Here is a 72,089-nt window from a genome sequence, read left to right as displayed (position 1 = left end):
CAAGGTCACTTGCTTGTGAATCCTCTTCAAAAAAATCCATTATTTTCGTGTTAAATCGACGTTTAGAATTTTTGAACAAAATAGTAGTTAAATGAATCGATCTGGACATCGGAAAGTTGTTTGAAAACCAACTTCACGGTCTCTCAGTGTGCGATCGCACCCACTTTTCCGCTGCTTTCACACGTCAAATGTTGTCATTAGACTGTTGTTCGAGACGAATATAACATAAAACCGGTTTTAGAGTTGGCAGCCTAGCTAAAAACTACGCTTTGCGATGATCTTATGATTTCTCTTGTATATCTTATGATTTCAAGAGCTGTTTTGCTCGTAAATTATTCTGTAGCTTGAAGTGTTGCTATATTTTCATTCAAGAAAGTTGAAACGCTGCCAAAATGTGTTTCGGTACTGGGAAACATAAGTCTCACAGCAATAGAATTACTCGGTCAGGAAGTAGATACTATGTGAGAACAACTAAAAAACGACTGGATGTTAGTTGATCTCCATCGAGTGCCTCAAAACAGAAGCTCAAATATTTGGAGACGCAGGTAACACTTCTAAGAGAATTGATCAAGACAGTATAACTGAATGTCATTTCAAAATTAACTGATGAAATGAATGCTTTATGTTGGTTCCTAAGGGATGTTGCCCTGTATCCACTCTGTGGAATAGACGGTATTGGGACTCTTGCCAGTAATCTTCAAAAGTTTTGTGTTTTCTGTGGAGTAATTAAAATTGAATGATCTGGAGTGAACAAAGACGATTTTACAGTTAAAATGTTTTAATGATGGGTTAATCAGCCGATGCGAAGTTCTAGAGCCACTAGGAACTTATTTTCGGTCGATATGAGACAATGACCGGTGGCAAATGATTGCATGAGAGTGGCCGAAACGGAGATACGGGACCTTGAGGTAAGAAAACAGGCTAGAATACGAAGGAGAAGTAAGAAAAAAAAGAGAAAAGATGAGGGAAATGTAGACCAAGAAAGTTACGCAATTTGAATGTGTTACGAGCAACGAAAGTTTGTCACTGGTCAAATATAACTACGAACTGGATTTATCAGGAGTTCAATTTTCTGAAAAGATTATATTATGCACAAGAATTCTATTTGAGCTAAAGGTTTGAAATTTTTGGAAGTTTCAGGATAGTAATTAGAGCAAAAGTGGATTACAAACACAAACGTACTATAAGCAGGGTGAAAATACATCCTGGTTAGTTATAAAGCGTGAACTTAATTTTAACTAGCTAGATGTGAATATTTCTACATGGTCCATTCACATCAACGTGACCACCGTCTACGTTCTACATCAACGTCTAATAACCATTCATAGGCGACAGTTGGCAGAGCCTGCAGTGGAACGTATATAAAGCATGTCTACAGGACGCGGGAAACAGTGCAGTCGTTGCATGCAGAAGCGGAGTGATATATCTGACGTCCAAAAGGGCATGATCATTGGCTTAGTTTGTAAACTGTGCGTGTACCTCCGTAATGAAAGCGTGCTGTGCGTGGCAAAATGGCACTATCCAAAACCGGTTCCGGGGCAACTGTCGTGCACCAGGGGCCGTAGACGACGGCTGCAGAAGTGTGTACGAGCGAATAGACGGGCAACTGTTAAGCAACTGAATGCCCAGATGAAACAATGGGTTACAACAGCGCTCCTCAACAACCGTTCAGAGAACGCTGCTGCTGTGTCGAGCGGTTCTAGGCGCTTCAGTCCCGAACCACGCGACTACTACGATCGCATGTTCGAATCCTGCCTCGGGCATAGATGTGTGTGATGTCCTTAGGTTAGTTAGGTTTAAGTAGTTCTAAGTCTAGGGTACTGATGACCTCTGATGTTACGTCCCATAATCCTCAGAGCCATTTGAACCATTTGGAACGTTGCTGCGTATGGGCCTCCGCAGAAGGCTCCTGGTTTACGCACCCTTGCTAACTGCAGTTCATCGACGACGAAAGCTGGAATTTGTACGCTAATACCGTAGTTGGATGTCCACTGCGTGACGACAGGAGGTCTTTTCATATGACGTCGTTTCATGCTCCATTGGCCTTAAACATTTGAAGGCAATCACCCTGCAACAATCGTCGAAAAAGACCAGATTGGAAGAGGGATTGTTACGGTCTGAGAAATATTTTCATAGCATTGTCCGGGCGATCTCGTCATTGTGTAAGACACAGTGCATCACAACATGTATTCATCTACTCTTTGGGGACCAGATGGTCCTTGTAGCCCTACGTGTAGCTTGTTTCTTCTCGGCACGATACAACCTACCGTTGACCGCACTCTATTGACAACTATATTCTCTAGGTATAAACCCATTGGCAAATCCGTGGAACCACCTAGATTGGGCTGTTCGTGCCATGGACCCTCAACCGAGAAACCTCTCGCAAATGTATATGGCAATTGAGTCTGCATGGCTCCACATCCCTGTCGGTACATTCCAGAAACTCATTGACTCTTTTCGTGCACGTCTCGCAGTAGTCAACGTGCAAAAGGTAGTTGTTCAGGCTTTTGACAGGTGCTCACATTAATGTGACTGGAGAGTGTAAAATAAAAACGTGTTACTGAAATGACATGACTGTAGTCTACTTTTGAGATAGACATGTTGTTGACGTGTATTTAAACTTTCAAGCGTCTAAGTTAGATAGTCAGCGCACGAATTTCGAGGTATGGCCCGCAAATAAAAATTGTTATTTATCGATCTGAGCAAGTTTTTCTCAGTTATAGTGGGGCAAACATTTAAAAAAAATTGTTAATATATTTCCAGGCATTCTCAGGAAAGTTGCATTAAATGATTCATTATATGAATGCGTGGTGTCTCCTTTCGGACATGTCCGAAAGAAGACACCACTTGGAATCCGTAGCTGTGATAAATATTATGTAAATTAAAGGGGTAGGGGGGAGAAAGGAGAGGAAAGCGAAGGAACTAACGTTATCAGCTGCATTGGGACTTTGCGCGGAATCATTCGCAAATCGGAAGCGTCATGTGGCATTACAAAGTCCATAGAGGCACTAAAATGAGTTAGAAGAAAAGGTCAGCCACTGTGTACATCCGCTAATCGAAGCTCACTTGAAAACTGCCTTGGTGACTGAAAGCGATCGCGACGTTAAAACATAAATTTGTAACTTGTTTGCCTGTAACTACTCCAGTTGCGGGTAACCTTAAACATTATGATCAGTGCGCTGGGCAAAATATAAAAACGTTTGTATTCCACACATTTTCTCTCTCACATTTGCTACATCAGTGGCAGATGTGGCCAAATATATCGTCTACATCTACATCTACATGATTACTCTGCAATTCACATTTAAGTGCTTGGCAGAGGGTTCATCGAACCACAATCGTACTATCTCCCTACCATTCCACTCCCGAACAGCACGCGGGAAAAACGAACCGCTAAACCTTCCTGTTCGAGCTCTGATTTCACTTATTTTGTTTTGATGATCATTCCTACCTATGTAGGTTGTGCTCAACAAAATATTTTCGCATTCGGAAGAGAAAGTTGGTGACTGAAATTTCGTAAATAGATCTCGCCGCGACGAAAAACGTCTTTGCTTTAATGACTTCCATCCCAACTCGCGTATCATATCTGCCACGCTCTCTCCCCTATTACGTGATAATACAAAACGAGCTGCCCGTTTTTGCATCCTTTCGATGTCCTCCGTCAATCCCACCTGGTAAGGATCCCACACCGCGCAGCAATATTCTAACAGAGGACGAACGAGTGTAGTGTAAGCTGTCTCTTTAGTGGACTTGTTGCATCTTCTAGGTGTCCTGCCAATGAAACGCAACCTTTGGCTCGCCTTCCCCACAATATTATCTATGTGGTCTTTCCAACTGAAGTTGTTCGTAATTTTTACACCCAGGTACTTAGTTGAATTGACAGCCTTGAGAATTGTACTATTTATCGAGTAATCGAATTTCAATGGATTTCTTTTGGAACTCATGTGGATCACCTCACACTTTTCGTTATTTAGTGTCAACTGCCACCTGCCACACCATACAACAATCTTTTCTAAATCGCTTTCCAACTGATATTGGTCTTCGGATGACCTTACTAGACAGTAAATTAATAGCATCATCTGCGAACAACCGAAGAGAACTGCTCAGATTGTCACCCAGGTCATCTATATAGATCAGGAACAGCAGAGGTCCCAGGACGCTTCCCTGGGGAACAACTGATATCACTGCAGTTTTACTCGATGATTTGCCGCCTATTACTACGAACTGCGACCTTCCTGACAGAAAATAACGAATCCAGTCGCACAACTGAGACGATACCCCATAGGCCCGCAGCTTGATTAGAAGTCGCTTGTGAAGAACGCTGTCAAAAGCTTTCCGGAAATCTAGAAATACGGAATCAACTTGAGATCCCCTGTCGATAGCGGCCATTACTTCGTGCGAATAAAGAGCTAGCTGCGTTGCACAAGAACGATGTTTTCTGAAACCATGCTGATCGTTCCCTTCGAGGTGATTCATAATGTTTGAATACAGTATTTGCTCCAAAACCTTACTGCAAACCGACGTCAGTGACATAGGTCTGTAGTTCGATGGATTACTCCTACTTCCCTTTTTAAACACTGGTGCGACCTGCGCAATTTTCCAATCTGTAGGTATAGATCTATAGGAGAGCGAGCGGTTGTATAGGGAGCTATTGTATCAGCGTAATCTGATAGGAACCTAATCGGTATACAGTGTGGACCTGAAGACTTGCCCGTAACAAGCGATTTGAGTTGCTTCGTAACCCCTAAGGTATCTACTTCTAAGAAACTCATGCTAGCAGCTGTTCGTGTTTCAAATTCTGAAATATTCCATTCGTCTTCCCTGGTGAAGGAATTCCGGAAAACTGCGTTCAATAACTCTGCTTTAGCGGCACAGTCGTCGGTAACAGTACCATCGGCACTGCGCAGCGAAGGTATTGACTGCGTCTTGCCGCTTGTGTACTTTACATACGACCAGAATTTCTTCGGATTTTCTACCAAATTTCGAGACAATGTTTCGTTGTGGAACCTATTAAAGGCATCTCGCATTGAAGTCCGTGTCAAATTTCGCGCGTCTGTAAATTTGAGCCAATTTTCGGGGTTTCGCGCTCTTCTAAACTTCGGATGCTTTTTCCGTTGCCTCTGCAACAGCGTTCGGACCTGTTTTGTGTACCACGGGGGATCAGTTCCATCTCTTACCAATTTATGAGGTATGAATCTCTCAATTGCTGTTGCTACTGTATCTTTGAATTTGAGCCACATCCCGTCTACATTTGCAGAGTCAATTCGGAAGGAAAGGAGATTGTCTCTTAGGAAGGCTTCTAGTTACACTTTATTTGCTTTTTTAAAGAAAATTATTTTGCGTTTGTTTCTGGTGGATTTGGAAGAAACGGTATTGAGCCTAGCTACAACGACCTTGTGATCACTAATCCCTGTATCGGTCATGATACTCTCTATCAGCTCTGGATTGTTTGTGGCTAAGAGGCCAAGTGTGTTTTCGCAACCATTTACAATTCGCGTGGGTTCGTGGACTAACTGCTCGAAATAATTTTCGGAGAAAGCATTTAGGACAATCTCGGAAGATGTTTTCTGCCTACCACCGGTTTTGAACAAGTATTTTTGCCAACATATCGAGGGAAGGTTGAAGTCCCCACCAACTATAACCGTATGAGTGGGGTATTTATTTGTTATGAGACTCAAATTTTCTCTGAACTGTTCAGCAACTATATCATCGGAGTCTGGGGGTCGGTAGAAGGAGCCGATTATTAACTTAGTTCAGCTGTTAAGTATAACCTCCACCCATACCAATTTGCACGGAGTATCTACTTCGACTTCACTACAAGATAAACCACTACTGACAGACACAAACACTCCACCACCAAATCTGCCTAATCTATCTTTCCTGAACACCGTCTGAGACTTGGTAAAAATTTCTGCAGAACTTATTTCAGGCTTTAGCCAGCTTTCCGTACCTATAACGATTTCAGCTTCTGTGCTTTCTGTTAGCGCTTGCAGGTCAGAGGCTTTCCCAGCACAACTACAACAATTTACAACTACAATTCCAACTGTTCCTTGATCCAAGCACGTCCTGTATTCGCCACGTACCCTTTGAGATTGCAGCCCACCCCGTACTTTCCCGAGGCCTTCTAACCTAAAAAACCGCCCAGTCCACGCCACACAGCCTCCGCTACCCGTGTAGCCGCCAGCTGAGTGTAGTGAACTCCTGACATATTCAGCGGAACCCGAAACCCCACCACCCTATGGCGCAAGTCAAGGAATCTGCAGCCAACACGATCGCAAAACCGTCTGAGCCTCTGATTCAGACCCTCCACTCGGCTCTGCGCCAAAGGTCCGCAGTCGTTTCTGTCAACGATGCTGCAGATGGTGAGCTCTACCTTCATCTCGTAAGCAAGACCGGCAGCCTTCACCAAATCAGATAGCAGCTGGAATCCAGAGAGAATTTCCTCAGATCCAAAGCGACACACGTCATTAGTGCCGACATGTGCCACCACCTGCAGCTGGCTGCACCCTGTGTTCTTCATGGCATCCGGAAGGACCCTTTCCACATGAGGAATGACTCCACTCGGAATGCACACGGAGTGCACACTGGATTTCTTCCCCTCCTTAGTCGCCATATCCCTAAGGGACCCCATTACGCGCCTAACATTGGAGCTCCCAACTACCAATAAGCCCACCCTCTGCTATTGCCCGGACCTTGAAGGCTCAGAATATGGTAATCGAGGTAATTTCTCAGACTGGCTGTGACAGAAATCCTCTTTTACAGCCATCTCCTGCTAAATCAGTAGTCATTGTCCCTCACTTTTCAATAGATTCTATTCAAATTGCATTTCTGAAAAAAATGGATAGTAAACAAGTTTTACTGCCATAAAATCTCCATAAACTCAAAAGATTTTTCTGCTAGGTATTAGTTAAGATATGGGAGAAAGTGGAACTCATTTTCTTTCCAATCAGGTTAAATTGGTGGGTCTTGCAACAGAAAAAAAATATGAAGGTAACCTTAATCGAGCATGGGAGGGGCCATCCTGAGTAGCTGTAGTGGCAGAAAGCTTGAGAGGGAACTTCGAGAGGGGTGGTTCCTTTGAAAGGCCACGGCTGATTTCCTTCCCCATCCTTCCCTAATATGATCGGGCCGATGACGTCGCTGTTTGATCCCCTCGCTCAGACCAACCAACAGACCAAAACTCGAAAAATATTAGGGACAAATTTCAACTTAACACGAATAACATATGAGAACACACGACTAAAGAAGATGCGTGGAGCAGGGACTCGCGTGGGGTTGTTACGAAATTCTTTTCAGAAAATTGCAGTGGGTAGTTAGAGAACTGACTCCTGAAGGCAGCTACTACTAACTAAAAGAATAAGTTTCTCGATTTAGTTAACGTCATGTAAGAAAGCAGTGACGATAGGTCTTTGCAGCATCCTTGACTACTGATATTCAAAGGAATGTTTGGAAACAATTTTGATCAAAAATCCTAAAAATTTTCTGTCTCATGTGAACACAGTAAAAGGATGAAAATGAGATATATATTAGCAAAGTGATCACCTGGGCAGCGAAACTGAGGCTAAATCGGCTGCTGCGTTACCTCTAGTGGAAAATGTAGGCTTCTAAAGGTGTATACGTAAGTGTTTATCCTGATAACAACACAACGTAACCTTCTTTTGGATACAGTAAATGAAACATGCGTTATCCTATATATGCCTCTACTCGTTAGTTTTGAGCCTCACATAAACATTTAACGCAGGTAATACCCATCAACATTCAAATCACTTTAACATGTGCAACCCTAGTAACACCCAAAACATCAAGCCGCTATTCAGTCTCTTGCTCCACACTGTGCAACAATACTGGTGTGATTCTGCCAATGGCATGTCTTAGACGCTGTTATAAGGTCACAGTATCAGAAACGGCTGTTTTGTACGCAGTATCTTCCACATATCGGCAAAGAAAGAAATTTAAGGAGGTGACGTCAGGTGATCGCGGTGGCCATGGAATTGGGCCGATTCTGCCAATCCATCCCTTGGGGAAGGTTTCATTAAGAAAAGCCCGAACTTCGGTGCCCAATGAGAGAGAGCGCGACCTTGCCGAAATTTGAAAGTCTCTTGGTATCCTGTAGCTGGTAAACGACATAATTCATCAACATAGCTACATAAACATATCCACTCACATTGCTTTCAAGGATGAAAATTGGGCCAGCCCCTCTATCACACTTTAATCCACACCACACATTAACCTTTGGACTATCCCAAATGTATCCTCGTAAGACATGAGGCAACTCTGATCCCCAGATCCGGGCAATATGAAACGTAGCCTCAACAGAAAAACACAGACGCTTCAAGAAATCATTCTGACCTTCAAAACGGTTTAGCATGTCCACTGCAAATTGTTCCCATTTTTAACGATCATCTGATTCTAATGCTTCAACAATTTGGATCTTGCGCACATACAAATTAAGCCATTTGCGAATCACTTTATGCACTGTACTCTTTGGTACTTGAAGCTCCCGCGAAGCCTGTCTAATCGACCTCTGTGGCGACATCGCGAATGTAGTTTGAACTGCCTGCAGAGTCTCCTCCCAAACAGACGGTCTGCCGCTGCTTGTCCGTTTCTGAACTGACCCGGCAGCTAAAAAGTTCCCATCTATGTTCTAATTATCTTCACATCAGGTGCTTTCTTTCCATAATGGGACACAAACTTTCGGAGACTGTAATAGGTGATTTTGTTTCTGCGAGCCACAAACATTTTAAGCTTTCTACTAAGGAAAAGCCATTTTTATTATATAGACTCAAATAGCGCTCCTTGTGGCGAAAGTGTTGAATGAAACACAGCTGTACAGAAACTTCGTGGGTTCCTTTATAGACCTGTAATTACAATTTGATCTGGAATCACAGTAGACATTTATGGACATCCTGTACTTAATTGTTTGCTTGTTTGTCTGACAGAAAGAAATAATGGCAATGATGTAATGTGTCGTGCTGTGCACTGCGCATTAAATCGCAGTGTGGACCTGTTGTGTTAAAGAAAACCAAGAGCCCTTAAGAACTAATTTATACTCGCTGAAGAGTCATCATTTGTTTCTATGGATGTACTAAAGAACGGACATGCGCAGTTATCATCATTTTATTGATTTTCACTAAGTGGATAGTGAGGACATGAGTCTAAGGCATTGCAGTCATGGACCGTGAGGCTGGTCCCGGCAGAGGTTCGAGTCCTCCCTCGGGCATGGGTGTGTGTGTTTGTCCTTAGGATAATTTAGGTTAAGTAGTGTGTAAGCGTAGGGACCGATGACCTTAGCAGTTAAGTCCCTTAAGATTTCACACACATTTGAACATTTTTTGAGGACATGAGGTAAGCTGGAACTCCTTACGACGAGTTCTCCGACACCTGTAAAACGCTCAGTGCTGCTACCTGAGGTTGAAGGAAGGTGAACTTCGAAAGACAAATCTTCCGAGGCGTTAGGTCGCGTCAGATTCCTCCTCAAACAATACGAACCTGACTTTCTATCCCGCCGTCAATAGTTTTCTGGTGTCTTCGTGTGGCTGAACACTTTCGATAATTAGCGTAGTGTGGACTAATTACGGCTATTCACAGCACTTTTTCGACGCAGTGGTGCTATTGGGTAAAATTCTTCAGGTTACCGTTCGTGCACCATCTTCTTTGGGCAAGTATTGGTGCTAGGTAGGGAAAGAATGGGGGCTAGCAAAATGTTATTATTGTCCTGTTGCTTGAGTGGACTCATTATACTTTCAAATACGTACGTAAAGTTACACTGAGAGAACGCGATAACTGTGGTATTGTATCACTACTCCCTGTCATTGAGCGCCTATGCACTTTACTGTGGTCACCGGTTTCGGTATGAATCATCTACATATCAGTTTTTACCCAATGCTCACTACTTAAAGCTATAATGCGACTTTTCTGTTTAGATTTATTTATTTATTTAGCGTATGGCTCATAAAATCACAGTAGAAATTACGGAAACAATACGATTTAAAAAAAATCACATATGTGTAAACAGAACAATAAATAACAGTTTGTATATAAGGACACCACCAACTGAAAATTTACACTCACAGAAGAGCAATCACAAACAAACGTCCAGCTTAGATGAAATATAGTCGATTGCCTCTTGGGTCGCCATTAGGAAATCCTTTGTGTCACCCTCATATGCCCTTAGTGGGCATTCTGTTTAGAATAAGATTAGTATTGAATGAAACATCTAACATGCCTTCATTTACGAAAGCTATATTATATCAGATATAAAGTTACTCGTATGACCCTTGTAATTAATTAGCGAACATAATCCGGCTACAACACGAGGAATGAAAGTTGTCTTAGCAGTTCAAACATCCATTAACAGCGCGATGGTAACAAGCAGGAGTAGCAGCAGAAGGCTGAACACAAATTATGATGCAAAATCTTCTCTCAGACGCAAGCAATAATGATCATGTGTTTAAGCAACTCGGTGTTTTGTCGCTATTCGTGCGGTGATGACGTAACACCAGTTTCTGATCATAACAGTGAAATATTACATATGGAATATATACACTTCCGTGAAACCACGTTCAGAGTCTCTGCTGGTTGTTCAAGCGTCAGACTCACCTTATTTACTGTAAATACATGCATATAACGGACTCAGCACTGCTAAGAGAATAGGATGCTATTATTGATGTTAAATTACCTTGTGATAACCGTAGAATGAATCAGTCAATATAGCTAAAAGTTATATATTTTATTCTGGGATCGTATAATGGCTGCGAAGTATGGGTCTCGTTAATGCAGTTACCAATAAATAAAAGATCAGAGAAAGAGAGAATGATTATGAACGACTGAAATCTAACTGAATTGTTAAAAAAAATGAAAAGAACCTCTGAGTCCACAAGCAACGCGTATTACGTAGAAGTAAGTGCATTATCCAACGAAGTTTCCATACACGATTCAAAGCGTTTAATATCTCAAATTGCAGCTGGCGTTCTCAGATTTAAGTGGATTAACTGCTCACAGAGGTCAGAGAGACACGCAACTAGTTTAAAAATAACAGTCCAAGCTAAGCGGATAGAGCCTCTTTATTTTATCCATCCTAATGGTTGTGGGGCTCCCCGGTTGTGGATTATTGTGTTTTAAGAAATACAGCTAAAAGTGGCTGCTTGCTCTTTTACTTAAATTAATAAAGTGGGTAGAGCTTTATAAAAGGCTACAGTTTTCTGAAGACCAAATGCAGTCAGTAAAAAACATGGAAATAAGTAGAGTCAACACCTATACGAAGCAAGGAAAAAGCTATGGACAGGACAGAAATAGGTAAGAACACAGTGTAGTGTAAGAAGAGGCTATATTAAATCAAAATTGGAGAAGCCCACTGCACAGCATAAATCTGCTGAGTTTAATTATTTACTAAACAAAAAACGCCACCAGTAACGTTCTTTTCATCCATAACAAGACACGTTTCAGGAATTCACTCACGTTTTCAAGTGCTACTATTTACATTAGTAGTGTATGTGATGCCTATGTATGTGCTGTCGAGTTTCTCTCGATATGCAATTATCTGTTTAAGTTTTTACTGCATTCGGAATATCTGAAACTCTTGGCATTTTTGTAGGCTAATATTGGAAAATAATATTTATTGTGTATCTACTTTCAGGTGTTGCGCTTATTTCATAGTTTAGAGATTCACACACACCTGAACCATCACCCTCATTGCTCTTTTTGGTAAAATCACGAGATGGCACAAAGGTGCTGTGAAAGTATTATGTCAGACAGAGTTAGAACATAGTCCGAGGTGTTTTATATCAACGGATTATACTATTTACGGTAAACTGTAATTTATAACTGCTATTAGCAACAACAATGAGTATTCAAATTAACAGTTACGTTCTAGATTTTAATTTTTGTACTACTTTGTTCGAGGAATACATAGAGGAATTTACAAATTTATCTCTTTACCATAATTATTGTATACAAGATCAACATTTGGAAAAGTAACCGATTCGCTATGAACGTTCTCAGTGAGATGTTTTCCGGCTGTTTTTTAAGATTTACGAAGATTTTTAACTCCTTCACCACATCATTTTGCGTGATTTCTGGAAATGGCAAACATTTTAATGTATTCTTCAGTGTTTAGAGTGGATGTCCAATGTTTCTGTGTGTGTTGTTATGGCTGCTTATGTGAGCTGGTTCTTGGTGTGATAGCTGGCGTGTCCAGTGTATCTACGAGTAGTATGGAAATTCCTGCTGGAGTAAGTAGTAGCTTGAGCAAGTGTTGCACTTAATTTTATGTATTCCTGGTACTAAGAATTCATCTCTTTTGTGGTTTAAGGTGTAAACTGACTTCTATTTTAGTTTATTCTCACTTTATGTGACCTCTCACTTTACATGATCGAAATAAGTTGCTATTTTTGAGAAATGTTTCTAACAGAAAGTCTAGTCATCAATTTTTTTTATTTTTAGTTTCTTTCATTGAGACAGGAATTTATTTTTATTTGACTTTTTGGTTTGCATGTTGTCTATCACTGAGCTGGGGAAGCCACTAGACATTACAATTCATTCTATCCATTCTCGTTGTTGACACGAATTTTGTTTTCTCTGCTCATTGTCGGGGACTGTCATTTCCCTGTGCATCTTGAAACTGTGCCTGTTGCGGTTTTCTATGCGTTAATCTAGATAATTGTTAGTATTTTATTGGTTTTCAAGTGTGAAATTTAGTTTGTTGTTCACATTGTTGATAAATTAGTTAACTTAGGTTATCACTGTTGTCAGCTTTGGCTAAAATTAATGTTTCGTCGACACATAGTTTGTCATACACTGTGTTCTTTTTTTTAGAAGGGTTCGTGGCTGCTGACTATTTTCTGTTGTAGTGGTTAATGAAAATATCTGCTCTTGTGCCAGCCGCTATGATTCTTGAAAAAAATACCACTGTTTACAAAGTAGTCGCAGTTAAAAATTAGCTGTAGTAGCTCAACAGATTCAACAGCTTGAGCTTCTGAATGCCTTTTGTGTTATATAACCGCAAATAATTCTTTAGCAGGGTTATCTCGGTGAATGTTTTTAATGTCTAACGATATAACATGGACATCGTCTGGAATGTCTGCTTCTCTTATTTCTGCGATTAGTTTGGTACTGTTCATCACAGAATATGCTGTTTCATATGTCAATTTTTTTTCTTTTTTAGTAAATGTCTGACATTTCGAGTTCATTTGTATGCCGCATTGCCCATACACTACACTATTGGCATTTTCAACATCTGTTGTATTTACTCACGAAACCAGTTCCTGTGGCACTTGAAAAATAATGTGAACAGCGAAGCATCGTTTGATTTGGCAATTTTCATGTCGCCAAATCAAAAATAAAAATGAAAGAAGTGATAAGTGACAAAACATAATTCTGAGATACGCATTGCCTTCAAATGCAAACCTTAACAATATAAAAATAGAACAGAAATCGTCACATTTTTGATACGTTAAGACCGATGGCTGCGTTCTATATTTGAGGACTCTGTGACAATATCTTTCAGAGAAAGTACCCAAGACCACATGTTGCCTATGCTATACTCCGACGGAGCATGTTTGACTATTTCCTTTGTCTGTACGTTTTCTGCCGGCCGGTGTGGCCGAGTGGTTCTAGGCACTCCAGTCTGGAACCGCGCTACCACTACGGTAGCAGGTTCGAATCCTGCCTCGGGCATGGATGTGTGTGGTGTCCTTGGGTTAGTTAGGTTTAAGTAGTTCTAAGTTCTAGGGGACTGATGACCTCAGACGTTGAGTCCCGTAGTGCTCACAGCCATTAGAACCATTTTTTGTACGTTTTCTGTATCTCTCAACTGTTGAAAATATCTCGTCATGGTTTGCCGAGAGTCTGATACGCTACGAATGATTAACTCTAGCGTACAAACGAAGTAGCATGGAATGACGCACCTGCGTTTCTTATCCAAGCTCAGTTCGATTCGACATCACGCTAATCCGGGTTAGAGCAGTTGCTGATGCCAGACGTGACAAACTTGGGCAAAAATAGCGGTCCCTGTCTACAATAAAATCGCCTACAAACTTAATTATATATTTTTAATTCTGCGCTATGTACACATAATAAGTAAAATGCAGTTATTTGCTACCCTTAGTGATGCTGCTATTTTAATGACAAGCAATGCAATTTTCCAGGTTCTTTGAAGCATTTTGTGAAGCAGTACCCAATACAGCAGAAGTAATTTTGTATATTCTACGACTCTCGTCTAGTGCGAATTTCAGAACAACTGTTAACAACGTCCATTAACTAGTAACACCGTTTATTAGTCATTGTAGTTGTAATTTTGAAAGTAGTATAAATCACGACATAAATACAGGGCAGACATTAATTAAATCGACAAACGGCAGGAGCGGATTTATAATTGCGAATGGAGGAAAAGAGGTCCTACGAACATGTGTAAGGAAATGCATCGTCGTCACGGTAGATGGCGCTGATTCCTCTGAGCACGTACTGTGATTCCTTTTTTGCTACAGGCAGTGTGACTGACACAGTGTACTGTAAGCATCTGAAAGGTCCGGTATTCATGACAAGAAAGAGCCGATGTGGCGTTTGTGTACGGCCAGGCAGATGCAAACGGTCGAGAGGCAGCACGACTATACCAAAACAACTACCCTCACAGACATCAACCACATTTCAAGTCCAGTTTGGGCGTTTGAGTGATAATGGGTCCTTTAAGGCAGGCGCACGTGCAGCTAAGTGGCGGACTATGCGTACACCAGATTTGGAGGACCAGTTTCTACATGAGACGTACCCTGGTACAAGCAAGCTTCGAGCAAGTGGCCCGATTGCTTGTGATGTATGCCCATCGACCTAGCGGTTATCGATCCCGTCTGGCGTAAAGTTTGCCTATATAGCGCGCGCCTGAGGCGAGGCACGAAAAGAGAGCGTCAACACAAAACCGCTAGGAGGCGTGAGACGCGCATCCACTGTGTTTGGAAGCACGCTAGGCGGCAGGATAACCTGGCAACGTGTAGAACTGAGACTGTCGGTCCTAATGTTGGTGATTCTGACGTTCATTGGTTGACGGGACTATGAGTGGACAGCCTTGTTTCTGCTCACGAAGGCATTGGAACTATGGAGAGTTTTTTTGGGGGTGAGCAAAATTTCAGCCCATGAAGTGTGGTAACAACGTGATTTAATGTATCGCTGCCTCTTGTTGCCTCATTCGAAATTCGCGTCAGCTACATCAATCTGTGCTATGGGTGTTGCCAACTGCCAGTCCTGAAGGATATCCTTAGTAGTGAAACGCCCGTGTTTTGATGTGTGGTTAAAGTTATTTATTTTATTCACTGGACGAAATGGTTGCTTAAAGTTTTCCAGGCCATAGTTTAAATTATCATGATTGTCTGGAATGTATTCCCTGAGGCACGTATGAACATGTTTTTGAGGCTTGTTGAATTAATACCATCTGTTTTAGAAGCTTGTATTGTTACTTTGTGTTCTCTCGCGTGTGTACAACGACCTGCCCGAGGAGACGGGCGAGCTGGGCCTGTTCATTGTTGGAGTGTAAAAGGTCTCGTACCAAGAGCGGCAGGTCATGTATAAGGAAAGGAAAGCCGTGTAATCCTGCTTTGAGTATACGCCTCCAATTAGAACCATTATCTCTTGATGCATTTGTAGTTGCGTGAGTGGTGGCTTAATTTTAAAACCATGAGTTTCTTTAATGTTGTTTGATGATCCTGTGTTGAATAATTGCAGAAGTTAACTCTTAAAGTCATTTACTTGTCATCTTGAATTTGTTTTAGAGATTTCTATATTTAATTAGCGTAATGTTTTTATGAGAAACTTAGTCTTAAAATTTTTCTAGTTGAAGTACCAGGCTTACTGGATTCTGATTGCTATGGTAGTGGTTGTTTAAATATTACTGCTTGGTAGAATATATTTCAGTGTTTTATTATTTTAATAGCCTGCCTAAAAGTTTAATGCTAAATGAGCTGAAGTTTGTCCTAGTCCTTTCATTAACTTAATCTTTCCTGTGCTAGCGTAAATTTGCGCTACAACGTGTATCGTGCATGACAGGTACGTGTGAACGCGTGCTTTGCATCCTATGGAGTCCACTTTGAACATCCGTTGTGACGTGGATGGGATGCAGCTCTGTGCTGTGTTCACAAACGATTTGTGGTCGTTGCACGCACACCTTCCTTATTTGTCGGTTTTATTAACGTTCACCCTGTATAGTTTTCCTTAAGGACCTACCAGCCTCATTTTTACGAATGCTTTTCACGAGAAAATCGTGAGGTGTATAAGTTCCTTACCTCAGTCGTTTTCTCAGCGTAAGATTTTTTTAAGTTTTCTCTTATTTACTGGAAATTTTAACCAATTTAGCTACATGATGGGAATACACTAACACCCTGCCGTTCTATAAATTAAGTTTTCGTATTTAAAACTTTTCTCTTGGATTACAAGATAAAAATAAGCGCTTTGTAAAATAAAAGAAATCGTCAGCTCCATAATAGGTGATTATTCTGATATAAAGCCGAAAATGTCTGCCATAAAAGTTGTTCCGAAGGACCCGTGACACTCTTGTTATATTTAGGAAAAAGGAGTCAAGCATCAAAAACTAGTTTCACCACGAACGATGTATTTCAGACATTTTACCAGGTTAAAATATGGGCTATGTGCGACAACTGAAGTTATGTGTAAGTATACCTGCATCTACCTGTTGTAATAGTGATAGATACTTACTTTTATCAATGAACTCGTGTTGTGCAAAGTTTTCGAGGTTTACATAAAAAACTAAGTTTAAATCATAGTGAACGCTTTTTCAAATTAATCATAATAGTTTTATTGATGGAAGGCAGGTTCATACAGACTCCCTCGCCTAGCAGTCGCCATTGTCGATATCTCTAAACTTCTCGATATCTGCCTCACCACTGCTGGCAATCGACTTTAGAAGCTGCAGCTCTTCTTTGGGCATCGACGGCTGACGAGACAGCACATCGACGGCGAACACTCGTCGAAATTCGTCCTCGCGGGCGTCGTAATACACGAGGCACGTCTGTGTCACTGCGAAGCTGGTGTAGTCAGTAGAGAGTATCTGGTGCTGTAGTGTTGCTGAAACACAAATATATGCTGTGTGTTATAGATAGTAAAGTTGGAGGCTAAGGATAGCCGCTTGGCACTCATATTAGCTAGGTTACAACCTGTAAATCCACTTCCGTAGCAGCTACAGTCACAAGCCAACACACGAAGAACGATAAGGGAAAACTGTCCTGATACGATTTTTTGTGGAGTGCACACGACCCGATTTTGTTTTCGTTTCATCTTTGTATGGGATATTTAAGTTCAACGACAGGTGAATGTGAAGACCAAATGTATCACTGAAATGGAAGAGAAAGTCTCTTCCAATATGGTTAAATAAAGTAGTTTAACTACCGTGTGGATTAAGACATACGAGGTTCCTCAGGGCTGGTGTCTACGCCAAGGAACAAAGAGACTTACTACGTTAGTGCACGACTTTAAGAACTGGAATTATTCTACAGTGGTGTGAACATTTCTTGTGCATCAATCTGTAAATTGTACCAAGAGATCAGCTGGTTTTTAGTATGGCTGTCAACATGCTGGGTCGTTTGTTTTCGTTGTTTCTGCTGCTAAATAACGTTTGGTTGTTCTCACAGTACAAATTTTAATATCCAACACTGATCCATGCATCACTAAGACACGATTTACCACAGTTAAGTATTTCCCTTCAATCAGAAAAACACCTCTGTGCAGGTGTCTTTTGAACTATCCAAACTCTTCTCCATATACAGTATTTTTATAATAATTTGTATGTTTGTCCTTAATTTTTGTATGTGAATCTGCTAATACATCTGCTCGGCATACTAGAGTTGATTTCATAGAAAGATAGACAATGTGTGACTCGGTGCATCGACGCTACATACTAAAGGAACAGCTTAATCTTATACTGGTGTTCTTGGGAAACCTTCTACAAAAGGCGAGTCATGGCCAGTGTAGACATGCTGATAGCTCATGCTCCCCAGTGGAGCGGTCTTTTCACGGAAGGCTGGAGATTAACAGGAAGGACGCGACGCCTGCTTTGTACGACTCAGGAGAGCAGCCCTGGCCGTATAAGGTAGCTGCCACTGGTCATCCACTAGGAAAAGAAAAACAACTTTAAACCAGAGATTATTTGGAAACATAATAGCTACGCTGCTTTCCTTCAGTTGCCCGAGACCACACAAGAGTGTAAACTTTATACAGACAGTCCACGGAGCGTCAGCCTAGCGTACAAGCAGAGCCCTTCAGGGAATGCGTCAAAATGAGAACGTTCGTCGCCCACGATGACCTGAAAGCCTACAAAATCTGTCCAAAATTAGAATATTGTTTGGGCTTTTGAGACGGTCCAGGAGAAAGTTGGCACCCTGGAATGAGGAATGAAGAGAGGAAAGAACCCTCCAGGAGGAAGTGTCTGTTGCCTGGCTCTGATATATCAGCAACTAATTATAAGATGACGAATGTTCAGCGTTTCGGAAGCACAAGCCGGGAGTGAATGAGGATTTTGTATATGGACCTTGCATGTGGACTTTGTGTCTAAGCTTCATCTTGGAACACTTCGTATTCGACATTTTGTGTACTCGTAGATATGATCTTACGCTTACTTCAGTTTATTTCGTGCTGTACTGATTCCCATTAGAGTCATTGCTGGATTTTATTCCAGTCTTACGATAATTTTCATGAGTATTTAACCGTCTTCCCGTTTCTGGACAACCTTCTTCTGTCTTTCAGCCTAATGCTGCTTTTGCAGTCTGATTTGAATTTTTACTTGCCTACCCGAGAGTCATTCTTATGGGCAGGTTCATTCCGATTGCTTTAGTACTGCTTGTGCAATTTCGCGCCATGCTTCTTCCACTCAGGTCGTCCTTGAGCTGTGACGAGACCCTGCCAAGTAGCAGCCGGCGGATATAAGGTCTTAAACTGCATTACTCGCAGAAAAGGACCGAATCTTTCAACTGTCGACGATTGTCATTCATCCGCCGTGCTCCAGATGCAACCAAGATGGCAGCCCATTATGCGCGCCACCGCATGTCAACGACCGCCGACTCCCAACCCCGCCGCAGACAGCTAATACAAGACGTGGGTTATTTAAAAACAACAAGCCAGCTCAGTCAGAGAGCCTCTAGCGTCCTACAAACCCAGTTACTATGTCGTGCTAGCCAAGCCCCCTGAGGTATAAGATATTTTACGACCTTTGTATTCAGGACATTGTTTTAATAAACTGATGTTTTAATTTACTAGTCGTGATCGCTACTTAGTTGTTCGGATATGTAAGCAAAATCCAGGGCCACAAAGTTTATTGCAGGGAAGAGGTAAGGTTTGCTTTGACGTCTTCATATCTCTTCATTTCTACTTGTGATTACTATTTTTGACGTTTGTTTGCTGTTGACTTAGAAATTATTGAATCAGTGACTGAACAGTTCACGGTAGCTCTTTCTTTGTCCAATTTGCCTATCCATAAGGAATCATATTCCCGTTATACTATTTACTCCTGCTATTGATATGAACCTATATTTATCTTCATCTACATCTACATTTATACTCCGCAAGCTACCCAATGGTGTGTGGCGGAGGGCACTTTACGTGCCACTGTCATTACCTCCCTTTCCTGTTCCAGACGCTTATGGTTCGCGGGAAGAACGACTGCCGGGAAGCCTCCGTGACTCGCTCGAATCTCTCTAATTTTACATTCGTGATCTCCTCGGGAGGTATAAGTAGGGGGAAACAATATATTCGATACCTCATCCAGAAACGCACCCACACGAAACCTGGACAGCAAGCTACACCGCTATGCAGAGCGCCTCTCTTGCAGAGTCTGCCACTTGAGTTTGTTAAATATCTCCCTGTGACGAAACGCGCCGCTCTTCTTTGGATCTTCTCTATCTCCTCTGTCAGCCCGACCTGGTACGGATCCCACACTGATGAACAATACTCAAGTATAGACCGAACGAGTGTTTTGTAAACCACCTCCTTTGTTGATGGACTCTCCCAATGAATCTCAACCTTGCACCCGCCTTACCAAAAATTAATTTTATAAGATCATTCCATTTCAAATCGTTCCGTATTCATACTCCCAGATATTTTACCGAAGTACCTGCTACCATTGTTTGTTCCGCTATCATATAATCATGCAATAAAGGATCCTTCTTTCTATGTACTCACAATACGTTACATTTGTCTATGTTAAAGGTCAGTTGCCACTCCCTGCACGAAGTGCCTATCCGCTGAAGATCTTCCTGTTTTCGCTGCAATTTTCTAATGCTGCAACTTCTCTGTATACTACAGCATCATCCGCGAAAAGCCGCATGCAACTTCCGACGCTATCTACTATCTAACCGGAAACACTTTCCATTTCACTTCATTGGTTCCAACTATCTCTAAACTGAGTTTTCGCATCTCCCTTTTTAGATTTTGTAGCTTGTCTAACACATTTCAGATTCGGACGTTAAACGGCCGAATTCATAGAATTTTATGCTTTTGTCGGTTTTTGCTCTTTTTTTTTTTTTTTTTTTTTGGCCATTCCCATTTGGCAGTCCCATTACAGAGATGGAATGAAGGACTCATCTGAAAACATCTGCCAATGGAAAGGTCATCGCGACCCTTTTTCAGATACAAGCCACGTGTCATTTGTATTAAAATAGTTTCTTTACTGCAGTGTTTGTCATTGGGTTCTTCTAGCATATGTCACTGATCATTGCTCATTTTTCAGCCTTTTTTTGCAGTTTCACATCTCAAGGCCTGAACGAATTCTGATTATGTAGGCGCTCCATTCTTCCTCACCTCTTGGCTCTCTTCTTTGTCGTTGTTGTTGGATAGAATGTGGGCGCATCTTTATACCAGGTCTTTGGCCACCATGGAGGATGTGGTGTCACCGCCAGACACCACACTTGCTAGGTGGTAGCCTTTAAATCGGCCGCGGTCCGTTAGTATACGTCGGACCCGCGTGTCGCCACTATCAGTGATTGCAGACCGAGCGCCGCCACACGGCAGGTCTAGAGACACTTCCTAGCACTCGCCCTAGTTGTACAGCCGACTTTGCTAGCGCTGGTTCACTGACAAATTACGCTCTCATTTGCCGAGACGATAGTTAGCATTGCTTTCAGCTACGTCATTTGCTACGACCTAGCAAGGCGCGATTATCAATTGCTATTTATCTTGTGATGCATGTACCGTCAGACCGATGTTCACCAATTATGGATTAAAGTTAAGTATTCCAGAAGCTACGTACTATTTTTGCTACTATAAAGACCTTGTCCTGTTCCAGACCTCACGCCATCCTGCGTGAGCTTAAACGCTTGCCCTTCGGCCTCCCGTCCTAGTGGATTGGCTGTCTTGCCAGTCCACAAAAGAGGATAAATTTTAAATTCAAAATTTAAGTATTTTGGATTAGAAACTGACGATACTATGATTAGTTCTCAAAGAAACTGTCCCAATGCCCTAGGTACAGTGTATATTGTATACCTGTATTGTTTGGAGGAATGTGAACGTGCCGCGCGTGGTAGCCAAGTGGTCTAAGGTGCCTTGTCATGGTTCGTGCGGCTACCCCCGTCGGAGGTTCGAGTCCTCCCTCGGGCATGGGTGTGTGTGTGTTGTTCATAGCGTAAGTTAGTTTAAGTTACATTAAGTAGTGTGTAAGCCTAGGGACCGATGACCTCTGGAGTTTGGTCCCATAAGACCTTACCACAAATTTCCAAATTTCCAATGTGGACGTGCTTGTGCCCTGCAGTGATGTGTTTCTATTATTATTTCATTAGAAGACCCAATTGCTCATGTGTATCGAGATACTTACGGTACCATTTGGTCTCGTTGAGCTTGAGAACGCACACTGACACCGCACTTCCCTTTCCAGGTGGATGGAAAGGTCCTGCTGGAACACACCGTAGCTCCACGACCTTCAGCTCAGTCTCCTTTTTTATTCTCACCGATACCTCCGCTTCAGGATTTTCTCCGGTCCCGGAAGGAATGTAGTTCAGCTGCAGACACATTTTACCTTCCGGTGCGAAGGGTACTTTTATATACTGAGAGACAACGTACCAGTCACCCTGGAACTACAATAAACACACAAACTAGAAATCGAAATGACAGAGCATGGCAGAAGGAGGTACTTGCTACTGGGAAAACTGGAAAGGTGTTAGGGAAAAGTCAAGGGGAATCCATAGGGGGTGAGAAAGGCTGAAGCATGTAGCATCGATGGCAGGAATTGGAAGACAGGCAGATATGCGCAGTAAGACACAACCAAAACAAATGAAAGCTATATCCGCCCACACGTTCACACTAGAAAAGGAAACAGACAAACGTAATTTGCACTTATGAGCCAAAACATTTTGAGCAACTTTCTTAATGAGTAGCGAGTTTATTTGCGCGGCCATCCTCCGCAGCAAGCACAGAAATATTTGTTGTTAAAATGCCTTCTCTTGCTGCACTGTATTTTATTCTCCCAGACGCGTTTCGCCATTTTTCAATTTGAATCTGCAATGATGCACATGTGATATGCCCACTCGCATGTATTATTTGTACTATATGAAACAGTTCATTCCTCGTTTTTTCTTAAAATCAGTGATTACTTACAGTTCTTCGCGTTTTTGGATAGCACCCTGCGTTTCCTCTCATCTGGTCACATGCTGGAGGTCGCGCTTCCGCTCTATTTACGAAACATAAGAATATTTTTATGTTCCGTACAGTTTCTTACAACTCTTCATTTTGGTAGTCCTTGTTGATGTGATGCACTATCAGTCTTCTGTCACTAATATAGACATTTGAACGAAAACTGTGACTTCAAGACGTAACTACATTGAGTCCATTGTATATTTCGTCCAGTTTGGTTTGTTTACTTATATACAAACACAAAAACAAGTAGGATGAGATACGCAATGAACTCAAATTAGTTACGTCTTGAAGTCACAGTTTTCGATCAACTGTCTATATTGGTGAAAGAAGACAGATAGTGCATCACAACAACAAGAGCAACCAAAATGAAGAGTGGGAAGAAACTGTTCGAAACATAAAAATATTCTTATGTTTTGTAAATAGAGCGGAAGTGCGACCTCCAGGATGTGACCAGATGAGAGGAAACGCAGATGCCATCTAAAAACGGGAAGAACCGTAAGGAACCACTTATTTACATCAAAAGCGAGAAGTGGACTGTTTTATAATCTACGAATAACACATATAAAAACAAAAGTGTATCGCAAGTTTATCATTATAGATCCCACTGATTATTCTTTAAACGGGAAAAAGGCGAAACGAGTCTGGGAGAATAAAATACAGTGCATCAAGAGAAGACGTTTTTATTTGCAAAACAAGTATGTTTTATTGAGTGTTGGTTCATTTGTGGAGCGCAGCACAGCGGTGATCCTGCTTGTCATGGATTCGACAAGTCATTGGTAGGTTTACGGAGGTACGTGGCACAAGATGTCTACGCACAGGTTACGTAATTCCCGTAAAGTACAGTCCGTTGGTTTGTGATCTGGCTGCTGGCACACGATAACATCCCACAGGTGGCATGTTCCAAATCAAGCGAATTTAGAGACCGTGACTTTACTGTCATACTACTGTGGCCTTGCGACACGCACAGCTGTCCTACTGGTGGGTGCCATCGTCGTCGGGAACTATGAGCATGAAGCGGTGCAGGTGGTCCGCAAAAGTGTTCACATAATGTACAGCGGTCATGTTGCCTTCGATTCCTACCACGTGTGCCATCGAGGCCCAGGTGGACGTCCTCACTGCATACGACAGCAACCACCAGTCAGCGCACGGGGCGCATTAAGTGCTTAGGACAGCCATTTACCTGGATGGCGGAGTATATGGACACGAATGGCCCGGTGTACCAGAAAACGCGATTCGTCTGAACAAGCAACACTTTTCCACTAATTCGCGGTTAAATCTCGAAGCTCCCGTGCCCACTGAAATCGTAACCCACGTATCTTTGGCTGAACATGGGAATACATAGTTGTCATCTACGGCGGAACCCTGTGTTTCACAATGTGTGCTGGACGGTGTGTGCCGAAACACTTCCCTCTGCACCAGCGTTACACTCTGTCGCCATACTACTACAGATCGCTTTGCCTTCCAGACTGGGCAAGCTGGCGACGTCAAATATTTCTACCAGGCAAAGTCATCTATCACCTCGTCGTCTGCTCACGGTGTCACCGTCCTTCACTACCAGTTTCCGTAGTTGCCCTCGACAGTACTACGTGAACAGCCGACCAGCTTCACCTTTTCTGAAATGCTGGTTTTCTGGCGCCGGACCGTCACAACCTGCCATTTCTCAAAGTCCCTTATGTCAGTGGAGTTTCCCAGTTGCGGCCCATGCCACCGCTAAACTGATATCTGGTTCTTCTTATACACGCCATTTACCAAGTCACGTGCCCTAAATTACACCACACCGCCTTCAGTGTCGAGGTATGCAGTGCCCACAACACTTTAGTGTCATCAGTGTATACACTATGTGATCAAAAGTATCCGGACACCCCCTAAAAACATAAGTTTTTCATATTAGGTGTATTGTGCTGCCACCTACTGCCAGGTACTCCATATCCGCGACCTCAGTAGTCATTAGACATTGTGAGAGAGCAGAGTGGGGACGCTCCGTGGAACTCACGGACTTCGAACGTGGTCAGGTGATTGGGTGTGACTTGTGTCACACGTCTGCACGCGAGGTTTCCCCACTTATAAATATTCCTATGTCCACTGTTTCCGATGTGATAGTGAAGGGAAACGTAAAGGGGCACGCACAGCACAAAAGCGTATAGGCCGAACTGATCTGTTGACAGCCGACAGTTGAAGAGGGTCGTAATGTGTAAGAGGCAGACATCTATCCAGATCATCCCATAGGAATTCCAAACTGCATCAGGATCCACTGCAAGTACTATGACAGTTAGGGGGGAGGTACGACAACTTGGATTTCATGGTCGAGGGGCTGCTCATAAGCCACACATCACGCCGGTAAATGCCAAACGACAAATCGCCCGGTGTAAGGAGCGTAAACATTGGACGATTGAACAGTGGAAAAACGTTGTGTAGAGTGACGAATGACGTTACGCATTGTGGCGATCCGATGGCAGGGTGTGGGTATGGCGAATACCCGGGGACGTAATATGCCTGCGTGTGTAGTGCCAACAGTAAAATTCGGAGGTGGTGGTGATTGGTGTGGTCGTGTTTTTCATGGTGGGGGCTTGAAACCCTTGTTGTTTTGCGTGGCACTATCACAGCACAGGCCTACATTGATGTTTTAAGCACCTTCTTGCTTCCCACTGTTGAAGAGCAATTCGGGGATGGCATCTTTCAACACAATATTATCAACAACCTGTTCATAACGTACGACCTGTGGCGGAGTGGTTACACGACAATAACATCCCTCTAATGGACTGGCCTGCACAGAGTTTTGACCTGAATCCTACAGAACACTTTTGGTATGTTTTGGAACGCGGGCTTCGTGCCGGACCTCACCGACCGACATCGATACCTCTCCTCGGAGCCACACTCCGTGAAGAATTCGCTGCCATTCCCCAAGAAACCTTCCAGCACCTGACTGAACGTATGCCTGCGAGAGAGGAAGCTGTCATCAAGGCTAAGGGTGTGCCAACACCATACTGAATTCCAGCATTACCGATGGAGGGCGCCACGAACTTGTAAGTCATTATCAGCCACGTGTCCGGATACTTGTGATCACATAGTGTAGGTGTAACAGCATCATAGAAGACCGTATTCTAGTCGCTTAGAGTTACAAATCACACTTATGTTACTGATGGATATCAAATTCAGTGTGTTGAAAGTGTTATCTTTTATGAGATAAACAAGATGGCACGCATGTTTGTAGCTTGTAAGGGAGGTGGGGGAGGAGGAGGAACAAAACCTGGCCTATGGAGTATTTTTAATAATTTCCAAGATGAATGTCGACTTCAAGTAAATTATCTGTAAGAAATTTTCAATTCTGACCCTGTTAGAAACCTTCAAAATACCGACTTCTAAACCATTTTCTTGAATGAAAAACGCCTGATTTACCTATTTTTTTCCTTCCCCTCATTAGGTAAGCGTGCCCTTGGTGATAAACATCTCCAAAAAATTTAAAAATTTAATTGGTGCTGCACTGTGTAGCTCTTTAGATTTCACTCAGTGTTTCTACATCTACCTCGACAACAACATTTGCGTGTATAATCTATAACCCACTCTAGAATGAATACCGCAGGGTGCATCGTGCCACTACTATCGATTACCTGTTCTGTTCCATCCGCGTATGGAGCGAGGGAAGAATATCTAAATGCCTTAGAAGTCGTCCTAACCCGTATCCAGTTTTTTCATGAATATACGATGGTAGCAGCACAATGATGGCACAGTACTCTATGAACAGTAGGTTCTCTGAATTTACTCAACAGTGTTTCGCCAGAACAAGGTCCGTCGTCTTTCTTCGAATGATTCCCATTTAATTTCCCACAGCATTTGTCTTTTACTGTCGTGTAGGCTAGTGGTCGTCAAACTGCTGCCGCATGCGTCATGCGGCCCGAATAAGGTAGAAGTATTCGTGCGACCAGCACTTCGCCACTATATTTTATACTAATATGCATCTACCAACTAACAGCCGAATCCAAAAACGTCAACCAAACCAAAGAGACATAGCTGCGACATGAAGTCACGAAGGAGCTTCTCAGGACTGTAGTTTTCCCGCTCTTGAACAAAACGAAAATATTTGCGCAGGCAACAATAATATTTTAAGATGTGCTTAAATTTAATTAGACTATGATTTATTGTGCCCGGTACTAAGTAAAGCTGGTCGCTTACCCAAACGCAGAGTGGTGAACAGTGTGGCCACTGCAGGGTTAGAGGATGTGAGAGGGGCAATATTCTGTTGTTTGTCTTCCAGTGCTGACAACTCAGGGGCGTGCGCAACTGGTATCGATCAGTAACTGTGGTATAAATTCCGACTTGGTACCAACATGGACTCGCGAATACGAAGTACAGAGACGATCACCTTCAAATTCAATATATATTTGTAATATGGAAAATGAAATCAAATGAACACTGTTTTCATACAACGCACTGAGTAGAAGGAAAATGACATTCAGAACATTTAGTAGACATTTGTATTAGTGAAACTTCCTGGCAGATTAAAACTGTGTGCCGGACCGAGACCCGAACTCAGGACCTTTGCCTTTGGCAGGCAAGTGCTCTACCAACTCAGCTACCCAAGCACGACTCACGCCCCGTCCTCAGCTTCACTTCTGCCAGTACCTCCTACCTTACAAACTTTAGAGAAGCTCTCCTGCGAACCGCTGCAGAGTGAAAATCTCATTCTGGAAACATCCCCCAGGCTGTGGCTAAGCCATGTCTCGGCAATATCCTTTCTTTCAGGAGTGCTAGTTGTGCTTGGTTCGCAGGAGAGCTTCTGTACAGTTTGGAATGTAGGAGGCGAGGTACTGGCAGAAGTGAAGCTGTGAGGACGGGGCGTGAGTCGTGCTTGGGTAGATCAGTTGGTAGAGCACTTGCCCGCGAAAGGCAAAGGTCCCGAGTTCGAGTCTCGGTCCGGCACACAGTTTTAATCTGCCAGGAAGTTTCATATCAGCCCACACTCCGCTGCAGAGTGAAAATCTCATTCTGGTTTTGTTTTAGTGTCTCATATTGCATAATACATTTAATCATATTTGCAGTTACTGTTGTGAATCAAGTAATGATCCGGTCACACGAACAACACGACAGCACTTCGTGTCACAGTGTCACAACTTTGGACTCGCTGATGGTAGCAGCAATCTGAAACAGAGAACAGGCCACACGAAGTATTCTGAATACCGGTGGACCGGCGGTCCGCTTATCGCACCTACACTACAGTTAGCCTGTCTGGAGTTATTGTACATAAACGGGTCGAGGTGCTGCACAACAATGTCAGTACTGGTTCTTGACTTAAACAGTTTGACCACCACTTGTTTTAGCGAAAAGCTACGATCTTTGCAGTGAATCATTGAATTTGTTCAATGTCAATCGTCATTCCTAGTAGATAACAGCTTCAAACACTGGAACAATGCTCCGGAACTACTCGCACTACTGTCTTTTGTGAGATTTTCTTTACCGCTAAATTAAAACTTTCTATAACTCTTCCAGGGAATCTATGTCCTCCATTACGCCTTGTGAAATACGGAATTGACGTGATTGACCATTTTCATGTAGAATCTTTGTATTATCCGTGAGCACATTTAATATGTGATGTGCACCATATCTTCATCACTTTTCTTCCATTATGATACTGCCAGGTACCTTTCCTTTATCATTGGCATTACATTACGTTTATCTACATTTAACTAGCATTGTGATGGGTGGTTGGTTTTGGGGAAGGAGACCAGACAGCGAGGTCATCGGTCTCATCGGATTAGGGAAGGAAGTCGGCCGTGCCCTTTCAAAGGAACCATCCCGGAATTTGCCTGGAGCGATTTAGAGAAATCACGGAAAACCTAATTCAGGATGGCCGAACGCGGGATTGAACCGTCGTCCTAGCATTGTGATTCATTATACCGAGGGAAAAGTATTTTCAGATATTGTTGTATTTTCTTACGATCACCCTATTTTCTTGCAGGCAACACCATGGTCTGCGTGCATTCTTACACCTCTGTTGATACCATCTGATAAAACATTTATGTATATTGAGAATTTTATTAACTACGTTTCCTTGGAAAACACGTCATGTTACTTTCGATTCCGCAGAACATTTGCGCAACCGCAGACCGTACAGAGTTCTACACTGACGTAATAAATGTCATGGGACACCTTCTTTTACCGTGTCGCACGTCCTTTTTCCCGGCGTAATGCAACAGCTCGACGTGCTATGGACTCGACAAGTCCCTGCAAATCCGCTTCAGAAGCATTGAGATATGCAGCCTCTATAGTCGACCATAATTGCGAAAGCGTTACCGGCGCGGTATTTTGCGAGTGAACTGATCTCTCGATTATCTTTTCATTAATTGTTCGATGTGATTAATGTTGGGAAGGTTGGCTGTCCAGATCGTTCGCTCGAGTCATACAGAATGTTCTTCAAGCCAATCGCGAACAATTGTGGATTGGTGACATGGCGCAATGATATCCATCAAAATTACATCGCTGTTTCGGGACATGAAGTCAATAAATGGCCTTCAAGTAGCCGAACAGTAACATTTCCAGTCAATAATCGGTTCAGTTGGATCATTGCATTCCATGTGAACATAGCCCACCTGTTAGGGAGTCACCGCCAGTTTGCACAGTGCCTGTTTGACAACTTGGGTCCGTAGCTTCGTGGGGTATGTGCACATTCGAACCTTACTATCAGCTCTTACGAACTGCAATTGACACTCACCTAATCAGGCTACTGTTTTCCAGGCGCCTAGGGTCCAACCGACATGTTCACTAGCCCACGACACCGCGCTGCCGGCGATGTTGTTCAGTTAACAAATGCAATCGCTTCAGTCGTCTGCTGCCACAGCCCATTAACGCCAAATTTCACTTTACTGTCGTGACGGACAAGTTCGTAGTATGCCAACGTATCACACTGATTTCTACGGGTATTTCACGCAGTGTTGCTTGTTGCCTGTTTGCACTGACAACTCTACGCAAACGCCGCTGCTTTCGGTCGTTAAGTGAAGACTGTCAGCGAGTGTGTTACCCGTAATGTCAGTTGTTGTTGTTGTTGTTGTGGTCTTCAGTCCTGAGACTGGTTTGATGCAGCTCTCCATGCTACTCTATCCTGTGCAAGCTTTTTCATCTCCCAGTACCTACTGCAACCTACATCCTTCTGAATCTGCTAAGTGTATTCATCTCTTGGTCTCCCTCTACGATTTTTACCCTCCACGCTGCCCTCCAATACTAAATTGGTGATCCCTTGATGCCTCAGAACATGTCCTACCAACCGATCCCTTCTTCTGGTCAAGTTGGGCCACAAACTTCTCTTCTCCCCAATCCTATTCAATACTTCCTCATTAATTATGTGATCTACCCATCTAATCTTCAGCATTCTTCTGTAGCACCACATTTCGAAAGCTTCTATTCTCTTCTTGTCCAAACTATTTATCGTCCATGTTTCACTTCCATACATGGCTACACTCCATACGAATACTTTCAGAAATGACTTCCTGACACTTAAATCAATACTGGATGTTAACAAATTTCTCTTCTTCAGAAACGCTTTCCTTGCCATTGCCAGCCTACATTTTATATCCTCTCTACTTCGACCATCATCAGTTATTTTGCTCCCCAAATAGCAAAACTCCTTTACTACTTTAAGTGCCTCATTTCCTAATCTAATTCCCTCAGCATCACCCGATTTAATTAGACTACATTCCATTATCCTTGTTTTGCTTTTGTTGATGTTCATCTTATATCCTCCTTTCAAGACACTGTCCATTCCATTCAACTGCTCTTCCAAGTCCTTTGCTGTCTCTGACAGAATTACAATGTCATCGGCGAACCTCAAAGTTTTTATTTCTTCTCCATGAGTTTTAATACCTACTCCGAATTTTTCTTTTGTTTCCTTTACTGCTTGCTCAATATACAGATTGAACAACATCGGGGAGAGGCTACAACCCTGTCTTACTCCCTTCCCAACCACTGCTTCCCTTTCATGTCCCTCGACTCTTATAACTGCCATCTGGTTTCTGTACAAATTGTAAATAGCCTTTCGCTCCCTGTATTTTACCCCTGCCACCTTTAGAATTTGAAAGAGAGTATTCCAGTCAACATTGTCAAAAGCTTTCTCTAAGTCTACAAATGCTAGAAACGTAGGTTTGCCTTTCCTTAATCTTTCTTCTAAGATAAGTCGTAAGGTCAGTATTGCCTCACGTGTTCCAGTGTTTCTACGGAATCCAAACTGATCTTCCCCGAGGTTGGCTTCTACTAGTTTTTCCATTCGTCTGTAAAGAATTCGTGTTAGTACTTTGCAGCTGTGACTTATTAAGCTGATAGTTCGGTAATTTTCACATCTATCAACACCTGCTTTCTTTGGGATTGGAATTATTATATTCTTCTTGAAGTCTGAGGGTATTTCGCCTGTTTCATACATCTTGCTCACCAGATGGTAGAGTTTTGTCAGGACTGGCTCTCCCACGGCCGTCAGTAGTTCCAATGGAATATTGTCTACTCCGGGGGCCTTGTTTCGAGTCAGGTCTTTCAGTGCTCTGTCAAACTCTTCACGCAGTATCATATCTCCCATTTCATCTTCATCTACATCCTCTTCCATTTCCATAATATTGTCCTCAAGTACATCGCCCTTGTATAGACCCTCTATATACTCCTTCCACCTTTCTGCTTTCCCTTCTTTGCTTTGAACTGGGTTTCCATCTGAGCTCTTGATATTCATACAAGTCGTTCTCTTATCTCCAAAGGTCTCTTTAATTTTCCTGTAGGCGGTATCTATCTTACCCCTAGTGAGATAGGCCTCTACATCCTTACATTTGTCCTCTAGCCATCCCTGCTTAGCCATTTTGCACTTCCTGTCGATCTCATTTTTGAGACGTTTGTATTCCTTTTTGCCTGTTTCACTTACTGCATTTTTATATTTTCTCCTTTCATCAATTAAATTCAATATTTCTTCTGTTACCCAAGGATTTCTACTAGCCCTCGTCTTTTTACCTACTTGATCCTCTGCTGCCTTCACTACTTCATCCCTCAAAGCTACCCATTCTTCTTCTACTGAATTTATTTCCCCCATTCCTGTCAATTGCTCCCTTATGCTCTCCCTGAATCTCTGTACAACCTCTGGTTCTTTTAGTTTATCCAGGTCCCATCTCCTTAAATTCCCACCTTTTTGCAGTTTCTTCAGTTTTAATCTACAGGTCATAACCAATAGATTGTGGTCAGAGTCCACATCTGCCCCTGGAAATGTCTTACAATTTAAAACCTGGTTCCTAAATCTCTGTCTTACCATTATATAATCTATCTGATACCTTTTAGTATCTCCAGGGTTCTTCCACGTATACAACTTTCTTTCATGATTCTTAAACCAAGTGTTAGTTATGATTATGTTGTGCTCTGTGCAAAATTCTACCAGGCGGCTTCCTCTTTCATTTCTGTCCCCCAATCCATATTCACCTACTATGTTTCCTTCTCTCCCTTTTCCTACACTCGAATTCCAGTCACCCATGACTATTAAATTTTCGTCTCCCTTCACAATCTGAATAATTTCTTTTATTTCATCATACATTTCTTCAATTTCTTCGTCATCTGCAGAGCTAGTTGGCATATAAACTTGTACTACTGTAATAGGTGTGGGCTTCGTATCTATCTTGGTCACAATAATGCGTTCACTATGCTGTTTGTAGTAGCTTACCCGCATTCCTATTTTCCTATTCATTATTAAAACTACTCCTGCATTACCCCTATTTGATTTTGTGTTTATAACCCTGTAGTCACCTGACCAGAAGTCTTGTTCCTCCTGCCACCGAACTTCACTAATTCCCACTATATCTAACTTCAACCTATCCATTTCCCTTTTTAAATTTTCTAACCTACCTGTCCGATTAAGGGGCAGGTAACTCCTGAAATTTGGTATTCTCGGCACACTCTTGACACTGTGGATCTCGGAATATTGAATTCCCTACTGATTTTCGAAACGGAATGCTCAAATACTCTAGTTCCTACAACAATTTTGCGTTCAAAGTCTGTTAATTCCGGTCATGCGGTCATAATCAGTTCGGAAACCTTTTCACATGAATCACCTGAGGACAAATGACAGCTCGGCCAGTGCACTCCCCTCTTATACCTTGTGTAAGCGACAGTACCACCAACTGTAAATGTGCATATAGGTATTCCACGACTTTTGCCACCCCAGTGTTTTACTCAAATAGTCATCGAGCCTATTTGAGAGCGATAACTTACCTGCAAAGGTACTCCCTACGATCATATCACAGACAGTAGTCGAAGGTATTGTTTGAGAAATTAATGAAGATGTTATCTACGTATTCATCTGTACCTATTGCTTGGAAGGTATCGTGTATGAATATAGCTAGCTGCCTTTTCAGATGAGTGCTTTTTTCCGAACCCGTGATGATCCTTGGAGAGCATCTCCACTTCTTACAACAATGTAATAACCTACAATTTCACAATTAGCTGTAAGATCCTGTGACGACGGACGTCTGAATACCTTATTGATCATCGTCTTCTCTAGCACTACATCTGAAATGCAACTCTTCTTATCCCAATTCTCCTTCCAATGTGCATTCTCAGAATTGTTTTTCTTAAACTAACCATAGTGTTCGACGCTAATTGGCTTAATTGGCTAAGAATGGCCTCCTTCCTGTGCTAACTCGATCTTGTGACCTCCTTGCTTCTAGCGTCGTGCATAATACTTACGAGGTAGCGAATTCCTTCACTTCAGCTCCTTCTTTGCTCCCAATTTTGGTGTTACGTTTATCGCATATTTATTTCTGATACTCCCTATTAACATAATCTTTCTTCAGTTTACTCTCAACGCGTAATGTGTGCTCATTGAACTGTTCATTCCAGTCAACATGTTCTGCAATTCTTCCTCATATTAACTGAGGACAACAATTTCATCAGTGTATCTTACATCTGTCACCATAAAATTTAATCTCACTCCTGAACCTTTCTTTTACTCCCGTGATTGTTTCTTCGAGCTATAGATTGAAGATTAGGGACTAATAACTACATCCCTTTCTAATGCAATTTCTAAGCCGAGTGTTTCTTTCAGAGTGTTCCATTCACATTTTCGCTCTTGTTTCTCAAACGTAGGCTATGAATTTACTGAACTTTCTTCAGATACATCTACATCTACATGACTTCTCTGAATGTACAAGTTACGTATAGATGTAGAAGAGTAATGCTTGTCACAGTATTCGTCGAATCACTTTCAGACTATTTCTCTACCGTTCCACTCTTGAGCAGAATTCAGGAGAAGCGAACACTTAAATCTGTCCGCGCGAGCTCTGATTTCTGTTACTTCAATAACCTGCTCATTTCTCCGTATGTAGCAGGGCGCTAACAATTTTTGTTATTGGAGCAGAAAATTGGTGATGGAAATTTCGTGGAAAGATCTCGCCGCAACTAAAATTGCCTTTGTTTCAGTTAGTGCCACCGCAATTCACGTATCATATCCCGGAAACTCTGTCCCATATTTCCCTATAATACACAACTATCTTACTTTCTGTGAACTTTTTCGATGCACTCAGTCAATCCAATTTAGCAAGGATCTCATGCAGTGCAGGATTACTCCAGAACAGAGAGGATAAATGCAATCTCTTCAGTAGATCTATTCTATCGTCTAAGTGTCTTTGGTTCACCTTTGGTTCACATTTTCTATGCTCTTGTTCCAATTTAGGTTTTTCGTAATTGTAATCCATAGGTATTTCGTTGAAATTGCTGCCTTTGGATTTGTGTGAGTTATTATGTAACCGAAATTTAAATATTCCTTTTAGTAGTCTAGTGGATGACTTCATATTTTTTATTGTTTGGAACTGCTTTACTCTTTTTGAACCATTCGGATATTTTATCTAAATCATTCTACTACTCGTTTTTTCTTCTTGTGACTTTCCCAGTCGGTAAATGGCCACATCATCTGCAAGCAATCTAACAAAAAAAAAAAAAAAAAAAAAAAGAACTTGAGTGAGAGGTCGCATATTCACTCCTTAGTAAGGTTCATTTGAAGGTGTTAACAGTTATGACAGAAAAAGCATTAGCTGCTAATGACTCACCATGTGTTATCAGGAGGGCAACAGATTGTAAGTGCCCGAGAAGTGCAGAAATCAACCTACCATAGGATGTGTGAATTACACTTCACAAAATGGGCATCGTCGTTATTCGAGAAATTCTGAACACATTTTACCTGCACCATGAACACCGAATGAAAAATGGTGCATCACAGTGATAGCTAATGTTGGCACCATCAAGATCGACGACCCACTCTTCGGGAGTTACAAGCACTGTAGGACCTTGAGCTAGATATCCATTCTTAAAGGATAAATAGACAATCATATTCGGGAAAGGTGTGACAAGAACTGATGGAACATGATGGCATGCAACCGAGTGTGAAGCAGTCTGTCGTGGAGCTTATCGTGAAACTGGATATTCTTTAAGGCGTAGCTCTAGATTGTGCCAAAATATGTTTTAAAGGCACGGAAAAACAGACATCCAGAGGCTGAATTTGTCGAGTGATTCCACGTGTATAAATTGCGGTGTCACACACTTTCCAGGGCCGATAGTTTGCAGCAAAGGGGTATGATTTGTAAACGCAGACCAGTAAACGAGCGAAAGAAAATTATTTTGCTCTGTTATTGGCCAATAGCAGTGCTCGTACCATAGTTGTAGTTCTCTTAAATCGATTTTCCCACTCTTGCTTGCTGTGAGATAAACGTTCCCTATTACCCCTGCAAGATCACACACAGGAGAAAGAATCGTGGGGAGCCGAGCCCCTGCAACTTCTTGCAGCACAGTAGAACTTTCCAGCAATTTACCATCTAGGTCAACAGTCGGCATAATTATTTACAAATTCCTTAAGGCGCTGATGTTAGCTGATCGTGGTACAACTCCCTTGGTACCTTTAATTTCCAGGGTCCCGTTAATACGTATTTTCTCTTCAGATCCCGACTGATCGAAGTTAAAAACAAATTCTTTATTAAAGTATGGGATAAGTTTGTTTATCTCATCTACAATATAAATTTTCGGGCCGCTCGGACAGATTCCGCAGTTTGCTGTGCTTCGTCAAGTTGATAGTATGTTTGAAACAACGTTACCTCACGTCTTCCAATTCAGTAGTTTGTTCTGCAACCATCCACTGGTTCCCTTGAAGTTATTGTAATCTATGTCAGGTGCAATTGGATACGCTGAATGTAGTAGGTCACTATTATGCACATTATGTAAGCTCCATTGAGGATCCTTGAAACGCAGAAACATCAGTTTTCGTAAAAAGTGCGTCTTGACCTCCCTTGAATATCGGCAGCCTGTCTTATGCACTACGGGGTCATACTTATGCTGACTTACTCGAAATCTGTTCATCATTGTTTTTTACTATGCTGCGGATAATCTGCCAAGTATGTAATTATATTTAGTATCCGCTCCTCGGACAACGATTGTTCTTTACTACGTTTCACTAGAGCCGAGATTTGTGGTTCCCTTTCAGACAAGTATGATGAACTACATGGCTCGACGTCTGTATCAGTATGACTTTCACTTGTTAAGCACGTATAGTCATCATCGTACTCCTCATGTATATTGTGGTGAAGTCGACTATGTATGATACCACATATTCCACTGACTCATCTTACAGAAACGCTCGTATTTCATCTGCCACTTCTTTCTCTATCTGCGAAATTACTTTGGTCCCTTTGTGACTTCGATTACGGTTGTTGCAGATATAATGCAATGTTTGCTTTGTTTATCTTGCTACTACTTTGCTTCATATCAACACCACCAGCACCGTAGCACTGCTGTGAGTTCTGCTACGCTCCATAGTCCCATGCTCTGCTCGCCATTGGATAGATACCGCGCAGGATACGGTGGTCGGTGCGCAGTGACCCATTTTCGACCAGAGCTCTGGGCGAGTTCAGTTTATTGTTCCTAAGGGGTGGCCAAATGTTTGACACTTTTCGGCCCATTGGCGACGACAGAACCGAGGCGCACGCCCTTCAGTCCTTATTAAACGGTTTTACATAAACTATTCGGTAAAAAAATTCATTTTTGCTTTACTTATAGATTTACAGGTCAGATTCATGACAATGTATCAATCATTTCGTTAATGGTCATAGTTACTGTGATATTTATGAGGAAGCAAAACGTTGCAGGAAATTGGGAAAAGTTTACCGAGCGAGATGGATCTGTGGTTAGCACACTTGACTCTCATTCGGAAGGACGACGGTTGAAACCTGGGACAAGCCATCCTGATTTAGGCTTAGCGTGATATCTTTAAATCACTTCACGCAAAAGCCGGCATGGTTACTTTGACAGGGCACGGCCGACTTCCTGCCCCATCCTTGCCCAACCCGATGGGACCGACGACCTCGCTGTTTGGTCCGTCCTCCAAAATCAACCAACCAACAGGAAAAGTTTGCAATGAAAAATAGACGTCGCTACGATTTTGCATTTGGTGCATATTACATAATTTGTTTCTGCATATGAAATTTAGCTAACACATTGAATTTTTCTTGACTTGGGAAGAGGTGTCTATTTGTCACCAGCCTCGAGAAAATTGATCTGATGTAGCACACTCAATTGTGATCGCGCTGCGCCAGCGATTAAGCCAGAGTGAAATATCCACAACATTTCTCGTACTTCATAAACGGTCTCAGATATCGAAATGAGAATTTGAAAAACGATAGCACACAAAGAGTAGAGTATTTCTCCATGGCCGGCCGCGGTGGCTGTGCGGTTCTAGGCGCTCCAGTCCGGAGCCGCGCTGCTGCTACGGTCGCAGGTTCGAATCCTGCTTCAGGCATGGGTGTATGTGATGTCTTTAGGTTAGTTAGGTTTAAGTAGTTCTAAGTTCTAGGGGACTGATGACCACAGCAGTTGAGTCCCATAGTGCTCAGAGCCATTTGAACCATTTCTCCATGTCGTTATTATGCAAAACATCATTGTCTACCTTGTTATCCCGCTAACTGCAGAAGTTTTCGATGAAAGAATGTAATTTTCAAGGGCCATCGATAGGTGGTGAAAGGAGATATTGCATTCCTTTGGAACAACAAAAGTGAAGACCGTTACACGTTTTCTTTGTACTGAGGACGTAATTTTCCAGAAGCTGCCGACCTTAATTTTCCTCTGTTCCTCACTTAATAAACTTAATAAACCACTGTTCCAGAATTCTCTCGCAACATGTTTGTGATGTGAGACCGTGTACACTTCGCTGTGTTTTGGCATAGGAAGCAAATCACATTATGGCAACGAGACAAATGTGTAGGTTTTACTAAAAATTCGTCGCTCTCGATGCTTCTCTGAAAGCTACAAACGGTTAACCAGCCAGGAGGTGATAAGTCACTGCATTTTCGGTGGAATTCTTTTTAGATACTAACCATATCAGAGGTGACAGACCTTTTTGAACGGACACCATGGAAGTGTAGGCGTGGAGGGGCCCAACCTCATATACAGAAAAAAATAAAAGCGTAGGCTTCATTTTAGAATGGCACTTCCACTTCATCACATCGTATTTCCCCTACGACGCCTGCCTGCATGCACCTTCACGGTATTCTATGCAGACTCGCTTGTATAGATTAGGAGCAACAGATGGCCTATAACACTTCCTTGGGGAATGCCAGATATCGTTTCTCTTCTTCTCGATAACTTTTCGTCAGTTACTGTCAATTGTTACCTTCATCGCTGGAGATCCGGAATCGAGTCACACATCTAACATTCTATAGCATGTGGTGTGATTAGAAGCCGTTTGTGAGGAAAAGTTTCAAAAGTCTGCCGGCAATCTAGAAATGTGAAACCAATTTCAGAACCCTGCAGCTAGCACTCAGTACATCGTTTGAGTAATGAGCTACTTGTGTCCCGCAGAAGGGGTGGCGCGGAGTCACATTTCACTCCTACTATTCAGATTCAGGTTTTGCATGAATTTCCTAAATCATTCCAGGCAAATGCAGGAATGATGCCTGTGAAAGAGGCATGGCCTGTTTCCTTCCCCATCCTTCATTACTCTGAGCTTCTGCAAACTCTCTAATGACCCAGTTGTAGACAGGACGTTACATTCTAAACTCCCCTCTCTCCTCGTCCAGCAGTGGGTCTCGTCAACGATGTTGCATATGGAGAATTTCTTCATATTTCAAGCAAGACTGGGAGTCCTTACCACTTCAGACAGCAGCAGTAAACTACAGAGAAACCCTTCCAACCCCCCCCCCCCCCCCCCCACTCACTGTGCATACAGACTGCACGCTGAAGATCTTCCTCAACTTGGCAGCCATATGCCTAAGGGGTTCCATCTCTCGACTAACATTATCACTTTCAACTAACAGCACTCCAACTCTCTGCGAACTTCCAGGGTTTTCAGGGCTTCCCCCGAAACAGAGAAGCCACTGCATCTGGCTCAGGATCTTCATCAGCCACACATAATGCATGAATCCCATTTATCAGACGAACCAAGGATGTCTTTGGATTGGTCCCCAGGGTGAAGTCTCACTACTTTTCACACACCTCTCCCTCGAATACAGGTGAGGGTTCAATCTCAATGCCAGGAATACCCAGGCTGGCCCTCATTAGTGGACCAATTGGGAGACACATAGGATGATGTAGTGGACATCTGGCCCACTAAAGTAATGGCCAATGGCAACAGCATCAGACTGCATGATTAAAGCAAACATCAACCGGAGCAGTGAGCGAAGGATTACCAGTATAATAAAACTCAAATGAACGATGAACTCTCCTTGTACTGCTATTGGAACAGAGACTGGAGTCTAACTCTTTAAGTCTTGCTTTTTTTTATCAAGTGCAATGTCAGAACTGACTCTCTGGTGCCTCTATGGTTACTAAACGCAAACTGATCGTCATCAAATAGCTCTCCAGTTTTTTTCATTCCTCTGTATCTTACTCTTATCGTCAACTTGGATATATGGGCTGTTGAGCTGATTGTGCGATACTTCTCGCATTCATCCTCCTTTGCTATCTGGTGACTGTGTAGATGATGACATTATGAAATGTCTCCGAACTTACGGATACCACAAACCAAAACGAATAATCGCCTGTTTGCCACCTACCGATGATTTTAGAAATTACAAAGGAATTTGTGCCCTTATTTTGTCACACGTTTTTCAAAGGTCGGTTTAGCTGGCTCTGGATCACACATGTTTTTGATAACAAACACGTTTTGTTTTTCTGTCACGTTTCAGCCGTTTCCTTCCACTCTTAGAGAACTTCAGCTTACCGTTTCTACCGACTCGTCCTCTACATTTAACATTGGAATTCCTCACCGAAAGGTTTTTAACCTATCTGTATGCTGAATCAGACCTACTAACGCCCATTTCTTTTTTGATTTCTTCGCCTTGTCCCTGCCATTTCGCCTAGGCTTCCATACACTTCCCATTTACTCGTATTTTATTCCTAAGAGGCTTAATTGCTGTATTCCTGACATTTCCTGAACGTTTTATGTACGTCTTGAAGTATTTCTTCTGTTCCCCAAAGTTTACTTACACTTGCCTTATAGCTATATTCATCTGGCCAGCTTCTTTGATTGTGATTTCCAGAGATGTCCATTTCTCTTCAGCACAGCTGCTTCTTGTGCTATTCACTATCACATTATCTCCAGCATCAGAGAGTTATACTTTGGCGATAATGGTCTATAAGGCTGTGCATCATATTTACTAAACCCTTTGTAAACAGGAGCGATCTTTCCCAGTAGACAGGACTGTTCACAGCACAATCTATTCTCGGCAAATATGAGATAGGAAAGGAGCAAGTTCCGCGGCTTAGTCAGTGCGAAAAGTAACTGAAATTGCTTCGGGATAGATGCCTTCATCACTCCAAACTGTCTTAATTTTTTCTCAGTTACGGAAGTGCTAATTTAAATATTTCTCATTTGTAATTTATGAGGCAGGCAAACAGTGTTAAGGTATTATCTTCATCCATAAATGCTATTTAAAGTGAATTTCAGTAGTTCAGCTTGCTCTCTGCTATCTACAGTTTCAACAAGACACGGATCGACGAGAGATTGAACGGAAAGTTTGGATCCGTTTATTTGCTTTATACTTTAAGAAAGTTTCCTAAGATTTTTGATAAATCTTCCTCGATGATATATCTGGAAAAATTATTGTTGACTGCACACATGACCCTTTCTGCAGATTTAGAAGTTTTCTCTATCACTTTCCCTGCAGTCCCTCTTGAATAGAGAGAGTAGTGGTCTCTGTTTTCAGAAGAGTCTCTGAGCGGTACCATTAGACCAAGTGTTTGACGTCTTTATGTCTTCATTTCGAACGTACTTATTTGCACGCGTCTTTATAACATCTTTAAGCTTTAGTCACAACCGCTCTGCGTTTGCCGGATCAGAAATAAATGTTCTGATCGTCCTTCGACTAAGGTGTTGGTGACTATCAGTTGGGAGAAATATAAATACTCTTCTAGCTTTCTTGACGACATTTCTGCCTTTGGTGTCCATCACTACCTTAATACAATCACTGTCGTTAATCCTTCTCTCACTGTTGACACTCTATTAAGGATAAGGTCTGTTTGTAACCAGAACATTTCATTCATGTGTGGAATGTCGAACACATAGTTCGAGGCGGTTGTCAGACTATGTATTCAGTATTACTTCGTAATGTTGTGAGTCCTCAGCTCCTATAAGCTACTCATAATTCTGCCAGTCGATACTGGAAAGGTTATAGTCATGCTTGGGAATTTCCGAGCTACCAAATTTAGGCCTTTTGGATGACTTTACGACTGATGTGACTGACTCTGTTGGTCGCTACATAAACGCAATTGTTGATTAAAGTATATCGGCATTTGTTTCTCTTGTCCGTAACAGTTCTTAGTCAGTCTCATTTTGACGAGGGATCTATTACTTGTTGCTATATACACTCTTCCTTTTCCCATGGTACCTACTAAACCTGCCATTTTATTCCTCCTTTCCCTCGTGTCATTTAACTTCCCTTCCAGATTTGAATCCACATGCATTTCGGTCTTGGATTTCCTTCAGTATATTGCTACTCACATTCCAAAAGTAGATGGACTTATTACAAATTTATGTAATTCAATGTGAATAATGCTATCACTGCTACTGTATGATCTTATGCCAGTCAACTGTTTGCATTGCTCTCGTGTGTCCAGCCGGTTGCAGTCTGCAGTCGTCGACGAAACGCTATATTTCAATAGAGCGCTTTGCCCTCATCTTCAGGCCATACGTGTAGAGTGACTGGTTATTTGTACAGCCCACCTCTCATATAAATGCTCATTCTGTAGGTATTTCTTTTAAATGGTAGCAAGATAAGCTGTCGAAATTTCGTGCTTTGTGTATGAATGCACTCAACTGGACAACCGAGAGAAATGTAGTTTTGACTGTTAGTGTTAGCGTTACTACTATATAAATAAACATAGAAAATGATATCACTACGTCTGATCAAAGGTAAGATAAGGCCTGAACTGTCTCATCTTGCCAAATAAAATAAACAACAAAATAAATGATGTGTAGTAGCTCTTTGTGGAAGCTTAATATATTCGGAAGAAAGCCTCCCTGCGCACTAAAGTTTGGAGAACGATGGCGACAGCACTTGTTTACATGTGGATCTGTGCGAATGGGCGTCCTGCAAGCAATGTGTTAGACGAACTTTTACGTTTAACCAGATATCTTAATACGGGAGTTGCCCTGCTTTTCGTATTCCACAGACAGATAAGTTCAGAAGTATGCATTTGAAGAGAGATAGAAAGTTGCCTTTTTGCTGAAACAATTTGTCAATATACCAACAGGAACAGGTAAGTGTTAATGATAACGAATTTATATTAGTGTGTGCTAAATTCTACGTGTACAGAATGGAACAATTGGTCTTGCAAAATCACATTATCCGTTTGTTTATATCATCATTCATGAAACAAAAATATCACAACATAAATACAGTCCACTAAAAATGCTGATCAATAAGTAAAATGCCTATGAAACTGAAGTCTTCGCGCCCAAATGAGGCAGCAAATAAACGCAAGGAAGTGAACGTCACCACGAACAGAGCAACAGATAATGATTTTCCAGTCTAAAGCTGGCACACAGCAAGTGGGGAAAAATACGGTAACACGGAAAACACAACAAATTGCCATCCTAATACGGTGCAGGTAAACTGTTGGTGTTCAAGAGTCCTCGTGCAAAATATTAATTAGTTCAGGTAACGGTGATGAATGTGGATAGCGATCAAGCAGCCTTTACTCCAAAGCAGATCATAAATGCTCCAAAATATTGAGATCTGGTGACTGCGGTGGCCAGTAGAAACGCTGCTGTTCATCCTAATGCTCACAAGACCAGTCCGGGACGATGCAAACGATGTGAACAGGGAAGCCTTCCGCCTTGCAACCCATCATCACGACTGGGAAACACACATTGTACCACTGAGTGAACCTCATCAGCCTAAATGGTCACATAATTCTATGTAGTAAAAGCACATTGAAGATTAATCATATGGCCCATGGAATACAAGGATATGGCTGCTAAAATTATCAGCAAAGACCCATCATTTTTGACTCTTAGGACGTAAACTCGACAGGAAGTTGGAAACAGTGTGAAACAATTCTCATACAGGCAAATGACAAAATTCCATTGCTCCATAGTCCAGGTGTTATGGCTTCGGTACCACATTTCCCTGTTTCGGGGATTTGCATCACTGTTGATTAGTGGTTTCTGAATTCCAGAGAGCCCTGCAATTCTACATTCCAGACAGCCCTGGAATTCGCAACTCGTTGCTTCTACAGCTCCCTTCGAGTTTTTTTTTTAATTTTTTTCCTTGATTTTCTTTCTTTTTTTCTCTTTTTGTGCTGAGAGGGTACGCGAGGGTGACATTGAGGTGTGCATTGACTTTGGCAGCTGCCATCCACTTAATTTTCGTCACTGTCCTCCTCAATAACCGTCCATCGCGCTCAATCAACACACACTTCAGCCCGAGTTGTGATTTAGTGGATGAAGTTTTCCCGCATTCAGTGTGTGCGGAATGAATCTTTGCTACGGTGCCTATTGAAACAATAATCACTTCGGCTATCCCAACTACGGAAGCACTCAGCATTAGGGCACCAACAATTTGCAAACGTATCGATGGATGAAGCTTCTTCATAATACGCTCACAACTTCACAGAATACTGTTAAGCCCACGAGTGACACTTGTAAAGTATTGAAGACACTGCACGCGTGGAGTTCGTATTCAGACACAACAGTGGAACTTAGGATCTTAGCTAGCATCTGCATTTATATTCAAGCAATCATTTCTCGCCTGGTTTCCATTTTTTTCCGCCCTCTGTACATCCGGCAAGATACTGGTGAAGCCATCCTTCAGCACAAGGCATTTTGAGTTGCCGATTAATTTTAAACATTATCTAAATACTTATTGTGAGTTGTAAGAGTTGTTTCATGAGCATCAAGAAACATTTGAATATTTTAGTAACCATTTAACGAAACATTATCGTTTTGGCCTTTCGGAGCCGGAGACCCACTCGTGTAGCCTTGATGACTACACGACGCAAAGCTTTCCGCGTCACCTGGGCCCGTCAACACCGACATTGGGCTGTTGTTGATGGGAAACATGTTGCCTGGTCGGACGAGTCTCGTTTCAAGTTGTCTCGAGCGGATGGACGTGTACGGGTATGGAGACAACATCATGAATCCTTGCATGTCAGTAGGAGAGTGTTCAAGCTGGTGGAGACTCTGTAATAGTGTGGGCGTATGCAGTTGGAGTGATATGTGATTCATGATACGTCTAGATACGACTCTGACAGCCAGCCAGTGTGGCCAAGCGGCTCTAGGCGCTTCAGTCTGGAACCGGGCGAATGCTACGGTCTCAGGTTCGAATCCTGCCTCTGGCAGATGACACGTATGTAAGCATCCTGCCGGCCGGTGTGGCCGAGTTGTTCTAGGCGTTGCAGTCTGGAACCGCGCGGCCGCTACGGTCGTAGGTTCGAATCCTGCTTGGGGCATGGATGTTTGTGATGTCCCGAGGTTAGTTAGGTTTAAGTAGTTCAAAGCTATAGGGGACTGATGACCTCAGATGTTAAGTCCCATAGTGCTCAAAGCCATTTGAACCATTATTAAGCATCCTGTGTGATCACCTGCATCCTTTCATGTCCATTGTGCATTCCCACAGACTTGGGCAATTCTTGCAGGACAAAGCGACACCCCACACCTTCAGGATTGCCGAGGTGTGGCTCCAGGGACAGTCTTTTAGAGCTGAACACTTCCACTGGCAACCAACCTCTCCAGACATGAGTATTACTGAGCATATCTGGGATGCCTTGCAACGTTCTTTTCAGAAGAGATTTCCTTTCCCTCGTACTCTTACGGTTTTATGGAGAGCGCTCCAGAATTAATAACGTCAATTCCCTCCAGCACTACTTCAGGCATTTGTCCTGTTCATACCCCGTCTTGTTGCGGCACTTCTGCATGTTCGCGGCGGCCGGTCCCTAGGCTTACACACTACTGAATCTAACTTAAACTAACTTACGCTAATTACAACAGACACACTCATGCCCGAGGGAGGACTCGGACCTCTGACGGGGGAAGACCCGCGAACCGTGGCAAGGCGCCGAGACCGCGCCTTCCACCTTCTTTGGCTCTTCAGTATATACATTTATTAAATGAGTAAATCGGGTAACTAATGTGGAGGTACTGACTGTTGTTGTTGTTGTTGTGGTCTTCAGTCCTGAGACTGGTTTGATGCAGCTCTCCATGCTACTCTATCCTGTGCAAGCTTTTTCATCTCCCAGTACCTACTGCAACCTACATCCTTCTGAATCTGCTTAGTGTATTCATCTCTTGGTCTCCCTCTACGATTTTTACCCTCCACGCTGCCCTCCAATACTAAATAAATAGGTAAAAATGAAATTGATGGCAGTACGTGGCTTAAATAAGAGATACGTTTATAGGAGACGTACTGTAGCATAAAGGAATCATCAGTGGTGAGTAGAAATCATGGGTGTAGGTTTCTGTGATCATGCAGAGTCAGGGAGGCTTGCACAGAATATACCGGCGTGCAGAGCTGCAACAATTGTTCAGCCGTATTAACGTAAGGGAGTAAGATCTGACTTCCCTGGGCCCAATTAGATAATTCAGTGCTTACGACCATCCAGATTAAGTTTTCAGATGGGATCCCCGCCACTTTAGTTTTATTTAATTGAATAGTTCGATGGATTCATAAACGAAGCGGCGACAAGTTAAATCCCCATTTTATTCAACTGACTTAGGACTCCATCCCTGATGAAGCTAATGTCGACGGGCTTCTTCCCTCACTTGCATTCCAAACGAAATTGTAGTTCTTCCCACAAACCGATAGGAAAAGTAATTACTGTTGTCATAGGATTCTCTGCATTTCGTGTTTCTGGAAAGGTTGGGTTTGAACCCAATGTCTTGGCTACTGTGGTTTACGAGCAGAAATTATATTCAACAGGTCTAGGATGCATACGGACAAAGCATTCAGACAGACCTCAACGGTTACAGCCATAAGGGAAATGGAAAATTTTCTTCTCCGTGGTAGTACGATACCTCTTCGACGTAGTCGACTCTTCTATCTATATTTATGTCTTGGAAATGTGGAACAGTGCCGATATTTGTAGGCATTGTACGCTACTGAATTTGGGAACAGATGAAACAAAGGAAAAGTGTAATTTGAGTCCAAAAGCAAATATTAAAATGAAGCGTCCAACAGTTAGATTCACGTCCACTACAGCGTTAAATCAGCAGAAGTTTGTGCACACAGAAATAACGGCGTGGAGTATTGGTGATGTCCTTAGGTTAGTTAGGTTTAAGTAGTTCTAAGTTCTAGGTGACTGATGACCATGGATGTTAAGTCCCATAGCGCTCAGAGCCATTATGAAAGAGTTCATTGGATTACATACGTGAATTTAGACATTACTACTACTACTACTACTACTACTGCTTTTAGGAAAATAGGAAGCAAAGCAATAACTTTGACCTTATATAAACTGAAAGTGGAGGGGGGGGGGGGGAGTAAAGGAAAGGGGTTGGACAATTGATGTCAGCTGCATCGGAACTTTATATGGAATGAGTGTCCATGAGTAAAAATTTGAGCTGAAGTGGGATTCGCACGCAGGATCCCCTACGTAATATGCAGTTGGTTTAAACACCGTGCACTTAGAGTTTTTTGTAATTTAGAGGTCTGTTTCAACACACTTCTCGGCCGACTCACATTCCCACCTCGCTCCACCTATCCGCAGTCTCTGTCCTCCATGCTCGCTACTTTTTAGATTAACGCAGGAGGCTGAACGTGTATCTGTTCCTTCGGACATGTCTGAAAGAACCGACACAACCCGTCCAAGCTGCTGATTCGCCTCGACTGCCAATGAATCCACCACCTTCAGTGCGTATGCACGCTCACGTCCGACCTCATGCGGTAATCTAAAAGTAGCGAACATGGATTACACAGACGTGGACTGTGACTGATGGCGCTAGATAGGCATGGGGATCGGCAGAGAGGCATGCCGAGATCGTTGGCGCAACTGCCTGAAACACTGTGTCAGCTTGTTCGGTCAGAGAGTAGTCCGTAAAAACTAAAGTATTCAAGAATCAACTTGAAGAGATGTCACTTGACACCCTCTCAGATCAAATGGAACTAACAATAGCGAAAAAAATGTAGCTTTTAAAAAAAGAAAAAAAAGGAGCAATGGTTAATTTAACTGCCTAGTAAGCTGCGTATCCCGGGTTCGAATTCCGGTCCGGTACACATTCTCACTCGTCGCCATTAATAGTCGATGAAGCTCACATCAATAGCTCCTTTCCTTTACCTTTCTTTCTCCCTTCCACCTTTAATTTAGGTAATATTTATCACAGCTGCAGATTCCGCGTGGTGTCTGTTCTTTCGGACATGTCAGAAAGAATAGAGAACACACATTCATATAATACTTTTAATATCGTTGTTTGCTGATGCAGACGTAATAAAACTGTGACACGAAGAGCAGGAGCTTACTGTGTCTGAATAACGTAATGTTTGTAATATTGATGATAAGATAAATTGTCTCGTACAATGATTAAGGTGCAAACACATACACTACGCGATAGGAAAAAGATTAAAAGTTGGGCAGCGTTACTTGTGAAATGGAATGATTCTCGACTTAGGGAATTACGGTGGTGACTTTATATAATTAAAATCAATAAGACATAAAATTACTGATATAGCTCAGTAAGATTACATTCTTTTACCATGCAGTCTAATACTCGTCACTTTTTGGTTCTGTCATTTGCTGGAAACCTTGTTGCAAACCAGTGTATGCATGGAACGCACTGTGTATCTGCGAGTAATACGGGCTATGAAAGTTCCTCATTAACAGTTATTTTGCCATTTGCTCTCTCTACAAGAAAGAGTAGGGATGGTTAGCGTTTAACCCCCCGTCGACGTCTGGGTCATTTATAGATTCGGAAGAAAGTCGAGGTTATACAAGTAAAGGCAGAGCTACTGTCAACCAAAAGAGGGGTTTTAACACCACAGTGCCTCTTTTATTTTATTTTATTTTCATGGTCCTGTTGGATGTGACATGTTCTTGGCTTCCTACGACTATCGAACCTACTCTGCCAGTTATAAGGGACATAGAGTTCGACATGAACTTAAAACGTAGGGGCAATAAAGTGTTTTTCACGTTAACAAACATTGCCAGATGGGAAAGAAGTGATAGGTGGCACTCAAGAATCCTAGTAATGAACAGGTAACATGCCGTAGACATTTGGATACCTAGTTTTGTATTAAAATATACAGTCAGCGAGACACAAAACGTAGAAACAGGGGAACCAAATCAACTGTGTCTCCCGCCGAGATTGAGAAAACGCTCGGATTGGGCAGCGATGAGGAACGTAGACAAAAGCAGAGCAACACTGGCGTTAATCCGTCTATGGCAGCGTTCGTCAAACTTCTTTACACAAGTGCAAACACTGACCTCGGGCCGCATATGTACTGATCTTATTATTAATTAGTGACATACAAAGATTGTTAAGTTACAAGCTCCGGCAGATTTGCTGTTGCAAAGGGGGATAAGTACTGATCGTTAACCATACAGAACGCTTCGTGTCAACTGTTCTTTGTTTTAGACTGCTGCCGCCGTAAGTGACCATAAACTTACGACAGTGTCATTTCCTGACAAAGTGTTGTATTGTCTGTGTGAGTGGATGATTTCTTAATTATTCATAGTAACTTTCCTTACATTTAAACGCATTATGCAATATACGACACTATAATGTATGTTTACTAAATGTTTTGAATGTCATTTTTCCTCTGCTCTTGCATTGTATTATAGCAGCATTAATTGAATTTCATATAATTACCGCATTTGAAGATGACCGTCTTTGTGATGCTTACTTACGAATCCATACTACTTCAGTGTCAAAATTTATGCCATAGCTCCTGATCGGTACTAGTCACGCACGCCGTTGTATTGTCCATACTGAAACACAGCCAATAAAACGTGTCTTCTCTCAAATCCTCTACGCGCTACTTACCTCTCTCTTCTTGAGGTAAGCAGCCGACTTTACTTTTCTCATAGACGAAATCACCAAAGTCCGTTAAATTAAGCACATCTTAAAATAAAACTGTCTCTGTAAGTGTAGTTGTTTGCCACTGAGTGGAAAAAATACACTCTTCAGAAGCTTTAAATGTTGACTGAAGTGTTCAGTTTCCGTTGTAGTTGCTAGAGGGATATTATTATAATATACGGCAGAGTACCGCTGGTCGCACAAATACTTGCTTCGGGCGTCGTCCGGTCCGCAGGCCACACTTCGACGATCAATGATATAGGGAAACAGTGAAAAAGCTAAACCTAGATGGGCAGGAGGTGATTTGTGCTATATCACTCACGAATGCTAGTTCTTTGAAAAACACAGTGGTTGCTATAATCATTACTCATGTGATCTATAAATATTTATAGTATTTAAGAGGCACTGTAACACATTTCTAAGCTTAATGTAGAAACTTAAAAGAGTATAAATTAGCACCACCTTAGAGACATTATGACCTAGGAATCTATAGTTAATAATAGCGAAAGCCTTACCCTATCGGCATCAAAGGACTTCATCCCAAACGGTGGCGGACACATGTGATGTTTGTGTTGGTGTCCGACTGAAACGGACGCTGTGGCAAGAAGAATTGCTACCTTGTACAACACGGCCATCATTGTAAACACAACTGGTGGCGATTCTCGTAACAGCGTTCTTATATGCACGAATATTGCGGCTCGGTTCACACGGCTTTGTGTCCTTTGCTGTCTTCCGAAAAAAGGCTCGTGTCAACTTAATTGCTCCAAGCGTCATCTGTGGCTCTTCCGCAACGCCTGAGGTGCCACGGTAAGGTCACGTTGCGCAACGGAAAGCTTTGTTCTCTCCGCTTTTTGAGCAGAATTGGCAGTGACATCTTGACGGCTAAAAGGAGGTGGTTAGTAATAATCCACATGTTCCTTCCAGGTTTTGCTAGCGTTTGTGGCAGGAAGTAACTACCAGTAAGTTTACCAAGAAGAAATTGGTGTGGTAGCATCTGTGTGGTATTATTAATTTCTTAATCTCTAGGATGATGTTTATTCGTTGTTGGAAAAGAGTAGTCACCTCAGCAACGATGTTATTCGTTTAAACCTTTTCAGACACAGCGTTTGAAACTAACCACGGAGTAAATCACAGGGTTTCGAGCAACCCTGGCGCAAAACCTTCGTTTCGTGCCTAAGCCTCGTTACCTACCGAAACTTGTAAAGTCACTTAACGACTTTCTGTGCTTGTATGTGCGCGGATAAATTAAGTTTTTTTTTTTTTTTTTTTTAAGAAAACGAAAGACGAATGTTTCAATTTGTTGCTACAGTAACAACATTCATTACAATCTCTTAAAGTAACAGAACTTTACATCTATGTTTTATCCTGCAAATTTACATGGAACTGTTTCATGGACCATTACCGCTGTATAAAGGAAGCAGTGATAAAAATTACTGCATTACAACTAAAATAACTTTTAAGAATCATGAAGGCGATTACGCGAAAAGTCACACAATTCTAAAGGCTGTAAATTCATCTAAATACTTAGTGATTTCAATTACAAATAACCTAAATTGGAGCGATCACATAGATAATGTTGTGGGAAGAGCAAACCAAAGACTGCGATTTATGCGCACAACACTTAGAAGGAGCAATAGGTCTACTAAAGAGACCGTTTACACCACGCTTGTCCGCCCTATTTTGGAGTACTGCCGTGCGGTGTGGGATCCGCATCAGGTGGGACTGACGGATATCGAAAAAGTACAAAGAAGGGCGGCTCGTTTTGTATTATCGTGAAATAGTGCCACAGACATGGTACGTTAATTGGAGTGACAGTCTTTAAAATAAAGTCAGTTTTCGTTGCGAAGGGATCTTCTCCTGCGTTTGCGAAAACATTCTTTTGGCACCAACCTACATATGAAGAAATGATCATCACGATAAAGTAAGATATTTCGTCACCAATTTAATTACACAGCTGGCCGAGCGGATCTAGGCGCTTCAGTCTGGAACCGCGCTACCACTACGGTCGCAGGTTAGAATCCTGCCTGGGGCATGGATGTGTGTGATGTCCTTATGTTAGTTAGGTTTAAGTAGTTCTAAGTTCTAGAGGACTGATGATCTCAGAAGTTAAGTCCCATAGTGCTCAGAGCCAGCCATTATTTTTAACTGTTTTTTAACCAGCTCCCAGTTCAAGGTGTATATATTGGTAATTATTTCTGTACAGCATGTACATGCCACAATCAAAGTTCTCCGAAATTCCTCGCACGACGTGGCTGGGAGGATTCTTGTTACATGGCAGGAAGCAATGAACCAGGAAGCCTGCACTCGTCACGTCTACTCGAGCTACATTCAGTCTTAGTGATAACTGGTCGCATATTATTAATGTCTGTACAGGGCGTCCCAATAATGTTACGACACACTTTGCCAGGTTCTAGAGGGTGGATTGAGGAATAAATTGAGCATAGTAACCCATGTGTGGCACGTCTTCCAACGACTCTAAAGGGTGTAGATGTTATGGGTTCTGGCGAAGTTTTGGAAGCAAGCGTGACTTTGGAACCTGACAGACCGCAGGCGGACGTCTTGCAATTTTGATTGTAATTCAATGATTACCGCTGGTTGCCACGATCGCCAGTGAAGATGATGGAGCTATCCTCTGCATAGACAGCCCGTGTCTCGTATGAATGTGAAGCTCTATTGCATTTGTGGATGACGGTTTCAGGCACAGGTTTCCACTGCTTTTTATGTTCTCCCGTATTCCGGAATCCACTGGATATTTTAGACGGTTCGATGAGAAAAATAGACTGTGGATTGCTGCTCCTGACTGAAAGGATCACCAGTGAGGCAACAGAGCAATGTATTCATAGGAGACAAAGAATTTCTACGCAGCAGCTAGCTCCATCTCCTCAACTGGCGATCATGACAATCAGTCGCGACCACTGAATAAGAGACAACATTGCGGGCGTTGGGCCTACGATCAGTCGACGTACAAAATCACTTTTTCTGTCGAAGAGGTGGCCTGGCGGCATTCGCCGGCGGCTATATTTCCGACGCTCTGTAGTATCGTTGGATGACGTTTCTGAACATGGGTACCTGTCCTCGATTTCTTTCTCAAGACACCCTTAAATCCGCTCGAATTTGTCGCAACTTTTCTGGGACACCCTGTATACTGGCCTAACGATAAACATGCTCGTGATTCTAGATCCGGACAGTAGTGTCATTCAAATTGACGTATGAGTCACTGCCATCACACAAACAGCTGAGCTGAGCTGAGCTGAAACCATTGAGACTCCAGCACGCACTGGGGTAAATGCTGCGTCTGAATTTCGTAAAGTTCGGCTTCATAAAGAAACTATCACTCACCAGGCTTCCAGTGTAGTGCAAGTCCAGCACGCCTCCGAAGGTTATAAGTAAATTGAAGGTGGAGAGGGCGGAAAGGAAAGGGAAGGGAGGGGATCACTGCTGTCATCTGCATCGGAAATTACGCGGAATCAGCGGGATGTCTTGGTTACTAGGGAGATGCGTTAACCACTGCGCCATCCGGGACACAACGTTACTGCAGCCGCGCAGACGATCTCGACACGCCTCACCACCCATGCACATTTCCATAGAGTGCCATCTATCCGTATTCCGTGTCCATTTCCTCCAAGCTCGCTGCTCTGAGATTCCCACAGGAGGTCGGACGAATTTGTGTATCCATTGCCCAGCTAGGCGATTTTATTATATGAAAGTGTGGTGTCTGCTCTTTCGATCACGTCCGAAAGAACATACACTACGCATTCATATAATGCCTCCGAAGGCGTAGCAAGGAAAAAAAAAACAGTTGAGAGGCTGAATGGCAAAGAGTCCTGATTTTAACGGAGCTGATTCTCTTTGGCCTGAACTATAATGTCTGTGCTTGCACCTGCGGTGTCAACCATTACAGCAACTACTAGTACAATGAAGTGTGCAGCCTGATGACTGTATACTGCGCGCGTACGTTGAGAAGGCACTGCAGGGAGTTGGTTACATTCATTCCATTCCGTTGTCTTTTCTAAACGGGAAGGGAGATGCACTCTCACAGTAGGGCAGTGACCATGCACACACTCCTAGCGTTACACAACGGACTCACGATGTTGGTAATGCTTTCTCGCTACCACGATCAACAAATTCGTGCCTCACAGATCATGGCACATGCCCCACTCAGAGTTACAGGAAACATCTGTTAAGCAGTTTTGAAAACATGTGGAGGTAGCGTAAAGCATTACCTGTAATGCTGATAGCCGGCCGCGGTGGTCTAGCGGTTCTAGGCCCTCAGTCCGGAGCCGCGCGACTGCAACGGTCGCAGGTTCGAATCCTGCCTCGGGCATGGATGTGTGTGATGTGCTTAGGTTAGTTAGGTTTAAGTAGTTCTAAGTTCTAGGGGACTGATGACCATAGTAGTTAAGTCCCATAGTGAGCCATTTGTAATGCTGATATTCGACATGTTTACGATCGGTTTGTAACAAAACGGGGATATTAGACCTACTTTTAATAGCAGAAGTGATTATCCAATTGGTGACCGAAGCTCGTTTTGTATAAACAGTTTCTCTTTGAATATGGTGGTTCAAATGGTTCAAATGGCTCTGAGCACTATGGGACTTAACATCTATGGTCATCAGTCCCCTAGAACTTAGAACTACTTAAACCAAACTAACCTAAGGACATCACACAACAGCCAGCCATCACGAGGCAGAGAAAATCCCTGACCCCGCCGGGAATCGAACCCGGGAACCCGGACGTGGGAAGCGAGAACGCTACCGCACGACCACGAGCTGCGGGCAATATGGTGGTCAAAACTGTTGTAATCCCACGTGTAACGTAACAAAAATAATTAAATAAATTTGTTGGCCAACTCATATATTGGCCCTCTATTGCAAATTTAAGAATTTAGTTAGTTACGAGACATACAGCACGAGTACTGGTCGATAATGTCAACTGTTTTTGGCCCACAATTAGTGCAGTAACTTATAAGAAAATATTGAGTCTGTAAACATTAATAACGCGCTACAGAATGGAACAAAAACAAGAAAACACGTGTTTATCAGTTGCTAAACTCCATAAAAGCATCTGCTGCAGTCGTCAGGCAGTAAGAACCAGCCATAACTTACGTTAGCTTGGCGTGCGTGCGGACAGCCTCTTTATTTGTTTTAAATTCACAAATGTTTACTACATGGGCAATAACCAAGTTAAGATATACTTACTACTCAAACAATTACAACATAAGGATGTTTTAAACTGCAATGAATATTATTTCGTGGCCGTACTTCTACAGAAATTACCGGAGAATCTGTAAGAAGTAAACGAATGAAAATATATAACTTTGTGGTCGACATTGTTCACTGCTCGCAATAATAAGGAAGCTTAAATAGAGTGACTGTAATTTATCAGTATCAGTTACGTCATAATTCCAACACTAAATCATTTTAAACAATGTTTGGAGACAGACTGAATTAATGACAATCATTTGGTAATCTGGCAGCTAACTCTAAATATAGATAAATGTAAATTAATGCAGATGAATAGTAGTGTAGCGCTTGACAGTCAAGTCGATTAAATATTTGGGCGTAACATTGCAGAGCGATATGAAGTGGGACAAGCATGTAATGGCAGTGGTTGGGAAGTCGGTTAGTCGTCTTCGGTTCGCTGGTAGAATTTTGGGAAGATGTGGTTCATCTGTGAAGGAGACCGCTTATAAAACACTAATACGACCTATTCTAGAGTACTGCTCGAGCGTTTGGGATCTCTATCAGGTGGGATTGAGGGAGGACATAGAAGCAATTCAGAGGCAGGCTGTTAGATTTGTTATTGGTAGGTTTGATCATCACGCGAGTGTTACGGAAATGCTTCTGGAACTCGGGTGGGAGTCTCTGGAGGAAAGGAGGCGTTCTTTTCGTGAATCGCTACTGAGGAAATTTAGAGAACCTGCATTTGAGGCTGACTGCAGTACAATTTTACTGCCGCCAACTTACATTTCGCGGAAAGACCACAAAGATAAGATAAGAGAGATTAGGGCTCGTACAGAGGCATATAGGAAGTCATTTTTCCCTCGTTCTGTTTGGGAGTGGGTCAGGGAGAGAAGATGCTAGCTGTGGTACGAGGTACCCTCCGCCACGCACCGTATGGTGGATTGCGGAGTATGTATGTAGATGTAGATGGCGGAATTATGTTAATACACTCGTCAACGTTTTACGAAAAATAAAACTATTTTCTATCCAATGTGATAGACTAAATTATCGCCTCTTGTGCCTCATCTAAGTTTCAATAGGGACCATTACTGAGTAAACGTATACAGAGAAGAGACTACGTTCACAACAAAATCAATAATGTTCAGATACACAACTTTGACTGATTAGAAAAGTAAAAACTTTCACTTTAAAATAAACAAGTTGCACATTTAAAAGCCTGCGTTTCCTAATCCCTTTTGATGCATTTTACCCGGTGGCTACCTTATGACGGATAGCAGGAGGACTATGATTAAAACTGAATAAACTGCCGACAATGATCGACAAATACTAGCGCTGCAGCCATTTTTCTCCGACTATTTTTATCTTTGTTTCACTATCGAAAGTTCAGATTTATAATATCTTCATTTGAAGAGACATAAATGTACACACGCTACAAATAGTAATTAATTAGTTGGTCACAGAGAGAAATTTTACATTCACTTTCCGCTCCGTAGCGCTCGCGCCCTAGGGTCCACTGAGTTACGTAACAGTTTATTGAGTTACACACAGTCATTGTGCTTTTCATGTTAAAATGTAATTCACACATTGCTCCAATTGCGAGTATGTGACCACACTTCATAGTTCCCGCAAAAACGTCTTTGACCATTCAGCTGAATATCAGAGCGCACAGTTTATTTCAGCGTTAATCATTATGTTCCCGCCAATGACAATAATCCAGTACACAATTCGTTTACACCATTTCAACAACACGTGACATTCGTAAAGCACCAGCTTCCCAAGATTTCACCATGAACTCGTGGCTTACTAAGAACACCCATTATTCATTGTTGGCTCTTCCATAACCTCTTATAAGAAAGGTTTCCTACTGATTCTTCGGTCTGTATACCTGTCCATGTATATCATTGATGTATTAGAATGTGAAATGAAGCGTGAAGCATAATTGGCCAATTGCATAGATAATAAACACAATGCAGCCCACATGGATCATGTTCTCATTCTCTCATAAATACAGTCTCGTCTTATCGAGTCAAACTGACAACTAATGTTATAAAGAAAAATGCTACATCGTTACAGGGTCTTTGAAATACTGAAGGCCCCCGTTGCGCCAACAGAAGCACAAAATAAGGCAGCACAGATAGTGGAGATTGGCTAACGTCACGGTTTGGTACTGCGAGTTGTTACTCGTACAGTGTGGCCGACAGCGCACCGATTTCAGCCGAGAAGAAATTAAGGTAGGCCGTAGCGGCTTCGGGAAGAACATTTACAGATGCTACACTATCTATGGCGGTCTCTAGAGCGTAGTTCTACATGTTTACATGCCAAGATTAACGCAGATGGGTTTCATGAGATAAAAAGAACGTTTCGAGATCAACATCTCCATCAAGCACAGACCGCATTACCCAGTTGCAGTAAGTACGATGAACAATAGTATCTGAATTGGTCCACTGATGCAGTACAGCTATTTTACAAGATGCTGTTTGGATTATTGCATACTCTGAGAGCAGACGCTACTGAAATGTGACACGGAAGCGCTAAACTGGCTGTGCCCCACGGAAATGTGATACAACGGCTATTATTCTCCACATAACAAATGATTTGGCGGACAGAGTGGACAGCAATCTGCCGTTGTTTGCTGATGATGGCGTGGTGTGCGGTAAGGTGTCGAAGGTGAATGACTGTAGGGAGATACAAGAAGACTTGGACAAAATTTACAGTTTCTGTGATGAATGGCAGCTAGCCCTAAATGTGGAAAAATGTAAATTAATGCTGATGAGTAGGAAGATCAAACCTGTAATGTTCAGATACAGTATTACTAGCGTTCTGCTTGATTGTCAAGTCGTTTAAATATCTATACATCAAGTTGCAAAGCGATATGAGGTGGAACGAACATGTGAAAACTCTTGTAGGGAAGGTGAAAGGTTGGCTTCGGTTTATTGAGAGAATTTACTGGAAGAGTTGTTCATCTGTATGGGTAACCGCATGTAGGACGCTGGTGCGACCCATTCTTGAGCACTTCTCAAGTGATTGGGATCCGTACCAGATCGGATTGAAGGAAGACATCGAAAAAATTCACAGGCGTGTTTCTAGATTTGTTATCGGTAGGATCGAACATCACGTAAGTTTTAACGGAGATGCTTCGGGAACACAAATGGGAATCCATGCAGGGAAGATGACGTTCTTCTGGATGAACAGTATTGAGAATTTAGAGAACCAGTATTTGAATCTGACTGCTGAAAGACTGTACTACCGCCAACATACATTGCACCTAAGCGTCACAAAGATAAGATACGAGAAGTTAGGGCTCATATTGAGACTTAAAGACAGTAGTTTTTTGCTCGCTCTTTCTGCGAGTGGAACAGGAACGAAAATGACAAATAGTGGTACAGGGTACCCTGCGTTATGCACTGTATGTACGGTTGCTTGTTGAATATCCATGAAGATGCAGAGGTAGATGTAGATATAGAGGAAGATCTCAATAAACAAATAAAAAAGTGGTAATTTACATGTACAGAGAAACAAATGACTACAGTTTCAGAAAAACTGGATGATTTATTCAAGAGAAAAAGCTTCATAAATGATGCAAGACAATAATCCATTGGTCTACCTCTGGCCCTAATCCATTGGTCTACCTCTGGCCCTAATGAAAGCAGTTATTCGGATTTACATTGATTGACAGAGTTATTGGATGTCATTTTGTGGAATATCGTGCCAAATTCTGTGTAATTGGTGCGTCATACCGTCAAAATCCCGGACTAATTTGAGGGCCCTGCCCATAACGCTCCAAACTTTCTCAATTGCCTAGGGATCCGGCTACCTTGCTTTCCAATGTATGGTTTGACAAACACTAAGACAAGCAGTAAATCTTTCGCTGTGCGCATGCGGACATTATCTTGTTGAGATGTAAGCCGAATATGGCTAGCCATGGCGGGCAAGGAAACGGGGCTTGGAACATCGTTCTGGGGAAGCTCTGGACAGCGGTGAGAGACCTACCTGACTGTTGTCTGCCATACGGCTGACAAACAGAAGTGATGGTCTTTGGTGTCATCTCTTTTCATAGCAGGACCCCTTTGGTTGTCATCCACCGTATCCTTGCAGCACAGCGGTTCGTCAACGATGTTCAACGCCCCGTTTCCTTGCCTGCCATGGCAAGCCATCGTCGGCCTACATTTCTCAGCAAGATAATGTCCACATGATGATCTTGGGTACCATTTCTTTTCGTACCAGGACCCCTTTGGTTGTCATCAGGGGCACCCTTACAGCACAACAGTACGTCGACGATATTTACGCCCCGTTTTGTTTGTCTTTAATGAGAAGCCGTCCTGGGCCCACATTTCAGCAAGGTAACCACGCTCGCACGGGGTCAAGAGTTTCCCCATCTTGACCAGCAAGTCGCCGGATCTCTCCCCCCCCCCCCCCCCCCCCCAAATTGAGAATTTTTGTAGCATTATGGGGAGTGCTCTCCAGCGAACTCAGGATTTTGACTATCTGACAGAATTTGGCAGGATATCCCTCAGAAGGGCATTCAATCATTCTATCAATCGGTGCCAAGTCAATTAACTGTTTGCATAAAGGTCAGAGATGGAACAACACGTTACTGACTTGCTCAATTGGCGAAGCTCTTTCTTTTCAGTAAATAATTAAATTTTTCTGAAACTTTAGTCTTTTATTGTCTGCTCATGTACATCACATCTACCAATTTCAGTCCTATTAAGTTAATTCCTTTGTCGCGGTCTCTCTCTCTCTCTCTCTCTCTCTCTTTCTAAGAATTTGTTCTATTTGTATTACACGGCTCACTTCAGGCAAAGACCTGGCAAGAGTTCCTACGTACGATTCTCTACCATAACTTCTGAAAAACTTCATTAGCCAACAACCTTTGAGAGATGTGACAGCTGGATTGTTTGCCTTCGTTGAAGTGTGAATTACTGAACCGACTTTTTTTCCACCAAACAACAACTTCTGATAGGTACGCGAGCATTACACCGGAATCACGTTTTCCGACAACTAACAACCGAGATCTACATTCATTTCATGAATAAAAGTGCGGGAGAGCAAACGAGCAATGCTTCTACTGGAGCAGTACAAGTCGTTAACGTGAAGTATTAAGTGCTCCAACGATTGTCTCTGACTGTTGTCCAAGGGTGTTACTATATCATCCGCGTTTCAGCTTTACATTAAGGTATCTGGTATCTTCAGTGAATTTAATCGGCAATAATGAATTTCCGTTTCTATATGGAACAACTTTTACTCATTATAAAACGGGACACGACATTGTTTTTGCGGTCACAAATTATTACTCACACAAATTCACTTGTGTGGCCACAATCTGCCTTCCCTCTTATTTCGTCATAGATTATATTTCGTACTGTAACCTACTTTGTGAAACATCAACATATTAACTTCACGATCTTTTTGTTTTTGAGCTTTCATATTTCGTAACCTAACTGCTATGGAGTAACCCTATTCATGTAGCAAGTACAGCATTTTTTTCTTATGTGAACTGAAAGCGATTTCTATAGTAACTGGTTGTTCACTTGGTTACATTTTGTTATTTTTTTATGCGCTTGAGACGCAGCGACAGTTTCTTACTGTTGTTTCTTTCCATTCTCCCAGTTCCCCCTCATTCTCTCTGTCTCTCTCATTGTCTATGTAGCCTCTGTGTTTGAGTGTGCGTGTGAATGCATGTGATTAGGTATGTCCTTTTTTGAAGTACTAGAATGACGTCTGTATTAGTTTATGATAATAGGAATGAGAGAGGATGTTTAGGATTGTTGTTAACTGGGAGCTGCCAGGGACTGCATGAAGTGTTCTAGGTGTTTAGAAAACGTTAGTTTCAGGGGATGGCCGGCCGGATTGGCCGAGCGGTTCTAGGCACTTCAGTCTGGAATCGCGCGACCGCTACGGTCGCAGGTTCGAATCCTACCTCGGGCATGGATGTGTGTGATGTCCTCAGGTTAGTTAGGTTTGAGTAGTTCTAACTGCTAGGGGACTGATGACCTCAGATGTTAAGTCCCATAGTGCTCAGAGCCATTTTTTTTTTGTTACGAAAAGAAAAAACAAAAAAAATACTGAAGCGGAGATGTAACTCACGCTTCTTCGTATATTTAATAAACATATTTTACATAATTATTACAACAGAATGATACTTCAGCTGTAAAAAACTATATATACCAGAAAAAATAAGAAAAACGAAAAGTCCTACCATCTCAGAAGCATGTACGGTGCTTTTTTTACGTGGACAAAAACAGCTGTCATACACTGAACAGCCAAAGAAACTGGTATTTTGTTGCTGTGGTCTTCAGTCCAGAGACTGGTTGGATGCAGCTCTCCATGCTACTCTATCTTGTGCAAGCTTCTTCATCTCCCAGTACCTACTGCAGCCTACATCCTTCTGAATCTGCTTAGTGTATACACCTCTCGGTCTCGCTTTGCGATTTTTACCCTCCACGCTGCCCTCCAATACTAAATTGGTGATCCCTTGATGACTCAGAATATGTCTAGGTACCGATTTCTTATTCTAGTCAAGTTGTGCCACAAATTTCTCTTCTCCCCAATCTATACCTCCTCATTAGTTATGTGGTCTACCCATCTAATCTTCAGCACTCTTCTGTAGCACCACGTTTCTAAACCTTCTATTCTCTTCTTGTCTAAACTATTTATCATCATGTTTCACTTCCATACATCGCTACAAATACCGGGTGATCAAAAAGTCAGTATAAATTTGAAAACTAAATAAATCAAGTAATAATATAGATAGACAGGTACAAATTGACACACGTGCTTGCAATGATATGGGGTTTTATTAGAACCAAACAAATACAAAAGTTCAAACAATATAGCAATAATTAGCCGGCCACGGTGGTCTCGCGGTTCTAGGCGCGCAGTCCGGAACCGCGCGACTGCTACGGTCGCAGGTTCGAATCCTGCCTCGGGCATGGATGTGTGTGATGTCCTTAGGTTGGTTAGGTTTAAGTAGTTCTAAGTTCTAGGGGACTGATGACCACAGCTGTTAAATCCCATAGTGCTCAGAGCCATTTTATAGCAATAATTAGCATAACAAAGTAAGACAAAGCAAAGATGATGTACTTTACATGAAATGCTCAATATGTTCACCATCATTCCACAACAATAGCTGTAGTCGATGAATAATGTTGTGAACAGCACTGTAAAGCATGTCCAGAGTTATGGTGAGGCATTAGCGTCGGATGTCTTTCAGCATCCCTAGAGATTTCGGTCGATCACGATACACTTGCGACTTCAGGTAACCCCAAAGCTAATAATCGCACGGACTGAGGTCTGGGGGCCTGGGAGGCCAAGCATGACGAAAGTGGCGACTGAGCACACGATCATCACCAAACGACGCGTGCAAGAGATCTTTCACGCGTCTAGCAATATGGGTTTTTTTTTTGTTCTAATAAAACCTCATGTCTTCCCAATCGTGTGTGTCAATTTTTAGGTCTCTATCTACATTATTGCGTGGTTTATTAAGTTTTCAAATTTATACTGACTTTTTTACCACTCGGTACGTTTAGAAACAACTTCCTGACATTTAAATCTATACTCGATGTTAATAAATTTCTCTTCTTCAGAAACGCTTTCCTTTCCATTACCAGTCTACATTTTATATCCTCTCCACTTCTATCATTATCGGTTATGTTGCTCCCCAAATAGCAAAACTTACTTACTACTTCAAGTGTTTCATTTCCTAATCTAATTCCCTCAGCATAACCCAATTTAATTCGGCTACATTCCATTATCCTCGTTTTGCTTTTCTTGGTAGTCATCTTATATCCTCCTTTCAAGACACTGTCCATTCCGTTCAACTGTTCTTCCAGATCTTTTGCTGTCTCTGACAGTATTACAATGTCATCGGCGAACCTCAAAGTTTTCACTTCTTCACCATGGAATTTAATTACTACTCCGAATTTTTCTTTTGTCGCCTTTATTGCTTACTCAATCTACAGATTGAATAACATCGGTAATAGGCTACAATCCTGTTTCACTCCCTTCCCAACCACTGCTCCCCTTTCATGCCACTCGTCTCTTATAACTGCCATCTGGTTTCTGTAGAAATTGTAAATAGCCTGTATTTTACCCCTGCCACCTTCAGAATTCGAAAGAGATTATTCCAGGTTTCAAAAAAATGGCTCTGAGCACTATGCGACTTCTGAGGTCATCAGTCGCCTAGAACTTAGAACTAATTAAATCTAACTAACCGAAGGACATCACACACATCCATGCCCGAGGCAGGATTCGAACCTGCGACCGTAGCGGTCACGCGGTTCCAGACTGAAGCGCCTAGAACCGCTCGGCCACTCGATCCGGCAATTATTCCAGTCAACGTTGTGAAAAGCTTTCTCTAAGTCTAAAAATGCAAGAAACGTTTGCGTTTCCTTAATCTATTTTCTATGATAAGTCGTAGGGTCAGTATTGCCTCATGTGTTCCAACATTTCTACAGAATCCAAACTGATCTTCCCCGAGGTCGGTTTCTGCCAGTTTTTCCAGTCGTCTGTAAAGAATTCGTGCTAGTATTTTCCAGCCGTGACTTATTAAACTGATAGTTCGGTAATTTTCACATCTCTCAAAACCTGCTATCTTTGGGATTGGAGTTCTTATACAGGGCTATAACAAATGATTGAAGCGATTTCATAAATTCACTGAAGCTCCATTCATTGACATATGGTCACGACACACTACAGATACGTAGAAAAACTCATAAAGTTTTGTTCGGCTGAAGCCGCACTTCAGGTTTCTGCCGCCAGAGCGCTCGAGAGCGCAGTGAGGCAAAATGGCGACAGGAGCCGAGAAAGCGTATGTCGTGCTTGAAATGCACTCACATCAGTCAGTCATAACAGTGCAACGACACTTCAGGACGAAGTTCAGCAAAGATCCACCAACTGTTAACTCCATTCGGCGATGGTATGCGCAGTTTAAAGCTTCTGGATGCCTCTGTAAGGGGAAATCAACGGGTCGGCCTGCAGTGAGCGAAGAAACGGTTGAACGCGTGCGGGCAAGTTTCACGCGTAGCCCGCGGAAGTCGACGAATAAAGCAAGCAGGGAGCTAAACATACCACAGCCGACGGTTTGGAAAATCTTACGGAAAAGGCTAAAGCAGAAGCCTTACCGTTTGCAATTGCTACAAGCCCTGACACCCGATGACAAAGTCAAACGCTCATGGAAGAGGATGCGTTCAGTGCGAAACTTGTTTTCAGTGATGAAGCAACATTTTTTCTTAATGGTGAAGTGAACAGACACAATGTGCGAATCTGGGCGGTAGAGAATCCTCACGCATTCGTGCAGAAAATTTCGCAATTCACCAAAAGTTAACGTGTTTTGTGCAATCTCACGGTTTAAAGTTTACGGCTCCTTTTTCTTCTGCGAAAAAACGTTACAGGACACGTGTATCTGGACATGCTGGAAAATTGGCTCATGCCACAACTGGAGACCGACAGCGCCGACTTCATCTTTCAACAGGATGGCGCTCCACCGCACTTACATCATGATGTTCGGCATTTCTTAAACAGGAGATTGGAAAACCGATGGATCGGTCGTGGTGGAGATCATGATCAGCAATTCATGTCATGGCCTCCACGCTCTCCCGACTTAACCCCATGCGATTTCTTTCTGTGGGGTTATATGAAAGATTCAGTGTTTAAACCTCCTCTACCAAGAAACGTGCCAGAACTGCGAGCTCGCATCAACGATGCTTTCGAACTCATTGATGGGGACATGCTGCGCCGAGTGTGGGAGGAACTTGATTATCGGCTTGATGTCTGCCGAATCACTAAAGGGGCACATATCGAACATTTGTGAATGCCTAAAAAAACTTTTTGAGTTTTTGTATGTGTGTGCAAAGCGTTGTGAAAATATCTCAAATAATAAAGTTATTGTAGAGCTGTGAAATCGCTTCAATCATTTGTAATAACCCTGTATTCCTCTTGAAGTCTGAGGGAATTTCTCCTGTCTCATCTAGCTCACCAGATGGTAGAGTTTTGTCAGGGCCGGCTCTCCCAAGGTTATCAGTAGTTCCAATGGAATGTTGTCTATTCCCGGGGCCTTGTTTCGACTCAGGTCTTTCAGTGCTCTGTCAAACTCTTCACACCGTATCATACCTCTCATTTCGTCTTCATCTACATCCTCTTCCATTTCCGTAACGTTGTCCTCAAATACATCGCCCTTGTATAGACCCTCTATATACTTCTTCCACCTTTCACTTTCTCCTCTTTGCTTGGAACTGGGTTTCCATCTGAGCTCTTGATATTCATAAAAGTGGTTCTCTTTTCTCCAAAGGTCTCTTTAATTTTCTTGTAGGCAGTATCTACCTTACCCCTCGTGAGATGAGCCTCTACATCCTTACATTTGTCCTCTAGCCATCCCTGCTTAGCCATTTTACACTTCCTGTCGATCTCATTTTTGAGACATCTGTATCCCTTTTTACCTGCGTCATTTACTGCATGTTTATATTTTCTCCTTTCTTCAATTAAATTCAATATTTCTTCTGTTACCCAAGGATTTTTACTAGCCCTCGTCTTTTTACCTACTTGATTCTCTGTTGCCTTCACTATTTCATCTCTCAAAGCTACCCATACATCATCTACTGTATCCCCCCCCCCCCCCCCCGTTCTTGTCAATCGCTCCCTAATGCTCTCCCTGAAACTCTGTACAACCTCTGGTTCTGTCAGTTTATCCAGGTCCGATTTCCTTGAATTCTCACCTTTTTGCAGTTTCTTCAGTTTTAATCTACAATTCGTAACCAATAGACTGAGGTCAGAGTCCACATCTGCCCCTGGAAAGGTCTTACAATTTAAAGCCTGGTTCATAAATATCTGTCTTACCATTATATAATGTATCTGAAACCTTACAGTATCTCCAGGCCTCTTCCATGTGTACAACCTTCTTTCATGAATCTTGAACCAAGTGTTAGCTATGATTAAGTTATGCTCTGTGTAAAATTCTACCAGGCGGCTTCCTCTTTCTTTCCTTACCCCCATTCCATATTCACCTACTACGTTTCCTTCTCTTTCGTTTCCTGCTATCGAATTCGAGTCATCTATGACTTTTAAATTTTCGTCTCCTTTTACTATCTGAATAACTAAGAAACCTGTAGGCTTGCCTAATATCCTGTAGGGCCCCCGCAAGCACGCAGACGTACCGGAACACGACTTGGCATGGACTCGACTAATGTCTGAAGTAGTGCTGGAGGGAATTGCCGGGCTGTCCTCAAATAAGAATACGAGAGGGTGGAGATCTCTTTGAACAGCACGTTGCAAGGCATCCCAGACATGCTCAATAATGTTCATATCTGGGGAGTGCGGTGGCCGGTGGAAGCTTTTAAACTAAGAAAAATGTTCCTGGAGTTAGTCTGAGCAATTTTGGACGTGAGGGTATCGCATTACTCTGCTGGAAGTCCCTCGGATTGCACAATGGACATGAATGGATGCTGGATGCTTACGTACATGTCACCTGTCAGAGTCGTATCTATACATATTAGCGGTTCCATATCACTTCAACTGCACACACCCCACGCCATTATACAGCCTCCACCAGCTTGAACAGTACCCTGATGACATACAGGTTTCATGGCTTCATGAGGGTGTCTCCATGCCTGTACACGTCCACCCACTCGATACTATTTGAAACGGGACTCGTCCGACCAGGCAACGTTTCCACTCATCAATGGTCCTATGTCGGTGCTGAGGGGCCCAGGCGATGCTTAAAGCTACATGTCGTGCACTCATCAAAGATACACGAGTGGGCCTTCGGCTCCGGAAGCCCGTATCAATGATATTTCGTTGAATGGTTCGCACGCTGACACTTGTTGATGGCCCAGCATTGAAATCTGCAGCAATTGGCGGAAGGGTTGCACTTCTGTCACGTTGTACGGTTCTCTTCAGTCGTCGTTGGTCCCGTTCTTGCAGGATCTTTCTTCGGCCCCAACGGTGTAGGAGATTTGATGTTTTACCGGATCTCTGATATTCACGGTACACTCGTGGAATGATCGTACGGGAAAATCTCCGCTTCATCGCTACCTTGGCGATGCTGTGTCTTATCGCTCGTGCGCACGACTGTAGCACCACGTTCAAACTTATTTAAACCTTGACAACATGCCATTGCAGCAGCAGTAACCGCTCTAACAGCTGCACCAGACACTCGTGTTAAATAGGTGTTGCCAACTGCAGCGCCGTAGTCTGCCTGTTTACATATCTCTGTATTTGAATATGCATACCCGTACATACATACCCATACATACCCATACATGGAAGAACCCTGGAGATACTAAAAGGTATCAGATAGATTATATAATGGTAAGACAGAGATTTAGGAACCAGGTTTTAAATTGTAAGACATTTCCAGGGTCAGATGTGGACTCTGACCACAATCTATTGGTTATGACCTGTAGATTAAAACTGAAGGAACTGCAAAAAGGTGGGAATTTAAGGAGATGGGACCTGGATAAACTGAAAGAACCAGAGGTTGTAGAGAGTTTCAGGGAGAGCATAAGGGAGCAATTGACAGAAATGGGGGAAAGAAATACAGTGGAAGAAGAATGGGTAGCTTTGAGGGATGAAGTAGTAAAGGCAGCAGAGGATCAAGTAGTAAAAAGACGAGGGCTAGTAGAAATCCTTGGGTAACAGAAGAAATATTGAATTTAATTGATGAAAGGAGAAAATATAAAAATGCAGTAAATCAAACGGGCAAAAAGGAATACAAACGTCTCAAAAATGAGATCGACAGGAAGTGCAAAATGGCTAAGCAGGGATGGCTAGAGGACAAATGTAAGGATGTAGAGGCTTATCTCACTAGGGGTAAGATAGATACTGCCTACAGGAAAATTAAAGAGACCTTTGGAGATAAGAGAACCACTTGTATGAACATAAAGAGCTCAGATGGAAACCCAGTTCTAAGCAAAGAAGGGAAAGCTGAAAGGTGTAAGGAGTATATAGAGGGTCTATACAAGGGCGATGTACTTGAGGACAATGTTATGGAAATGGAAGAGGATGTAGATGAAGATGAAATGGGAGATACAATACTGCGTGAAGAGTTTGACAGAGCACTGAAAGACCTGAGTCGAAACAAGGCCCCCGGAGTAGACAACATTCCATTGGAACTACTGATGGCCTTGGGAGAGCCAGTCCTGACAAAACTCTACCATCTGGTGAGCAATATGTATGAAACAGGCGAAATACCCTCAGACTTCAAGAAGAATATAGTAATTCCAATCCCAAAGAAAGCAAGTGTTGACAGATGTGAGAATTACCGAACAATCAGTTTAATAAGGCACAGCTGCAAAATACTAACACGAATTCTTTACAGACGAATGGAAAAACTTGTAGAAGCCGACCTTGGGGAAGATCAGTTTGGATTCCGTAGAAATACTGGAACACGTGAGGCAATACTGACCTTACGACTTATCTTAGAAGAAAGATTAAGGAAAGGCAAACCTACGTTTCTAGCATTTGTAGACTTAGAGAAAGCTTTTGACAATGTTGACTGGAATACTCTCTTTCTAATTCTAAAGGTGGCAGGGGTAAAATACAGGGAGCGAAAGGCTATTTACAATTTGTACAGAAACCAGATGGCAGTTATAAGAGTCGAGGGACATGAAAAGGAAGCAGTGGTTGGGAAGGGAGTAAGAAAGGGTTGTAGCCTCGCCCCGATGTTATTCAATCTGTATATTGAGCAAGCAGTAAAGGAAACAAAAGAAAAATTTGGAGTAGGTATTAAAATCCATGGAGAAGAAATAAAAACTTTGAGGTTCGCCGATGACATTGTAATTCTGTCAGAGACAGCAAAGGACTTGGAAGAGCAGTTGAACGGAATGGATGGTGTCTTGAAGGGAGGATATAAGATGAACATCAACAAAAGCAAAAGGAGGATAATGGAATGTAGTCGAATTAAGTCGGGTGATGTTGAGGGTATTAGATTAGGAAATGAGACACTTAAAGTAGTAAAGGAGTTTTGCTATTTGGGGAGCAAAATAACTGATGATGGTCGAAGTAGAGAGGATATAAAATGTAGACTGGCAATGGCAAGGAAAGCGTTTCTGAAGAAGAGAAATTTGTTAACATCGAGTATAGATTTAAGTGTCAGGAAGTCTTTTCTGAAAGTATTTGTATGGAGTGTAGCCATGTATGGAAGTGACACATGGACGGTAAATAGTTTGGACAAGAAGAGAATAGAAGCTTTCGAAATGTGGTGATACAGAAGAATGCTGAAGATTAGATGGGTAGATCACATAACTAATGAGGAGGTACTGAATAGGATTGGGGAGAAGAGGAGTTTGTGGCACAACTTGACCAGAAGAAGGGATCGGTTGGTAGGACATGTTCTGAGGCATCAAGGGATCACCAATTTAGTATTGGAGGGCAGCGTGGAGGTTAAAAATCGTAGGGGGAGACCAAGAGATGAATACACTAAGCAGATTCAGAAGGATGTAGGTTGCAGTAGGTACTGGGAGATGAAGAAGCTTGCACAGGATAGAGTAGCATTGAGAGCTGCATCAAACCAGTCTCAGGACTGAAGACCACAACAACAACAACATACCCGTACCAACTTCTTTGGCACTTCAGTGTATAAAAATTAAGTAGGACAAGCATTTGCTATAACGGCGGTTTGGAACCAATTAGATGTAAATATATACCAATCAGAACCACAAATAAGATCACAGTGTAGAAGTCAGGATCAACTCGCAAGCGCACAGTATGCAGATATAATACTTATCCCAATGTTATAGCGAAAATATTAACCTATGCCAATTATGTGCATGAATATCGTATTATGTTTTCTCATAAACAGAAGCGTACAATAAATGTAAGGAAAAAGTGTGCTCGTGCTAAAATGGGAACCGAAAATAACAATGAATGATGTAAAAAGAGTTCAGAATGAAAATCAACAAAAACTCAGCAGAAGTATGGGACATGATGCAAAACCTATATACTGTAAGCACCACTGTGTGAATATGTAATTACTATGTATTCGTAACTCACATGCACAGGTATCTTAGTACCTACTGTTTCATAAGAATAGGAAGACATTGTTTAACAAGACTCCAAAAATATTACAGCAAGATATTGTAGGGAGGTTGACTAGTAACTACGTGGCAATAAAATAGGAACAACCATATGCACTGCCGTTGCAAAGATTGTCATTATTGTGGCGTACGTCAATGTTTTGTAAATGGAATGACATTGCGACAAGCGACTTGATTAACTAAGAGCAAAACGGATTTACAACGCTCAAACGAATAAATGTAAGCAGCAATGTATCGCTGCCGAAAGAATGGCGTGAATCGTCTTCTAATCTATAAGAACTGGAGATAGAAACCAAACTGTTTCAATCTTGAGTATGTCCAATGATGACGCCTTAATGTAAAAGGTGGATAGCATCTGGATGATAAATGTAGTTTGCAGCAATAGAAAGAAAGTTTCAGTTTACAATGCTAATATTTATGCACTTGTTGCGGAAAACAGCAACGCCTACAAACTCATTGACCCACATAGGCAACAGGCCAGAGCGTCATTCTGCCTGGAGACACACAGGTACCCGCGCTATGTCGGAGGCAGTGTTTTGTTCGTACGTTAGACAGCCAGTACAAGGAACCGTTTGTATAGGCATATGGCCGAGGGATTACTGCAGTTTTACTACATACCAACTGCGCAGTACGTGAGTGTACATTTATGACTTGGCAATTATTCAAGTTATTCTCCTTTAATTTTGCAGTGGCACAAACACAATCTGGTCAAAATTAAGCTAACACCTACTAGTGGGCCAAATATGGATGTGTCCACTATTCGCCTTTATGACGACCTCGCAGTTGCTGCTTACAACTGGGTGCACTGCAATACTGATATGACCACTATCTCCGACCTGTTCCGTTACTATAAGCACTACACTATGCTGTAAAGTATGTTCATATCCTTCCACATTTAGCGTTTTCTTTAACAAAATAAGGGGACCACATTCTAACAACAACAAAAATTCCCTATATCATAACACTACTTAGCTGTTAACACAACACATAGTGACACATAACTTTCATCAGGCACTCGCCAAACCGAGTACCTTGCATCGGATTGCCACGTGGTACAGTATGGCTTAGCACTACTCGCCCATTGGACGCCATTTCTTTTATCTCTTTACGTGCAGCCACTGTGCTGACTGGATTGCTTGTAGCATTTTGTAACTCGCGAGTGATTCTTTCTGCTGATTTCATGCGACATTTTACAGCTACCCATCGTAATGTTCGGCGATAATTGTCCGTCGGTCTATGAGGTCTGCCTCATCTTGCTTTAACTGTGTCTATTACTCCGCTTTTGAAGGGTCGATTAGTCCCTGATATATTTGTTATTCAAGTGGCAACTTTCAAAGTCACTGATCTCTCAAGTCCGACCCTCTCTGCCGGTAATATTTCCCTGCTTATAACAGATCACTCACCGCCTCCTTTTGTGGTGGCGCGTCTTCATCTGGTGACATGTAGTGGTCAGTTCCGCATTATCACTTCCGCGTTACACAGGGTGTCGAGTTACTCATGATCAGCTAGTATTGGTCCCCGCCAGACGCCGAAGGCAAATGCTTGGGTTGCAAGGAACGCTGATTACAGATATGTTTTGGAGCGATTACTTCAATAAACATTATACAGCCTGCCCAATCAGCACCTCCCGGAGCTGGCCCTGTATGGATTTGCGCTGTCTCAGGTAATTTGTTTTCTATTTTGTACCGGTTCATACATGACAGTGTTGAACAAAGCACTCTTTGGAATCTTGCATTGCGGAAAATCTAATGAACTGGATTAGTAGATTCCGAATATGTAACGGGTGGAAACCGGATTCGGCCGTAATCAATAGCGAACTCCAACTCCAGCCGCTGTGGTGTGCACCGCTGAGCGCGCGTGTGTGCCACCTGCAAATGACGTGGAGATTTAATGCTGGCGGTCTCGTCGCCTTGCATACAGAGAGGGACGGGTCCACTTCATTATCGGTAGGGGGGAGGAGTGCGCATAGGATCGGAACGATACGATCGTATTTTCGTAAATAGGCTCTTACACGTGGGGAGGGTATCAGTTCCTCGTGTTGTTAGTCGTGTACATTAGCACGATCAAGACTTGTGACAAAAGACCTGGAAGCACCGGTTCTACAACACATTGTTAAAAATCTACATGAAAAACAACTGAAAGGGGACAACTCTTTGTATTAACGACACCGTACTCTTCAAAATCACTAGCAACATAATTTCCCCGAAACCTCTCCATTACGAACATGGGAGACTACCGCCGCAATAGGGGTAAGACTCTTACAGGAATTGTATGATTTCGGCCTAATGTCTATGCTAAAATTTCTAAAAAAAAACATCTAATTTATTTGACTGATCCTTTAAGAACAACATCGCAATGTTTCATAGTAGAATTCTGGTTAGAAAAATGTTTTTAAAAAATTTGTGCGTCTGCGCCTGCTACTTTCTTTCTTTTTAATTTGTGATCCACACCTTCTCTGCGCTAGAAATCTTTTGTGCGATGATTTTCCGTTCACACAATCGAAACTAACTGCACATGAGTCTAGAAGGCTGTGAGAAAGATTATCTTCTCTTGTTCTTTTGCTTACAACGTGGTTTTCTAGAATGCAGCAAACTTATTTCAGGTTCTATTTTGCATATATCAACCCATTTTGCTCGAAACGGGTCATAGTAGTGGACGCATATTGCAGTAAGACAGGAAATATCGAATTACACGCCGTAAAGATACAGGAAATTTAAATAACAGTGTTACAGATGCTGTTCATAAGTCTGAAGAACGATCTTCGACATAGTCACT

At 42.4% G+C, this 72,089-nt stretch overlaps 1 protein-coding gene across 1 annotated transcript; it reads right to left on the bottom strand.

Moving 5' to 3' along the window:
* Nucleotides 1-16,768: 16,768 nt before the first annotated feature.
* On the bottom strand, nt 16,769-49,759 carry LOC124777432 (apolipoprotein D-like). The gene is made up of 3 exons (XM_047252833.1): nt 49,618-49,759; nt 21,797-22,055; nt 16,769-17,064 (listed from the first exon to the last, which is right to left on the bottom strand). Exons 1-3 carry the CDS (start codon nt 49,738-49,740, stop codon nt 16,832-16,834), a joined length of 615 nt encoding a protein of 204 aa, XP_047108789.1. The 5' UTR covers nt 49,741-49,759; the 3' UTR covers nt 16,769-16,831.
* Nucleotides 49,760-72,089: the final 22,330 nt, after the last annotated feature.

Source organism: Schistocerca piceifrons, chromosome 2, assembly GCF_021461385.2.
Source record: "Schistocerca piceifrons isolate TAMUIC-IGC-003096 chromosome 2, iqSchPice1.1, whole genome shotgun sequence".
Classification (NCBI taxonomy): Eukaryota; Metazoa; Arthropoda; class Insecta; order Orthoptera; family Acrididae; genus Schistocerca; species Schistocerca piceifrons.
The sequence above is the reverse complement of the archived record's forward strand: the minus strand, read 5'-3'. Positions and strand labels throughout refer to the sequence as shown.

Bases quoted from the DNA above. Each gene is read 5' to 3' on its own strand.
- LOC124777432 (XM_047252833.1), bottom strand. From the start codon at position 49,740: ATGATGGCCGTGTTGTACAAGGTAGCAATTCTTCTTGCCACAGCGTCC. The intron at 22,056-49,617 runs GTAAGGCTTTCG...TGTTTATTGTAG, and splicing joins AGTCCTTTGATGCCGATAGG to TTCCAGGGTGACTGGTACGT. The intron at 17,065-21,796 runs GTAAGTATCTCG...TTTGTGTTTCAG, and splicing joins CAACGAGACCAAATGGTACC to CAACACTACAGCACCAGATA.